The sequence below is a fragment of the Oncorhynchus masou genome, chromosome 19 (assembly GCF_036934945.1).
Source record: "Oncorhynchus masou masou isolate Uvic2021 chromosome 19, UVic_Omas_1.1, whole genome shotgun sequence".
NCBI lineage: Eukaryota > Metazoa > Chordata > Actinopteri > Salmoniformes > Salmonidae > Oncorhynchus > Oncorhynchus masou.
Window position 1 is genome coordinate 4,723,720 of NC_088230.1, and position 72,089 is coordinate 4,795,808.

Sequence of the window (72,089 nt, forward strand, 5' to 3'; positions counted from 1 at the left end):
TCCATCCACCTGACAAGTGTAGCATATCAAGAAGCTGATTAAACAGCATGATCGTTACACAGGTGCACCTTGTGCTGGGAACAATAAAAGGCAACTCTCAAATGTGCAGTTTTGTCACACAACACAATGACACAGATGTCTCAAGTTTTGAGGGGAGCGTGCAATTGGTATGCTGACTGCAGGAATGTCCACTAGAGCTGTTGCCAGATAATTGAATGTTAATTTCTCTACCATAAGCTGCCTCCAACGTCATTTTAGAGTATGTGGCAGTACGTCCAACTGGCCTCACAACCACAGACCAGGACCTCCACATCCGACTTCTTCCCCTGCGGGATCGTCTGAGACGAGCCACCCAGACAGCTGATGAAACTGACGAGTATTTCTGTCTGCCCTTTTGGGGTGAACAACTAATTCTGATTGGCAGGTCCTGGCTCCCCAGTTGTCCTCATGATCTGGTAGGATATAGTCAAAAAAATAGGGACTCACCCTTGCCCGAGCTCTCCTACAATCCAAGTAGATGCGAACCGCACATACCAGACAACGACAAGGATGCCCTTCTAGAGAAGGTGACAGATGGGAAAAAGTTGACCAGTGCCAAATGTGGGGTTAGAAACCCCTGGGTAGTCTATGGGCATGAACAGTGGCTGGTAGAGCACAGTCCACACTTACGCTTAGGGACGCCAAGGGCAGTGGTAAAGTGAAAGAAGAATGAATATGACATCTCCACGCTTTTCAGGGGTTCGTAGCTGCTGTGAAAGGACTTTAAGCACACTAGTCACATCCCTGGATGATCTAGAAGCTTAGAGACTGTGTGTAAGCGGCGTTCCCCCCTTATGGATAAACTGTATCACTATAGGGGCCTTGGCTGGCCGAGAAAGCTGTCAAGGACATTAGCAAGATTAACCTTCACCCTGTCCAAAAGATCATAGAAGGATGGGACAGTGGAAAACAGAGTATAGGGAGGAACATACAGTAGTAAAGCCACTTCTCCATGACAAAAGCACACCAACTGTAAAAATAGAGAGCGTGCATAAGGGGCTGGAACTATTTTCCAAGAGTCGCAGGTTTGTCTCTTTCCCCCTTTTCTCCCCTTTTTTCTTCTTTCTCAACAGCTTGAATAGATTTATTTGCTAGGGTATAAGCCCTGCATGACGATAGCTGACAGGACTGGTTGTACGCAGGGTTGTAACTACAGACTGGAAAGTCACTGGTCATCAAGGGGTTCAAAGTTGAGGAGGGAAAGCATCACCAACTTCTACTGGGTGTGTCAGCCCTTCCACCCCAAACAGCATGGTCGCTGTGTTATAGGATGGTGTTTCCCTGTGCCCTATAGCATCGTCGCTACTACCAGGCTGCAGTAAGTCAGTCTGGATAGATGCAGGAAGTGGACACTCTTAGGACAGAGCAGCCAGCACCATAACGTAAGACATCAGACAATATAGCCAAAGCAAATACCTCCACAGCAGTTTTCTTAACACTGGGCAGTAGGATAGCTACATAACTGGCATGTCTTGAACCTGCTGAGTTTTATAATGTTTGGGACATGTGTGGAAAATGACTTGGGCCGGGATAAAAAGTGCTTCTCCATTTTCTGAGCATAGTCACGATGCCATGAACGCTACGAATACGGTCTAGTTAACATAACGGGTGAGCGTAGGTTAACTAGACTAGAGAAGGGAGGTAGCAATGATACTGTGTTGCAGGTAGGTTATGCTAGTGAGGTTAACTAGCAGTGACACTAGCTACTAACGGAGACAGAAGTAGAAATTGTATTTCCTACTCAAAAACAAAAACCTTTCAGTTAGTCTCAACCTCTTGACAATGTCTGAAGAACTACTCTCGGCACAGCCAGGATAAAGTGAGCAAGGGTGCAGTTTAAATCGGTGAGGGGCACAATTTTGGGGGGTTCTTGCATTGGAATTATATTGAATTTGGTAATAACTGAGTATTCACGCCACTCTCTTCATATGAACCAGCTGCTATTAAATTAACATTTTTGGACAGAAAAACCTGCGGTTAGGGTAGGATTCTAGGCTAACCGAGGCTGGCTCCTCTGTTCCAAGATCGTCAGGAACAGTCAGAGGTGGAGGGGGCTGTGGAGCCATTATCCTGGCGGCGCTTGTAGAGGTGTGGGTAGGCTCTGCACATGGTGCTGCTGCTGCTCATCACTCTCCTTCTCTTTTTGGCTTTGTTTTGGTACTTTGGCAAAGCCCGTTTATGATATCCATTGTGGCAGTGGCATATTAGCTGGTTCGAGCTAGCTAAATAGGCTAGCGAAATAGGCTAATAACACTAACGCTTTTTACAGATAGCTAAAAAGATAACTAAACTCTGCGTGAGGCATAGAGTGAAGCAGGGACATTTTTTAACTAGCTGTTATTGTCAGAGATTTGTAACTCTCCTTCTTGGTCTATTAACAAACGTATCGCCTGGTGATGTCACCAGGCAGGCCAAAACTCCATCCCAATTGACAGAATTTTCAGGCAGTCTTTTCAAACAGCTCTTACACTAAACGAGCATTATCATAATTTTCTCAATTTCAAAGTATTATTCAGACCTCATAGCGTGGAAATATACATAAAACACAGGAAAATCACGTTTTTAATTTGAATAAAATGCCACAAAAATCAAGAGCAAGCCAGCAAATAGAATGCTGGATAGGAAAACAATGAAAACTAAAGCAAATAAATAACAGGTATGGACAGCCAAATGAAGACCTGAAAATACACTTTTCTCAAATAAAAAAATAAAAAACAGTTGTTCCTGGGGCCAAATTATTCATGTTCTCCACAATCTGTTGAATGATTTTGGCATCATGGATGCAATCTCTCCAAATCTGAGTACCATTTACATAATGTGGTGGTATCCAGTGGTGGAAAAAGTACCCAAATGTCATACTTGAGTAAAAGGAAATATACACTACATGACCAAAAGTGTGTACACACCTGCTTGTCAAACATCTCGTTCCAAAATCATAGGCATTAATATGGAGTTGGTCCCCCCTTTGCTACCATAACAGCCTCCACTCTTCCGGGAAGGCTTTCCGCTAGATGTTGGAACATTGCTGCGGGAAATTGCTTCCATCCAGCCACAAGAGCATTAGTGAGGTCGGGCACTGATGTTGAGCAATTAGGCCTGGCTCACAGTCGGCATTCCAATTCATCCCAAACGTTTTTGTTGGGGTTGAGGTCAGTGCTCTGTGCAGGCCAGTCAAGTTCTTCCACACCGATCTCAACAAACCATTTCTGTATGGACCTCACTTTGTGCATGGGGCCATTATCATGCTGAAACAGGAAAGGGCTTTCACCAAACTGTTGCCACAAAGTTGGAAGCACAGAAATGTCTAGAATGTTATTGTATGCTGTAGCGTTAAGATTTCCATTCACTGGAACTAAGGGGCCTGGCTTGAACCATGAAAAACAGCCCCAGACTATTATTCCTCCTCCACCAAACTTTACAGTTGGCAATATGCATTGGTGCAAGGAACATTCTCCTGGCATCCGCCAAACCCAGATTCTTCCATCGGACTGCCAGATGGTGAAGCACGATTCATCATTCCAGAGAACGCCTTTCAATGGCGGCAAGCTTTACACCACTCCAGCTGACTCCTTGCATTGCGTGTGGTGATCTTAGGCTTGTGTGAGGCTGCTCGGTCATGAAAACCCATTTCTTTAAACTCCCGATGAACAGCTATTGTGCTGAATTTGCTTGTAGGGGAAGTTTGGAACTCAGTAGTGAGTGTTGCAACCGAGGACAGACAAATTTTGTCAGCACTCAGCGTTTTTTCACACTTGCTCCTAGACATTTCCAATTCACTTCCACTTAAGTATCGAAATATTACATGTAATTGCTACTATCAAAAGTAGTATCAAATTCCTTATGTCAAGCAAACCAGACGGCACCATAAACATAAAAATAAAAAAATGTTTTATTGAATATACAAAACATACAATATACTTACAGTGAAGCCGCTCAACAACTACATCATACCAGTCATCCAACAGACTCCAATTCAAAGCGATACACAGAAGCATCCAGGGTCAATGCCCTGCTCAAGGGCACATTGACAGATCTCCCACCAGGCCAAAAAACTTCAACCCGAACCCTCCAAGACCCCCCCCCCAGTTCCCCAATAGCTGTCCCTTAACAATTCGAGACTCCTCCCACAGTCCTCCCCAGAAGACAAATAAAAAAATAACATTAATTCCATTCCCCACCCTCAAGAACCCCCCCAATGCACCAGCAACCAAGAGAATGAACTAAAGAGAAAAAAGAAAAAGACAAGAAAACAGCAAACAACAATGCAATAAAAAAAGGACATCAAGGGCAACTAAAATTATAACAGCAATGCCAGCTGTATATGTTTGCATTCATGTCTGGAACTATTACATGCATGTGTGTGTTCTTGTATGCTTTTATTTTAATGAGTGTGTGTGTATATGCATGTGTATATGCTAGGATATGCATATAATTAGTAGCATTGGATAGAAAACACTCTGATGTTTCTAAAACTGTTAAAATAATGTATGTGAGTATTACAGAACTGATACTGTATGTCAGGCGCAAACCTGAGGAAAATCCATCCAGAATTGTATTTTGAGGTCACAGGTCATTTCAATGCTAACCTATGGGATATACAAATAAAAAAGACCCAGATTGCAGTTCCTATGGTTTCCACTAGATGTCTTTAGAAATGGTTTCAGGCTTGTTTCTTGAAAAATGAACAAGTAGTAGTAGTTATTCCAAGGTGTCCCTCACTAGAAAAGTAGTCTTGTTGCGCGCTTGAATGATGTGCGTGCTCTTCGTTATTTATCTTCCCTATATAACATACTATTTTCCATCTTAAATGTTACAGTTTTAGATATTAGAGTACCTGAGGATTAATTAGAAACATCGTTTGACTTGTTTGGACGAACTTGACCGGTAACTTTTTGGATTTGTTTGTATGCATGTTGAATTACTGAAATCAATGGCGCCAACTAAACTGACTTTGTTTTGGATATAAAGAAGGACTTTATTGAACAAAACGACCATTCATTGTGTATTTGTGTCACGATCGTCGTATGGAGTAGACCAAAGCGCAGCCTGGTGTGAATCCAATATTTTCTATTTAATGACAAAAAACAAGAAGAACACTTGTTCTGCCTTTCGCCCAGGACAACGGAATGGATCCCAGCCAGCGACCCAAAAAAACGACTTCGTAAAAGAGGGAAACGAAGCGGTCTTCTGGTCAGACTCCGGAGACGGGAACATCGTGCACCACTCCCTAGTATACTTCTCGCCAATGTCCAGTCTCTTGACAACAAGGTTGATGAAATCCGAGCAAGGGTAGCATTCCAGAGGGACATCAGAGACTGTAACGTTCTTTGCTTCACGGAAACATGGCTCACTGGAGAGACGCTATCGGAGTCGGTGCAACCAGCTGGTTTCTCCACGCATCGCACCGACAGAAACAAACATCTTTCTGGTAAGAAGAGGGGCGGGGGCGTATGCCTTATGGCTAACGAGACGTGGTGTTGTCACAAAAACATACAGGAACTCAAGTCCTTCTGTTCACCTGATTTAGAATTCCTCACAATCAAATGTCGACTGCATTATCTACCAAGGGAATTCTCTTCGATTATAATCACAGCCGTATATATTCCTCCCCAAACAGACACATCGATGGCTCTGAACGAACTCTATTTGTCTCTTTGCAAACTGGAATCCATACATACTGAGGCTGCATTCATTGTAGCTGGGGATTTTAACAAGGCTAATCTGAAAACAAGACTCCCTAAATTGTATCAGCATATCGATTGCACAACCAGGGCTGGCAAAACCTTGGATCATTGCTATTCTAACTTCCGCGACGCATATAAGGCCTTGGCCCGCCCTCCTTTCGGAAAAGCTGACCACGACGCCATTTTGTTGATCCCTGCCTACAGACAGAAACTAAAACAAGAAGCTCCCACGCTGAGGTCTGTCCAACACTGGTCCGACCAATCTGACTCCACACTCCAAGACTGCTTCCATCACATGGACTGGGATATGTTTCGTATTGCGTCAGACAACAACATTGACGAATACGCTGATTCGGTGTGCGAGTTCATTAGAACGTGCGTTGAAGATGTCGTTCCCATAGCAATGATTAAAACATTCCCAAACCAGAAACCGTGGATTGATGGCAGCATTCGCGTGAAGCTGAAAGCGCGAACCACTGCTTTTAATCAGGGCAAGGTGACCGGAAACATGACCGAATACAAACAGTGTAGCTATTCCCTCCGCAAGGCAATCAAACAAGCTAAGCATCAGTATAGAGACAAAGTAGAATCTCAATTCAACGGCTCAGACACAAGAGGTATGTGGCAGGGTTTACAGTCAATCACGGATTACAAAAAGAAAACCAGCCTCGTCACGGACCAGGATGTCTTGCTCCCAGGCAGACTAAATAACTTTTTTGCCCGCTTTGAGGACAATACAGTGCCACTGACACGGCCTGCAACCAAAACATGCGGCCTGTCCTTCACTGCAGCCAAGGTGAGTAAAACATTTAAACATGTTAACCCTTGCAAGGCTGCAGGCCCAGACGGCATCCCCAGCCGCGCCCTCAGAGCATGCGCAGACCAGCTGGCTGGTGTGTTTACGGACATATTCAATCAATCCCTAACCCAGTCTGCTGTTCCCACATGCTTCAAGAGGGCCACCATTGTTCCTGTTCCCAAGAAAGCTAAGGTAACTGAGCTAAACGACTACCGCCCAGTAGCACTCACTTCCGTCATCATGAAGTGCTTTGAGAGACTAGTCAAGGACCATATCACCTCCACCCTACCTGACACCCTAGACCCACTCCAATTTGCTTACCGCCCAAATAGGTCCACAGACGATGCAATCTCAACCACACTGCACACTGCCCTAACCCATCTGGACAAGAGGAATACCTATGTGAGAATGCTGTTCATCGACTACAGCTCAGCATTTAACACCGTAGTACCCTCCAAGCTCGTCATCAAGCTCGAGACCCTGGGTCTCGACCCCGCCCTGTGCAACTGGGTACTGGACTTCCTGACGGGCCGCCCCCAGGTGGTGAGGGTAGGCAACAACATCTCCACCCCGCTGATCCTCAACACTGGGGCCCCACAAGGGTGCGTTCTGAGCCCTCTCCTGTACTCCCTGTTCACCCACGACTGCATGGCCACGCATGCCTCCAACTCAATCATCAAGTTTGCGGACGACACAACAGTGGTAGGCTTGATTACCAACAACAGCGAGACGGCCTACAAGGAGGAGGTGAGGGCCCTCGGAGTGTGGTGTCAGGAAAATAACCTCACACTCAACGTCAACAAAACTAAGGAGATGATTGTGGACTTCAGGAAACAGCAGAGGGAACACCCCACCATCCACATCGATGGAACAGTAGTGGAGAGGGTAGTAAGTTTTAAGTTCCTCGGCATACACATCACAGACAAACTGAATTGGTCCACCCACACAGACAGCATCGTGAAGAAGGCGCAGCAGCGCCTCTTCAACCTCAGGAGGCTGAAGAAATTTGGCTTGTCACCAAAAGCACTCACAAACTTCTACAGATGCACAATCGAGAGCATCCTGGCGGGCTGTATCACCGCCTAGTACGGCAACTGCTCCGCCCACAACCGTAAGGCTCTCCAGAGGGTAGTGAGATCTGCACAACGCATCACCGGGGGCAAACTACCTGCCCTCCAGGACACCTACATCACCCGATGTTACAGGAAGGCCATAAAGATCATCAAGGACAACAACCACCCGAGCCACTGCCTGTTCACCCCGCTATCATCCAGAAGGCGAGGTCAGTACAGGTGCATCAAAGCTGGGACCGAGAGACTGAAAAACAGCTTCTATCTCAAGGCCATCAGACTGTTAAACAGCCACCACTAACATTGAGTGGCTGCTGCCAACACACTGACTCAACTCCAGCCACTTTAATAATGGGAATCGATAGGAAATGATGTAAAATATATCACTAGCCACTTTAAACAATGCTACCTAATATAATGTTTACATACCCAACATTATTCATCTCATATGTATATACTGTGCTCTATATCATCTACTGCATCTTTATGTAATACATGTATCACTAGCCACTTTATTTACATACTCATCTCATATGTATATACTGTACTCGATACCATCTACTGTATCTTGCCTATGCCACTCTGTACCATCACTCATTCATATATCTTTATGTACGTATTCTTTATCCCCCTTCACTTGTGTGTATAAGACAGTAGTTTTGGAATTGTTAGTTAGATTACTTGTTGGTTATTACTGCATTGTCGGAACTAGAAGCACAAGCTTTTCGCTACACTCGCATTAACATCTGCTAACCATGTGTATGTGACAAATAAAATGTGATTTTGATTTGATTTGAACAAAACAACAAAACGAACGTGATGCTATGAAAACGAGTGCAGACACAGGCAACTACACATAGACAATAACCCACGAAATATCCAAAGAAGATGGCTGCCTCAATATGGTTCCCAATCAGAGACAACGATAAACACCTGCCTCTAATTGAGAACCAATCTAGGCAAACATAGACCTACATAAACACCTAGATGGAAACAACGCCATAAATCTACAAAACCACTAGACAGTTCAAACACCCTAGATGAGACAAAAACACACATCACCCATGTCACACCCTGACCTAACAAAAATAATACAGAAAACAAAAAATACTAAGGTCAAGGCGTGACAGTACCCCCCCACAACGGTGCGGACTCCGGCCGTAAAAACCTAATCTAAAGGGGAGGGTCCGGGTGGGCCTCTTTCACGGCGGCGGCTCGGGTGCTGGACGTGGACCCTACTCCACTATAGTCTTAGTCTGCTTTTGTGGCCTCCTAGGAACTGCGACCCTCTCCGCCAACTTAGGACTGGCAACCCTACTAAAGGGCCCCACTGGACTGAGGAGCAGCTCCGGACTGAGGGGCAGCTCTGGACTGAAGGGACTGAAGGGCAGCTCCGGACTGAGGGGCAGCCCCAGACTGAGGGGCAGCTCCAGACTGAGGGGCAGCTCCAGACTGAGGGGCAGCTCCAGACTGAAGGGCAGCTCCGGACTGAAGGGCAGCTCCGGACTGAAGGGCAGCTCCGGCAGCTCCTGGCTGGCTGGCGGCTCTGGCAGCTCCTGGCTGGCTGGCGGCTCTGGCAGCTCCTGGCTGGCTGGCGGCTCTGGCAGCTCCTGGCTGGCTGGCGGCTCTGGCAGCTCCTGGCTGGCTGGCGGCTCAGGCAGCTCAGGACAGATGGGAGACTCTAGCAGCTCAGGACAGACGGGAGGAAGGCTCTGGCCGCGCTGGACAGGCGGGAGCACCTGTAGGGATGAGACGGAGAGACAGCCTGGTGTGGGGGACTGCCACCGGAGGGCTGGTACGTGGAGGTGGCACCGGACAGACCGGACCGTGCAGGCGCACTGGAGCTCTTGAGCACCGAGCCTGCCCAACCTTACCTGGTTGTATGCTCCCCGTAGCCAGGCCAGTGCGGAAAGGTGGAATAGCCCGCACTGGGCTGTGCTGGCGAACCGGTGACACCATGCGTAAGGCTAGTGCCATGTATGCCGGCCCGAGGAGACGCACTGGAGACCAGATGCGTAGAGCCGGCTTTATGGCACCTGGCTCGATGCCCACTCTAACCCGGCCGATAGGCGGAGCTGGAATGTACCGAACTGTGCTATGCACACGCACTGGGGAAACTGTGCGCTTCACTGCATAACACGGTGCCTGCCCGGTCCCTCTCTCACTCCGGTAAGCACAGGAAGTTGGCGCAGGTCTCCTACCTGTCTTCGCCACACTCCCTGTGTGCCCCCCTCCAATACATTTTTGGGGCTGACTCTCTGGCTTCCAACCGCGCCGCCGTGCTGCCTCCTCATACCAGCGCCTCTCTGCCATCGCTGCCTCCAGCTCTGCTTTTGGGCGGCGATATTCCCCTGGCGGTGCCCAGGGTCCTCTCCCGTCTAGAATTTCCTCCCACGTCCAGGAGTCTTGACATCGCTGCTGCTGCTGCTGCTGCCCGTTACCATGCCGCTTGGTCCTTGGTTGGTGGGTTATTCTGTCAGATCGTTGTATGGAGTAGACCAAAGCGCAGCGTGGTGTGAATCCATCATTTTTTATTTAATGACAAAAAAACAAGAAGAACACTTAAACAAAACAACAAAAACGAACGTGACGCGATGAAAACGAGTGCAGACACAGGCAACTACACATAGACAATAACCCACGGAATACCCAAAGAAGATGGCTGCCTAAATATGGTTCCCAATCAGAAACAACGATAAACACCTGCCTCTAATTGAGAACCAATCTAGGCAACCATAGACCTACATAAACACCTAGATGGAAACAACCCCATAAATCTACCCCTAGACAGTGAAAAACACCCTAGATGAGACAAAAACACACATATCACCCATGTCACACCCTGACCTAACCAAAATAATAAAGAAAAGAAAGAATACTAAGGTCAGGGCATGACAATTTGGAAACCTTGGGATTGCAAACAGAGGAAGATCTTCAAAGGTAAGTGATTTATTTAATTGCTATTTGTGATTTTTGTGACGCCTGTACGTACTGGTTTGAACATTTCTTTCGATGTGGGGCGCTATCCATAGATAATTGCATGGTATGCTTTCGCCGTAAAGTATTTTTGAAATCTGACAACGCGGTTGGATTAACAAGAAGTTAAGCTTTTAAATGATGTAGGACACTTGTATGTTCATGAATGCTTAATATTACTATTTTGTCATTTGAATTTGGCGCACTCCAACTTCACTGGATTGGATCCCTAATTAACATGGATCAAAAGTTTCAGGTAGCCTTCCACAAGCTTCCCACAATAAGTTGGGTGAATTTCGGCCCATTCCTCCTGGTGTAACTGAGTGAGGGATGTAGGCCTCCTTGCTCACACACGCTTTTTCAGTTCTGCCCACATATTTTCTATAGGACAACTTTGGAAGTATGCTTGGTGCCATTGTCCATCTGGAAGATCCATTTGCGACCTAGCTTTATTTCCTGACTGATGTCTTGAGATGTTGCTTCAATATATCCACATCATTTTCCTCCTCATGATGCCATCTGTTTTGTGAAGTGCACCAGTCTCTCCTGCAGCAAAGCACCCCCACAACATGATGCTGCCACCACTGTGCTTCACGGTTGGGATGGTGTTCTTCGGCTTGCAAGCCTCCCCCTTTTTCCTCCAAACATAATGATGGTCATTATGGCCAAACAGTTCTATTTTTGTTTCATCAGACCAGAGGACATTTCTCCAAAAAGTACAATCTTTGTCCCCATATGCAGTTGCAAACCGCAGTCTGGCTTTTTTTATGGCGGTTTTGGAGCAGTGGCTTCTTCCTTGCTGAGTGGCCTTTCAGGTTATGTCGATATAGGACTCGTTTTACTGTGGATACAGATACTTTTGCACCGGTTTCCTCCAGCATCTTCACAAGGTCCTTTGCTTTTGTTCTGGGATTGATTTGCACTTTTCGCACCAAAGTACGTTCATCTCTAAGAGACAGAACGCATCTCCTTCCTGAGCGGTATGACGGCTGTGTGGTCCCATGTTGTTCATACTTGCGTACTATTGTGTGTATAGATGAAAGTGGTACCTTCAGGCGTTTGGAAATTGCTCCCAAGGATGATCCAGACTTGTGGGCGTCTACAATTTTTTGCTGAGGTCTTGACTGATTTCGTTTGAATTTCCCATGATGTCAAGCAAAGAGGCAATAAGTTTGAAGTTAGGTCTCGAAATACATCCACAGGAACACCTCCAATTGACTCAAATTATGTCAATTAGCCTATCAGAAGCTTCTAAAGCCAAGACATTATTTTCTGGAATTTTCTAAGCTGTTTAAAGGCACAGTCAATTTAGTGTATGTAACCTTCCCCTGACCCACTGGAACTGTGATACAGTGAACTATAAGTGAAATTATCTGTCTGTAAACAATTGTTGGAAAAATTGCTTGTGTCATGCACAAAGTAGGTGTCCTAACCGACTTACCAAACTATAGTTGGTTAATTAACAAGAAATTTGTCAAGTGATTGAAAAACGAGTTTTAAATGACTCCAACCTAAGTCTATGTAAACTTCCGACTTCAACTGTTTATTCCATTTTACATTTACAGGTGTAAAGTTGTCAATTATTTGTTTACACCCTGGCACGGCATAATGCCTTATGCATCTAAAGACCGGCTGTAGGGCACTATCCAATTTAAGTGGGACCAAATGTAGGGACAAAGTCTATACTAGCTGTTAGCTCCATGTAGTGTTATTGAACAACATTCCTGTTGAAGTCCTTTATCAGTACCTTGACTGGAGTAGCAGTAGAAAAGGGAAGAGCAGAGAGCCAATGAGGTTTTGTATCCTTGGCGACAAAATACTCTGGAATGGAAGGACTGACCATGTCACAAGGCAGCGAACAGGAGCCGCAAACAATGTGCTGAGGAAAACACATCCCTCGCCAAACGTATGACTACATTTCACGAGAGATGTAAAATGGAAATGTAAGACCTGGGGATTGTCAACTACCAAGAGGTAGTTAATATTTATATTATATAATAGCCATCATTATCGACTCAACTCAAGTCACCTTAGGAGATGTTTTTCCTGCCAGCTTTATTCATGTCATGAGGTTTTGAAGGTCTTTAGACTCAGCTTTGGTTTCTGTGGAAATCCTGCTTTACATTCCATCTTGCCATTAAAAAGCGAACCCGTTGTAAATGCAACAAGACATGCTGTCTTGAGTTTAACATTATAAGGCTATGAAACACAAAAAGACCACAAACATGCACGCACGCACACACTCCATACCACTATCTGGCCTATAAAAGAGGGAAAAGTTGTTGAATATTTTTCTGTCAAACTGATTTCCAGGCAAGTAGGTCACCTAAGAGACGTTTTGCACCATATCCCAATTCTGTCACCAATTAATAGTGATGCAACTGTCTAACATTCCCGTCTGAAATGGAGAAGGAAAAAATCCTGGAAAAATAGAGTTTGGACTTGCCATTTTCATTGAGTAGAGAAGAGAGGGGATGAGGAGAGTAGAGTATATTTTCTTTCTCAGTCCCTTAACTGTATAAATACTGTGACTGATCGATTGTTCATGACTTACCTCTGACTGCCTGTGGAATCTGAAGCCAATGAAACTCTCATCTGTCGCGCACACACACACACACACACACACACACACACACACACACACACACACACACACACACACACACACACACACACACACACACACACACACACACACACACACACACACACACACACACACACACACACAGGCCTCAGTCATGATTTTTTTTTTACACATAATCAGAAAACATAAAATAAGATAGATTTATGACATTACGTATATGTAATATACATTCTGAGGTCACTGGAGGAAAACCTTTCCAAGTCGACAGAGCAAACCCAAGGGTTTCTGGGTAACGAACTAGCCCATAAACGACATGGATAAACTGGAGGATTGTGGGTAATGGCTACAATGATTTTATCTGGGGGCTACACTAAGCCTCTCTGTTATATTGTCTTAGCAGAATCTATATTTAACATCTGATAGAGATGTATGAAGTGATCTTGACATTGACACAGATACAGCATCTTTACTGTCTCTGTAAAATCACTAATGAAGTCGGGTTTGAAACCCTATGATGGATTAATGAGACACCAGTCCACTTGGACATCTCCTTCACAGCCAAGTCAGCGCCGAGCTCTGCGTTCAGAGTCATTACTTTCAACTGGGATACTTTGGTGAACTCTTTAACAGCATGACGTGTTTTCTATTTTTGTCCCTAACAGCTGCAGAGGGGTTAGTAGTGTTGGGGAAGTTACTCTAAAAATATAGCATACCAGGCTACCAATTACTTCAGAAGTTAAGCTATACTAAAGCTACCCTTAAATATAGTTTACTTAACTAAAGTTACTTTGAAAAAGTAGTTCACTACATCCAAACTACTCAAATTATCATATGTAAATCTGAAACGACAAAACCAGATCACTTTGGGGTCATATGTTCACAGAATGTTTAATTTAGCATATTAAACACAAGAGTGATGTTTCAAGTGAGAATTAGGCAGGTCTGATGCCGAAAAAGAAAACATACATTTTGTTTTTGTAAAAAAAGTAGTGTGTAGTTCCAGTAGTTCGCTACTCCACTACATGGCAAAAAAACTACTAACAACACTACCTAGATTATAATTTAGTTCAACTTCCACCACCAAGCTAATGCAACATGTAGTTAAATTACTAGTTGAACTACATGTAGCTAACTACTCCCAACACTGAATGTTAGTGCTTTTTATCTATTTCATCTATTATCGAAATATGCATTTGTTCTTCCTCGTTTTCCTACTCTTCTCTGTCTGCTCTCCCTTTCCTTTAATCAGCTGATCAGAAGGAGAGATTTAAGACTGGTTTAATGAGCATTATAGCTCAATGCAGTGGGCATTAGCAAGAGGCTAACAATGTTAACCAGGCTACACTCTTAGAAAGAATTGTGCAATTTAGAATCTAAAAGGGTTCTTCGGCTGTCCCCATAGGAGAACCCATATTTTTGGTTCCATGTAGAACCCTTTCCACAGAGGGTTCTACATGGAACCCAAAAGGGATCTTCAAAGGCTTCTCTCATGGGGACAGTCGAACAACCCTTTTGAACCCTTTTTTCTAAGAGTGTGGAAGTCTATGGTTCCCAGGGAGAGAGGATGATGGTGAGGGAGGAGGGAGAAGGAAAAACAGAGAGAGGGATGAGGGAGACAGATACGATGAGAGAAAAGAGAGATGCTGAGGGAGAGAGAATGGGGGAAAAGGGGAGAAATGTGTCCTTAAAGAGAATATTTTAATGGCCACAGAACTGATCATGGAAGTGAGACTCCATTCCCTACATGAGGCCATTCGGCCCAGAGCCCAATTATCCACACAGTACTGCTTTGAACTCGCAGCTGCTTTAGTGTTGTATTTAATGTAATGTAATGAGTGTAGCAGACAGCCACAGTAGATGGCATTTTATAGCCAATAGCCTGGGCCTTCTGTCACCAACTAGGCATCTAATCTGGGTAGTCTATTTAACTCTAGAACTACCTTAAGCCAACGGCCACTGACATTTGATTTTGTAAACAAAAGAAATCATGCAAATAAAGCAACTTCCTGTTCCTTCCCTGACGTTTCCTAAATGTTTGTATTTTACGTTACTAATTTGTCAAAATTTTGAAATCACTAACAGATAATCAATCAATCAAATCAAATGTATTTATAAAGCCCTTTTTACATAACCCAATGTCACAAAGCGCTATACAGAAACCCAGCCTAAAATCCCAAACAGCAAGCAATGCAGATGTAGAAGCACGGTGACTAGGAAAAACTCCCTAGAAAGGAAGGAACCTAGAAATAAACCTAGAGAGGAACAAGGCTCTGAGGGTGATCAGTCCTCTTCTGGCTGTGCCGGGTGGGGATTATAACAGTACATGGTCAAGATGTTCAAACGTTCATAGATGACCAGCAGCGTCAAATAATAATAATCACAGTGGTTTTGAGGGTGCAACAGGTCAGCACCTCAGGAGTAAATGTCAGTTGGCTTTTCATAGCCGATCATTCAGAGTTAGAGACAGCAGGTGTGATATAGAGAGAGAGTCGAAAACAGCAGTTCAGGGACAAGATAGCATGTCCGGTGAACAGGTCAGGGTTCCATAGCTGCAGGCAGAACAGTTGAAACAGGAGCAGCAGCACGACCAGGTGGACTGGGGACAGCAAGGAGTCATCAGGCCAGGTAGTCCTGAGGCATGGTCCTAGAGGGAGCATACTTAAATTCACATAGGACACTGGATAAGACGGGAGAAATACTCCAGATATAACAGGCTGACCCTAACCTCCCAACACAAACTATTGCAGCATAATTACTGGAGACTGAGACAGGTTAGAAGGCAGAGAATCTCAGTAGAGAGGAGACCTGGCCAGGCAGAGACAGCAAGGGCGGTTCGTCGCACTAGTGCCTTCCTGTTCACCTTCACACCCCTGGGCCAGACTACACTCAATTAAAGGACCTACTGAAGGGATGTGTCTTCAATACAGACTTAAAGGTCGAGACTGAGTCTGCGTCTCTCACATGGACAGACAGACCATTCCATAGAAATGGAGCGCGATAGGAGAAAGCCCTGCCTCCAGCTGTCTGCTTAGAAATTCTAGCGACAATAAGGAACCCTGTGTCTTGTGACCATGGCATACATGTAGGTATGTATGGCAGGACCAAATTGGAAAGATGGGTAGGAGCAAGCCCATGTAATGCTTTGTAGGTTAGCAGTAAACCTCGAAATCATCCCTATCCTTAACAGGAAGCCAGTGTAGAGAGGCTAGCACTGGAGTAATATGATCACATTTTTGGGTTCTAGTCAAGATTCTAGCAACCGTGTTTAGCACTAACTGAAGTTTAGTTAGTGCTTTACCCGGGTAGCTAGAAAGTAGAACATTGCAGTGGTCTAATATAGAAATGACAAAAGCATGGATTGTCCTCTGACAAATCAACTGTACATTTTGGTGTTCCTCAAGGTTCCATTTTAGGACCACTATAGTTTTCACTATATATTTTACCTCTTGGTGATGTCATTCGGAAACATAATGTTAACTTTCACTGCTATGCGGACGATACACAGCTGTACATTTCGATGAAACATTTATTTATTTATTATTATTATTTTTTCACCTTGATTTAACTAGGTAGGCCAGTTGAGAACAAGTTCTCATTTACAACTGTGACCTGACAGATGGTGAATGCCAGCCCACTGAATGGATGAATGGGCAATAATTGTGCACATTACTTCATGATCAAACAGTTACTTAAAGAAAAAGTAGGGGCTTGGATCAGAAAACCATTTAGTATCTGGTGTGACCACCATATGCCTCATGAAGCGCAACACATCTCCATTACATAAAGTTGAAAAGGCTGATTAATTGATCCCATATTACAGTATCATTCATTTTTTATTTCACCTTTATTTAACCAGGTAGGCCAGTTGAGAACAAGTACTCATTTGCAACTGCGACCTGGCCAAGGTAAAGCAAAGCAGTTCGACACATACAACAACACAGAGTAATACATGGAATAAACAAACATAGAGTCAATAATAGAGTAGAAAAAGTCTATATACAGCATGTGCAAATGAGGTAGGATAAGGGAGGTAAAGGAAATAAATAGGCCATGGTGGTGAAGTAACTACAATATAGCAATTAAACACTGGAATGATAGATGTGCAGAAGATTAATGTACAAGTAGAGATTCTGGGGTGCAAAGGAGCAAGATAAATAAATACAGTATGGGGATGAGGTAGTTGGATGGGCTGTTTACAGATGGGCAATGTACAGGTGCAGTGATCTGTGAGCTGCTCTGACAGCTGGTGCTTAAAGCTAGCAAGGGAGAAATGAGTCTCCAGCTTCAGGGATTTTTGCAATCAGTTCATTCACTTGGTTTTCCAGATCTCCCTGGGTCCAATGGCCCCAGAATACAAGTCATTTCACAGATGGTATTCCACTGAAGTCCAGTGAACTGTGGTCCAGCGGCCAGTGACTCAAGGGCTAGGGATTTACTGAGTGTGACTGAAACAGAATCAACTAGTTGAATCTGTTACAGGAACACAATACAGGATTATCTCAATCTGAAAATCACCAGACAGTTCAGACCACCAACACACCACACCCTGATTGTGATCATTTAAACCACATAATGGAAAAAATGATATCAACTTCAGGTAAGCACAGAATCTGACATCTGCTCCTGCAGTATTTCTAAAGTGTACTTCAATGTATAAATGCTTTAACAGCAGTATTGGAAAGGTTAAAGGATGATCTCTCTTCCTTCCTTCCCTCTCTTACTCTTTCTCTCCCTCCTTCTCCCTTTACCTCTGTCTAGCTCTCCCTCTCTCCATCCCAGACTTGCATCATCTAATGTCATTACCATCCCAAGTCCAATATTCTGCATGTTGCTGATGAAGCAGTATTGGTTGGGAAAATCAGACACATAGACAGATAAAATAGCTTTGCTCTCCTGGAGATATTTGGCACTTGAGTGTAGACATCTTGGGGCCACAGTAGCATTTACCATTCCCAACACACACACCCACACACAAGCACACTGTGCTCTGTTGGACAATATTTACCAAGTGAACCACCGTGACATTCACCCCCAGCTGATGTATGAGCAAGTGCACTTGAACAAACAGGGTGTCAAGGTGTTCTCTAGGAAACTGAAAGAAACTGCTCTGGGACAAAGCAAAAACTAAAATAAGAGAAACTCTGCCATATATCTTTCAAGATCACGACCACCAGCCCCTACCCAGAGAGACCAGCTCCACCCTACACCACAGGGCCACATCCAGAGAGGCCAGCTCCACCATAAACAACCAGGCCCCATCCAGAGAGGCCAGCTCCACCCTACACCAGCAAGCCACATCCGGAGAGACCAGCTCCAACCTACACCACAGGGCCATATCCAGAGAGGCCAGCTCGACTCTACACCACAGGGCCACATCCAGAGAGACCAGCTCCACCCTACACCACAGGGCCACATCCAGAGAGACCAGCTCCACCCTACACCACAGGGCCACATCCAGAGAGGCCAGCTCGACCCTAAACAACCAGGCCCCATCCAGAGGCCAGCTCCACCCTACACCACAGGGCCACATCATGAGAGACCAGCTCCACCCTACACCACAGGGCCACATCCAGAGACACCAGCTCCACCCTACACCACAGGGCCCTATCCAGAGAGGCCAGCTCCACCCTGCACCATCGTGTCCCCTCCAGAGAGGTCAGCTCCACCCTACACTATCGGTTCCCTTCCAGAGAGGCCAGCTCCACCATAAAAATCGGGCCCCATCCAGAGCAGCAAACACCCCCAGCTCGACCCTACACCACCAGGCTCCATCCAGATAGACCAGCTCCAGCCTGCAATGTCAAATCCCTTCCAGAGTGGACAGCAACCCCCCACCCGTCTACCCCCCATGCTAACAGGACAACACCCCAATCAGAAGAGACAACAGTCCAACAAGAAAGCTATGCAAGAATAGAGCACCCTGCTGCAGCCGAGCTAAACAAGATAAGGTATTATTTGTGATCAGAAATATAATTATTAGAAATACAACCTATTATCATTATGAGTTCAGTTTCATATAAGCTACCCAGGAAAGGGTTGAAGTTAGCTCACATAAATATATGTAGCCTCAGATACAAAGTCCATGAGATTACAAATGAGCTCATTTTAGATAATATTAAAGCTACAATGTGTAATTTTTGGACGACCTGACCAAATTCACAAAGAAATGTGAGTTGGAGATCTTCCATTCTCATTTAAAGCAAGCCTAAGATGCGTTAGATCTGTTCTATGGGCGCTATTTATGTGCTTCCCGTTCTTAAGATTTGTTGTTGCATCTTTTACTTTTGGTTTTGTACACCAGCTTCAAACAGCTGAGAATACAATATTTTTGGTTATGGAAAATATATTTCACAGCAGTTTAGATGGTACAATGATTCTCTACACTATACTTGCTTGTTTTGTCACAAACTGAAATTAGGCAAATGGCGGAGCAATTTCTGCATAGGGTATCTTTAAGTTTAGTTTTTGTGTCTTTTACTTTCAGTTTTGTACACCAGCTTCATACAGCTGAAAATACAATATTTTTGGTTATTGAAAAGATATTTCACAGTGGTTTAGATGGTACAATGATTCTCTACACTGACTGACCCATCGGTGTACCGTTCGTTCAATCAACATCCAAACTTAAATAATGACAGATAATCATTTGGAATGCATTGATTATTTTTGACGTTATCCACAAGATTTAATTACTGTACAGAGATGGTGTGGGTGTGGATAAGAGGGTCTTAATTTCAAAGTAAAAGCTGTGTGACTAACATTGGAACTTTACCTGACCATCACTCAAGCTAGCTAGCTTTCACCATTAGTTATATAAGCGCCACCAACATGTAACGTTAGTGTATGTGTTATTTTATAGTCTTTTTTTTGCTAATCTTTATCAAAGGTGTCAAATTTTGGACCTGACTATTTTATCTTTACATTGAAATTGTTTGACTTAAAAGTTTTTAGTTTTGTTAATATGTTAGCATGTTTGTTAATGCATTAAATTTACTAACATTTCATAGTTAGTAAATGCTTTGCCATCTCTAAATCGACAAATCACTTAACATCTTTACCAGCTGTCTCATTTAATTAATTGATATGTGTTGAGAGTATACATAATATCGCTAAGGGAAGCAAAGTTATCCAAATGTTAGCATTATTTCAACTTTATTCTTACAAATATATGGGATGATCACATCAGAGCCAAAGCAAAGTAGCAGTTACTGAAATAAAGTTACTGGATTACGTTTTTCAACAGAAGTAAAGCATGGAAAAGGGGAAAAGTTCTTGTCGTACCCTCTTCACAACTGTCGAGGTATGTTTTGACCATGATAGTTCGTTGGTGATATGGACACCAAGCATAAAAAGCATTTAGCTCATCTGGTAAGCTCACGTCACTGGGCAGCCCAGATTAGTCTCCCGCTCCTTGAAAGCAGAAGCTCTAGCCTTTAACTCGATGCGGATGCGGATGGCTTCTGGTTGGGAAATGTACATACAGTCAGTGTGGGGATGACGTTGTCGATGCACTTATTGATGAAGCCATTGACTGTTGTGGTATAGTCCTCAATGCCATTGGATGAATCCTGGAACATATTCCAGTCTGTGCTAACAAAACAGTCCTGTAGTGTAGCATCTGCGTCATCTGACCACTTCCATATTGAGCGAGTCACTGGTACATCCTGCTTTAGTTTTTGCTTGCAAGCAGGAATCAGGAGGATAGAATTATGGTCAGATTTGCCACATGGAGGGCGGGGGAGAGCTTTGTATGCTTCTCTGTGTGTGGCGTAAAGGTGGTCTAGGATATATTTTTTTCTGGTAGCACATGTGGCATGCTGGTAAAAATTTGGTAAAACTGTTTTGAGTTTGCCTGCATTATAGTCCCCGGCCACTAAAAGCACCGCTTCTGGGTGAGCATTTTCTTCTTTGCTTATGGCCTTATAGAGTTGGTTGAGAGCGGTCTTAGAGCCAGCTTCGTTCTGTGGTTGTAAATAGACAGCTACAAATAATATAGATGAGAACTCTCTTGGTAGATAGTGTGGTCTACAGCTTATCATAAGGTACTCTACCTCAGCAAGCAATACCTCAAGACTTCTTTAATATTAGACATCGCGCACCAGCTGTCAATGAACAAGTTCACTACTGACTTTCAGCATGCATATACTGTAGGGAAGGGCACTCAACTTGTACTGCACTGACTCAGATGACTGATGATTGGCTAAAATGGATAATAAGATGATAGTTGGAGCTGTATTGTTAGATTTCAGGGCACCCTTTGATGTTATTTATCATAATTTTTTATTGAAAAAACGAACTTGTTTTGGCCTTACATCACCTGCCATCACATGGTTGGAGAGTTACTTATCCAATAGAAGCTTCTCTAACATCAGATATGTACAGTGTGGTATTCCTCAGGGCAGTTGCCTTGGGCTGTTACTCTTCTCTGTTTTTACAAATGATTTGCCACTTGTCTTACAAGAAGCTAAAATGACTATGTGCTGATGATTGCACACTCTGCACATCAGCACTCACAGCCAGTAATCTCACTTATTCACAGTCAGTGTCAGAATGGGCAATTGACAATAAAAATGTCTTCAATGCATCTAAAACCAAAATCATTCCATTTGGTTCAAAGTATTCTCTTAGAAGAAAACCTCAACTGGAGTGCATAAAGGGTGTGACCATTGAACAAATTGAAGAAGCTGAACTCCTAACATTGGATGGTCAGTTGTCATGGTCAAGTTATATAGACAAAGTTGGGAAAATGGGGGGGGGGGGGCACACATAAAATGATAGTCTGTAATAAAAAGATGTTCGGCATTTTTTGACAAAGATCAACTTTAATCTTGTCCCATCTTGATTACTGTTCTGTAAAATGTTTGGGGTGCAGCAAAGAAAGACCTAGCAAAGCTGCAGCTTGCTCAAAACAAAGCAGCATGCCTTGCCCCTAATTGCACACACAAAACTAACATTAACAACATGCACGATAGTCTTTCATGTTTGAAGGTTGAGGAGAAATTAACTACTACTCTTCTAGACCTTTTAAGAAATATTTGTTTGTTGAAAATGCCTAACCACTTGTATAATCTATTTGCATACACCTTTAAGGGACCAAAAGTAATTGGACAATTGGCTGCTCAGCTGTTCCATGGCCAGGTGTGTTATTCCTTCATCAGATAATTTACAAGTAAGCAGATAAAAGGTCTAGAGTTGACTTCAAGTGTGGCATTTGCATTTGAAATCTGTTGCTGTTAACCCTCAATATGAAGTCCATAGCTGTCACTGCCAGTGAAGCAAGCCATCATTAGGCTGAAAAATCCAATCAATCCAATCAGAGAGACAGCGAGAATATTAAGTGTGGCCAAATAAACTATTTTGTATATTCTTAAAAATAAAGAACGCACTGGTGAGCTCAGGAACACCAAAAGGCCCGGAAGACCACGGAAAACAACTGTGGTGGATGACAGAATAATTATTTCCTGGTGAAGAAAAACCCCTTCATAACAGTTGGCCAGATCAAGAACACTCTCCAGGGGGTAGGCATATCTGTGTCAAAGTCAACAATCAAAAATAGACTTCACCAGAGAAAATACAGAAGGTTTACCACAAGATGTAAACCATTGGTATACAGTTGAAATCAGAAGTTTACATACACTTGGTTGGAGTCATTAAAAAGGTTGAAACTCATTTTTCAACCACTCCACAAATTTCTTGTTAACAAACTATAGTTTTGGCAAGTCGGTTAGGACATCTACTTTGTGCATGACACAAGCCATTTTTCCAACAATTGTTAGACAGATTATTTCACTTACAATTCACTGTATCACAATTCCAGTGGGTCAGAAGTTTACATACACAAAGTTGACTGTGGAAAATTCCAGAAAATTATGTCATGGCTTTAGAAGCTTCTGATAGGGTAATTGACAACATTTGAGTCAATTGGAGGTATACCTGTGGATGTATTTCAAGGCCTATCTTCACACTCAGTGCCTCTTTGCTTGACAGCATGGGAAGAAAAAAAAAGTCTGATTCATCCTTGGGAGCAATACCCAAACCCCCGAAGGTCCTAGAGATGAACGTACTTTGGTGCAAAAAGTGCAAATCAATCCCAGAACAGCAGCAAAGGACCTTGTGAAGATGCTGGAGGAAACAGGGACAAAAGTATCTATATCCACAGTAAAACGAGTCCTATATTGACATAACCTGAAAGGCCACTCAGGAAGGAAGAAGCCATTGCTTCAAAACCGCCATACAAAAGCCAGACTACATTTTGCAACTGCACATGGGGACACATATCGTACTTTTTGGAGAAAGGTCCTCTGGTCTGATAAAACAAAAATAGAACTGTTGGGCCATAATGACCATCGTTATCTTGAGGGAAAATGGGGAGGCTTGAAAGCCGAAGAACATCATCCCAACTGTGAAGCACGGGGGTGGCAGCATCATGTTGTGGGTGTGCTTTGCTGCAGGAGGGACTAGTGCACATCACAAAATAGATGGCATCATGAGGAGGAAAATTATGTGGATATATTGAAGCAACATCTCAAGAAATCAGTCAGGAAGTTAAAGCTTGGTCGCAAATGGGTCTTCCAAATGGACAATGACACCAAGCATAAGTTGTGGCAAAATGGCTTAAGGACAACAAAGTATTGGAGTGGCCATCACAAAGCCCTGACCTAAATCCTATAGAAAACTTGTAGGCAGAACTATAAAAGCGTGTGTGAGCAAGGAGGCCTACAAACCTGACTCAGTTACACCAGCTCTGTCAGGAGGAATGGGCGAAAATTCACCCAGCTTATTGTGGGAATCTTGTGGAAGGCTACCCAAAACGTTTGACCCAAGTTAAAAAATTTAAAAGGCAATGCTACCGAATACTAATTGAGTGTATGTAAACTTCTGACCCACTGGGAATGTGATGAAAGAAATAATTTCTCTACTATTATTCTGACATTTCACATTCTTAAAATAAAGTGGTGATCCTAACTGACCTAAGACAGGGAATTTTTACTATTAATAAATGTCAGGAATTGTGAAAACTGAGTTTAAATGTATTTGGCTAAGGTGTATGTAAACATCCGACTTCAACTGTATATTAAATTAAATTAAATTGATACGGCATTGTAATAATATTGATGCCTTTCTCTCGCTTTGCAGGGGATTAGACAGATGAACTGCAGCCACTAACACCTAATTAGACTAATTCTGGTCTAAATTGAAGAGCTGCTCACAGTGCAATCCCCTGGGACAGAAAACACGTGGGTATTTTAGAATGAGCTTCAGAATTTATGCTTTGACAAAACTACATGAAGCAATATATTATTTGTTTCAGAAGGGCATTGGCCGGAACCCACACCGACACGGTAGGCCTATATATGTGCGTGCCCTAACTGCTAGACCACCCCAGGGACAAAGTGTTGAGTTCATTCATAACCTTACAAATCACTAGACACTTGCATGTCGCCTACTGGAGACCAATATAAATATTATGGTTTTTAGCTATATAAAACAATGTTTGTTGATGTGTATGGCTGCATTTGAAATACACTTTTGTATATTTGAATGTTGCAGTAATAGGACCTAGGCCTAGTGTTTGAGCGAGCGAGAGAGAACACAATAATAGGAAGTCCTGATCCCAATGACTCGACTGCCCTCGCATGGAGAGAAAGAGAACTATTCATGTTCAGCCACTCACCAGGCTCATTTGCATTTCTGGATGCATCAGAAAAATTCAACATCTAACCTCATGCACATACTCCCTGGTTTGGAGATCTGTTAGTAATTACAGTATTTTGATCATTAGAGTTAACAAGGTGATGTAATCCTGATAATTACAAACACTGTGTGTTGTTATAGCAGCAAGGATGACCCCTAGGAAATCCACAGTGTGTAAGACCAATCAAGGCATCACCAGTGTGTATATGTGTGTGCGTGCGTACGTACGTACGTGTGTGCGTGTGTGTGTGCGTGCGTGCGTGCGTGCGTGCGTACATGCTTGTGCATGTCTGCATGTGTGTGTTTTCCCCAGCAGCAATTTAAGATTTTACTAAGTTATAGTTCTTATAAGGAAATTTGTCAAACTGAAATAAATGCATTATGCTCTAATGTGACACATCTGCATCGCAAAGTTGATTAGGAGCAGTGAGCTCTTCCTTTGCTGAGCTGCCTTTCAGGTTGTGTTGATATAGGACTCATTTCACTGTGGATATAGATACTTTTTGTACAGAGTTTCTTTTTGGACAATTGCAGGTAGTTTCTCCCTGTTTCAGTCCTTTTCTTCCATCTTGTGTCTTGTGAATACACCCCAGTGAAATCATGTGGTGAGAGATCCAACACTCAGTTCTGGTTTGAAAAAAACTGATAGCATGGGTTTTAAACACCATTATTTTACTTGCAAAGGTATATTAAATACAAATGTTATAGAGAGAAATGTTTACTATGATAACTACAACCTAAAACTTCTTACCTGGGACTATTGAAGACTCATGTTAAAGCTGGTGGTTCCTTTTCATATGTTCTCATGTTCTAAGCAAGGAACTGAAACGTTACGATTTTTTTACATGGCACATATTGCACATTTACTTCATTCTCCAACACTTTGTTTTTGCATTATTTTAACTATGAACATGTTTCATATTTAAAAAATTAAAATAATTTAAAAAATTAAAATAATTTAAAAAATTTAAAAAATGTTCAAAAAAATACATTTATATATATTTTTAAATGTTTTATTTTTTACATTGGCCAATTAATTGGTATCGGCGTTGAAAAATCATAATCGGGCGACCTCTAGTTAGGACATCTCCTTTGTGCATGACAAATAATTTTTCCAACAATTGTTTACAGACAGATTATTTCACTGTATCACAATTCCAGTGAGTCAGAAGTTTACATACACTAAGTTGACTGTGCCTTTTAAACAGCTTGGAAAATTCCAGAAAATTGTCACCTCCAAATCAGCCAAGACCTCAGATAAAAAAAATTGCAGACCTCCACAAGTCTGGTTAATCCTTGGGAGCAATTTCCAAACGCCTGAAAGTACCACTTTCATCTGTACAAACAATAGTACGCAAGTATAAACACCACGCAGCTGTCATACCGCTCAGGAAGAAGACGCGTTCTGTCTCCTAGAGATGAACGTACTTGGGTGAAAAGTGCAAATCAATCCTAGAACAGCAGCAAAGGACCTTGTGAAGATGCTGGAGGTAACAGGTACAAAAGTACTGTATGTCACAATGGGTAGCTTTTTAAAAAATAAAAAAGGTTTTAAAAAAGCAACTCAATCCAGACTGGTCTTCATGTTAAAGTTTGAACAGCCTTGATTCTAGCTTAAACGGTGTAAGAGTTGAGTACTAAATATTAACTATAAGAGGTATGTCAAAGCTATAAATTGGGGACATTTGCTTCACAAGCCCTATTAATAATAAGATAAGAATACCAACATAAATCGGTAGTGAGCTAGCAGTGACCATGGGATGACGATCACCACATGACAATACCAAGGAGTAAGAAGGGGCCTCCATTGTATGGGCAGCGCTCTTGGAGCTGACGTCGATTGGCCAGCTGGGTCCGAATCGTTATCAGAGGGGAGGATTGGCTGACTGTGTCAAAACAGCTGGGAGAAATTTGGTCAGACACTAAACTTGTCCTTAGATTTATTTCCCCTCGAATCAGAAATGTTTTCCTTCTTGAATGCACACACTCTTGCATACGCACACTAGCTATATTACCAGATAGATACTTTGCTAAGCTCTCCAAGAAAAAGGTAAAAGACAGTGGTTGACATAATCAAAGCACCTTGTATGGAAACCACTGTGCTCTGATGGAATGTATGGTTACTAGAGATCGACCGATTATGATTTTTCAACGCCGATACCAATTGGAGGACCAAAAAAGCCGTTATCGATTAAATCGGTCAATTTTTTTATTTATATTTGTAATAGTGAGAATTACAACAATACTGAATGAACACTTATTTTAACTTAATATAATACAACAATAAAATCAATTTAGCCTCAAATAAATAATGAAACATGTTCAATTTGGTTTACATAATGCAAAAACAAAGTGTTGGAGAAGAAAGTAAAAGTGCAATATGTGCCATGTAAGAAAGCTAACATTTAAGTTCCTTGCTCAGAACATATGAAAGCTGGGGGTTCCTTTTAACATGAGTCTTCAATATTCCCAGGTAAGAAGTTTTAGGTTGTAGTTATTATAGGACTATTTCTCTCTATACCATTTGTATTTCATTCACCTTTGATTATTGGATGTTCTTATAGGCACTTTAGTATTGCCAGTGCAACAGTATAGCTTCCATCCCTCTTCTCGCTCCTCCGTGGGCTCGAAGCAGCGTTACCCATGCAGAGCAAGGGCAACAATCACTCCCAGTCTCAGAGCAAGTGACGTTTGAAACGCTATTAGAGCGCACCCCGCTAGCGAGCTCGCCATTTCACATCGGTTACACCAGCCTAATATTGGAAGTTGAAAGGCTTGAAGTCATAAACAGCTGCTGGCAAACGCACAAAAGTGCTGTTTGAATGAATGCTTACGAGCCTGCTGGTGCCTACCATCGCTCAGTCAGACTGCTTTATCAAATCATAGACTTAGTTATAACATGATAACACAGAAATATGAGCCTTAGGTCATTAATATGGTTGAATCCGGAAACTATCATCTCAAAAACAAGACGTTTATTCTTTCAGTGAAATACGGAACCGTTCCGTATATTATCTAACGGGTGGCATCCATAAGTCTAAATATTCCTGTTACATTGCACAACCTTCAATGTTATGTCATAATTCTGGCATAAATTCTGGCAAATTAGGCAGCCCAAACTGTTGCATATACACTGACTCTGAGTGCAATGAACGCAAGAAAAGTGACACAATTTCACCTGGTTAATATTGCCTGCTAACCTGGATTTCTTTTTGCTAAATATGCAGGTTTAAAAATATATACTTCTGTGTATTGATTTTAAGAAAGGCATTGATGTTCATGGTTAGGTACACATTGGCGCAAAGATACGCACTGCATCGATTATCTGCAACGGAGGACACGCTAGATAAACTAGTAATATCGTCAACCATGTGTAGTTAACTAGTGGTTATTATTGATTGATTGTTTTTTAGAAGATAAGTTTAATGCTAGCTAGCAACTTACATTGGCTTACTGCATTCGCGTAACAGGCAGGCTCCTCGTGGAGTGCAATGAGAGGCAGATGGTTAGAGCTTTGGACTAGTTAACTAAGGTTGCAAGATTAAATCCCTGAGCTCACGAGGTAAAAATCTGTTGTTCTGTCCCTGAACAAGGCAGTTAACCCACCGTTCCTAGACCGTCCTTGAAAATAAGAATGTGTTCTTAACTGACTTGCCTAGTTAAATAAAGGTTAAATAAAAAGGTGTAAAAAATAAATATATTTTTTAAATCGGACAAAAATCGGTGTCCAAATCTACAGATTTCCGATTGTCATGAAAACTTTCAAAATCGGCCCTAATTAATTGGCCATTCCGATTAAAATCGGTCAACCTCTTATGGTTACGGTGCAGAAGCTAGGCAAGGTAAAGCTAGGTAAAACAAAGGCTGCTAACCCATGCAGAAAATGGATGAACATCGGCCCTAAGAAATCTGTACAGAGATGGGAGCTACTCAAAAGGGCAGCATGGAGTTTCCTACTGTACAGATGTCAAGAAGAGAAGCATCTTCTGGAGTCGAGCTCAAGAGGCATTGTCAGAGCAAAGGGAGGAAAATAAGGGTAACATAAAAGTGAGTGTAGTAGAGTTTATTTATTTATTTTATTTCACCTTTATTTAACCAGGTAGGCTAGTTGAGAACAAGTTCTCATTTGCAACTGCGACCTGGCCAAGATAGTTGAAGTTGAAGTCAAATCACAGCTAAAGCAAAGATATGCAGACAGCTCAGCCCAACTTCATAAGTCATGATGATGACAATAACCTTTCAAGAACTAAGCCTCTAATCTCCAATTAATTGACAATACACTTTGGTTCTCAGATTCCTTAGAAAGTCAATATAAAAAGAGAGGAAACAGGGCAATAGTTTGTTGGAGTAAGATGCCATTGTAAAATAAATTTTAAAAAATAAATTAAACTGACAAGTAGCACCACCTCTTGGAGAACATTTTAAATGACAGTGATCATGAGTCTCATGATCATATAGTGATATTGTTAAGTTAGTAAAGAATGACTAGTTCAGACAAACTGTCCTTTCAAAACAAGCCAGTCCTCTCTCTATATATGACATCTTCTAGGTCACCTTTTCAAAGTATAGCACTGACTATACTGGTGAATTTAGCTGACTGCTGTTATGGTGACAGATTAGATTAGTTAGCAAATAGAGTAATTATGGATTCAATATTTTATGAGTAATAAAAAGTTAAAATCGCCTGAATAGTCTCTCCTTCAGTATAATATGAAAACAGTTTTCCAGCATCCTTTCTTGCCAATTATTATAAATCACTGAAGGAATTTTCAGAAGAGTCGTTTCCACAGACCTGCTGTATGTGGATGTCAGTTTAGATTAAAACAATAAGCATCTCCACACTACACTGACGATTAGTTGTACTCTTACAGCGCTCCGTATTCTTTTGCGGCTCTTTAACTTCTCTCTCACACCTTTGAACCTCAGGACAGCGTATCCATCTTGGGAAATATGTGTATACAGACATACAAACAGCTTGTTAGTGTGGTATTGTGCATGCTGATTAATTACGTTGCTATTACAACCCATGTACATGAATGACACTGACCTTTAACCATCAGAGTCTAAGCAGGTGGGGGGACTACTAAGTTATAGCATTGTTTTAAGAAGGTCATACCAAAGATCATTTAGCTCTTTATTTTAAGACCCCTTGAAGTATAAGAGAATATTACAAAAGTTGCAGAACATTTGAGGGCCTTACAAAACGCATTGAATAACAGATTCACTACATGGAACAGAGATTCTCCCGTAAAATAGGAAGTTTGTTTTGAAGTGGTTGTACTCAGAGATGCAAGAAAGGTCAGGAAACACTTTTTTTTTTTTTAAACACCATATATTTTTTAAACAGTCTCCATATAAACGTCGATTCATTTTTTCAACTGGTACCGAGGGACCTTCAGTCGAGTTTGTAAGGCAAACCGTTCTGACTCTACAGATGATTTTGTGAGAAGACTGATTTTTCGGGATGTCTCATGATCTGACAAACGCAGACTTTTTTAATGGAGATTTTTGTATTATGCTAATTAAAACCACAAAGCAGATACAATTCAAACTAAATATTTTATTATATCACATCAAAAACATTTGCCTCAATCACATTTACCTGATATCTGTGCAACACTGACCAGGTTTCCATCCAACCTTTTTATTTGAGTAAAGTACAGGTCTGATAAAAAAAAAAAATGACAGGCCTGATAGAAACAGAAAATTGTAATTAAAATGACTTACGCGAGAAATATCAGTGGAAATGCTTTTATGAGCAAATATTGATAAAATAACAATTATATTGAAGTCAACTGAGTCACACAATGATATGTGCGGTTATCCCACTGCAACTCATCAGGAAAGCATGCAGTTTATTAGTCTACAGATTAAGCAAGTTAAGACTTCACAGGGAGGTGAAAGTGCATGGTGATGAGCTTGATGCTTGTCTGCCGTTTGACCCCAAAAAATTCTCGCTCTTTTGTTTATAATATTCTTATCATGTAAGCTATACGTGCACTAGAGGACACGTGACAATACAAGACTGGACACACTCGGTATACAACTAAAAAATTTTTTTAGAACCATCATTAGATTTAAATGTGATAGAAACACATTTAACTTGCTTTTTTATTTGGTACGTGGGAATTTAACCACATAAGGTATTTTTATGTGCACTGTCATCACGCACAGCATTTGCAACAAGTCAATTTGATGGAAACATCTCATGGGAAAATGCACATTGTTCTAATGCCGATTTTATAATACTCGCATGAAAATCTGTCGCCAATTGGATGGAAACCTAGCTATAGTCGGACAAACAAACTGCTTTACAGACTGAATATTCTCTCTGGTACAGTATACAGCAGCTATCTTCATTTGGGTTAAGAGGGTATTTTGTGCTCTCTTAAGGTAGTAAGGTCTGCGGGGGTAAGGTTTGGGGCAGGAAGGAAGAGCCAGTGTGTGTTCTGAGGGGGAAATGGTCTACTTTTTGGCAGCCTGGAGGCGCTCGCTCACGTTCTCCCAGTTGATGACGTTCCAGATGGCTTTGACATAGTCGGGTCGGACATTCTTGTACTGTAAATAGTAGGCATGCTCCCACACATCAATACCCAGCAGGGGGACCAGACCTGGGGAGAAGAAGAAAACAAACTAAGTAAAATCATTCAACAGTAACTTAACTAGGCATACAGTGCCTTCAGAAAGTGTTCATACCCTTTGACTTATTCCACATTTGTTGTGTTACAGACTGAATTCAAAATGGATTAAACTGCTTTGTATTATCACCCATCCACACAGTAAAATCATGCAAATGTATTGAAAATTAAAAACATAATTTACATAGAGTACCAGTCAAAAGTTGACACCTACTCATTCAAGGGTTCATTATTTTTACTTTTTCTACACTGTAGAATAGTGAAGACATAAGATTATGAAACACAAAAAAGTGTTAAATCAAAATACATTTTAGATTCTTCAACGTAGCCACCCTTGTCTTGACAGCCTTGCACACTCTTGGCATTCTCTCAACCAGCTTCACCTGGAATGTTTTTCCAACAGTCATGAAGGAGTTCCTACATATGCTGAGCACTTGTTGGCTGCCTTTTCTTCGCTCTGCAGTCCAACTCATCCCAAACCATCACAATTGGGTTGAGATTGGGTGATTATGGAGGCCAGACCATCTGATGTAGCACTCCATCACTCATCTTGGTGAAATAGCCCTTACACAGCTTGGAGGTGTGTTGGGTCATTGTCCAGCTGAAAAACAAATGATAGTGGGACTAAGCGCAAACCATCAAACCTTCTCTGTGCTTCACGGTGTGAACCGCACATGCGGAGATCATCCATTCACCTATTCAGCGTCTCACATGGCAGTTGGAACCAAAAATCAGAAAATCTGTCCTTTTGGTCACTCCAACAATAATGTCCATTGCTCGTGTTTCTTGGCCCAAGCAAGTCTCTTCTTATTGGTGTCCTTAAGTAGTGGTTTCTTTGCAGCAATTAGACCATGAAGACCTGATTCACGCAGTCTCTGAACAGTTGATGTTGAGATGTGTCTGTTACTTGAACTCTGAAGCATTTCTTTGGACTGCAATTTCTGAGGCTGATAACTCTAATGAACGTATCCTCCACCGCAGAGGTAACTGCGTCGTCCTTGTCTGGGACGGTCCTCATGAGAGCCAGTATTATAGTGCTTGATGGTTTTTGCGACTGCACTTCATGAAACTTTCAAAAGTTCTTAAAATTTTCCAGATTGACAGACATTCATGTCTTAAAGTAATGGACTGTCGTTTCTCTTTGCTTATTTGAGCTGTTCTTGACATAATATGGACTTGGTATTTTAACAAATAGCCCTATCTTCTGTACACCACCCCTACCTTGTCACAACAACTGATTGGCATAAAAGAATTAAGGAAAGAAATTCCACAAATGAACAATGCACTAAAGTTTTTTTTTGTTGTTGTACTGAATACAAAGTGTTATGTTTTGGGCAAATCCAACACATTACTGAGTACCACTCTCCATATTTCTAAGCATAGTGGCGGCTGCATAATGTTATGGGTATGCTTGTAATTGTTAAGGACTGGGGACTTTTTCAGGATATATAAAAAATAAAAATAAAAAATATGGCTTGGTCAAGAAACACGAGCAATGGACATTACTGTTGGAGAGACCAAAAGGACAGATTTCCAAATTTCAGATTTTTGGTTCCAACTGCCATGTCTTTGTGAGACGCTGAGTAGGTGAATGCATGTGCGGTTCCCACCGTGAAGCAGAGGAGGTTTGATGGTTTGCGCTTAGTCCCACTATCATTTGTTTTTCAACTGTACAGAGCACAGTAAATATTCTAGAGGAAAACCTGGTTGTCTGCTTCCCACTAGACACTGGGAAATTAATTCACCTTTCAGCAGGAATATAACCTAAAACACAAGGCCAAATCTACACTGGAGTTGCTTACCAAAAAGACATTGAATGTTCCTGAGTGGCTGAGTTTTTACTCAAATTTAAAATCTATGGCATGACCTGAAAATCGTTGTCTAGCAATGACCAACAACCAATTTTACAGAGCTTGAAGAACTTTGAAAAGAATAATGGGCAAATGTTGCACAATCCAGGTGTGGAAAGCTCTTAGAAACTTACCCAGAAAGACTCACGGCTGTAGTCGCTTCTACAAAGTATTGACTTGGTTGTGAATACTTAAAGTACCAGTCAAAAGTTAACTCCTGAATGAATAGGTGAGTTTCTGTATTTTTAATATTTTCTACATTGCAGAAAAATAGTGAAGACATCAAACTATGAAATACTACATGATTCCATATGTGTTAACTAAAAACAGTGTTAAACAAATCAAAATATATTTTATATTTGAATTTCTTCAAAGTAGCCATCCTTTGCATTGACAGCTTTGCATTTTCTCAACGAACTTCATGAGGTAGTCACATGGAATGCATTTCCATTAACAGGTGTGCCTTGTTGCAAACAGGATGCAGGTTTTGGAATATTTTTATTTTGTTAAGGCTTCCTTTTCACTCTGTCAATTAGGTTAGTTTTGTGAAGTAACTAGAATGTTGTTGATCCATCTTCAGTTCTCCAATCACAGCCATTAAACCCGGTTTTAAAGTCACTATTGGCCTCATGGTGAGGTTTTAATTTGTAATCATGACAATTACAACAAAAAACTGAATGATCACTTATTTTAACTTAATATAATAAATCAATCAAATCAATTTAGCCTCAAATAAATAATGAAACGTTCAATTTGGTTTAAATAATGCAAAAACAAAGTGTTGGAGAAGAAAGTAAAAGTGCAATATGTGCCATGTAAGAAAGCTAATGTTTAAGTTCCTTGCTCAGAACATGAGAACATATGAAAGCTGGGGGTTCCTTTTAACATGAGTCTTCAATATTCCCAGGTAAGACGTTTTAGGTTGTAGTTATTATAGGACTATTTCTCTCTATACCATTTGTATTTCATTAACCTTTGACTATTTGATGTTCTTATAGGCACTTTAGTATTGCCAGTGTAACAGTATAGCTTCCGCACCTCTCCTCACTCCTGAGCCCCTGGGCTCAAACCAGGAACACAACGACAACAGCCACCCTCGAAGCAGCGTTACCCATGCAGAGCAAGGGAACAACCACTCCAAGTCTCAGAGCGAGTGACATTTGAAACGCTATTAGCGCACACCCCGCTAACTAGCAAGCCATTTCACATCGGTTACACAAGCCTAATCTCGGGAGTTGATTGACTTCAAGCCTAACAGCGCAATGCTTGATGGACAACAAAGAGCTGCTGGCAAAACGCACAAAGTGCTATTTGAATGAATGCTTACGAGCCTGCTGCTGCCTACCACCGTTCAGTCAGACCGGTCTATCAAATCAGACTTAATTATAACATAATTATACACAGAAATACGAGCTTTAGGTCATTAATATGGTTGAATCCGGAAACTACCATCTCAAAAACAAGACGTTTATTCTTTCAGTGAAATACGGAACCGCTCCGTATTTTATCTAACGGGTGGCATCCATTAGTCTAAATATTCCTGTTACATTGCACAACCTTCAATGTTATGTCATAATTACGTAAAATTCTGGCAAATTAGGCGGCCCAAACTGGCCCAAAACTTGAAATCGGCCCTAATTACTCTGCCATTCCGATTAAATCGGTCGACCTCTACCATCTACCAATAGGTACCCTTCTTTGCCAGGCATTGGAAAACCTCCCTGGTCTTTGTGGTTGAATCTGTGTTTAAAATTCACTGCTCAACTGAGGGGACCTTACAGACAGAGACATACACAGACACACAATTGAATACGGAAGTTCACATACACTTAGGTTGGAGTCATTAACACTAGTTTTTCAACCACTCCACACATTTCTTGTTAACAAGCTATAGTTTTGGCAAATCAGTTAGGACATTACTTTGTGCATGACACGAGTCATTTTTCCAACAATTGTTTACAGACAGATTATTTCATTGTATCACAATTCCAGTGGGTAAGAAGTTTACATACACTAAGTTGACTGTGCCTTTAAAAAGCTTGGAAAATTCCAGAAAATGATCTCATGGCTTTAGAAGCTTCTGATAGGCTAATTGACATCATTGAGTCAATTGGAGGTGTACCTGTGGATGCATTTGAAGGCCTACCTGCTGACCTCCACAAGTCTGGTTCATCCTTGGGAGCAATTTCCAAATGCCTAAAAGTACCACGCTCATCTGTACAAACAATAGTACGCAAGTATAAACACCCTGGGACAACGCAGCCATCATGCCGCTCAGGAAGGAGACGCGTTCTGTCTCCTCGAGATGAACGTACTAGGACCTTGAAGATGCTGGAGGAAACGGGTACAAAAGTATCTATACCCACAGTGAAACGAGTCCTATATCGACATGACCTGAAAGGCCACTCGGCAAGGAAGAAGCCACTGCTCCAAAACCACCATAAAAAAGCCAGACTACGGTTTGCAACTGCACATGGGGACGAAGGTTGTACTTGTTGGAGAAATGTCCTCTGGTCTGATGAAACAAAAATAGAACTGTTTGGCCATAATGACCATCGTCATGTTTGGAGGAAAAAGGGGGAGGCTTGCAAGCTGAAGAACACCATCCCGTCCGTGAAGCACGGGGGTGGCAGCATCATGTTGTGGGGATGCTTTGCTGCAGGAGGGACTGGTGCACTTCACAAAATAGATGGCATCATAAGGAGAAATATTATGTGGACATATTGAAGCAACATCTCAAGACATCAGTCTGGAAGTTAAAGCTTGGTCGCAAATGGGTCTTCCAAATGGACAATGACCCCAAGCATACTTCCAAAGTTGTGGCAAAATGGCTTAAGGACAACAAAGTCAAGGTATTGGAGTGGCCATCACAATGCCCTGACCTCAATCCTATAGAAAATGTGTAGGCAGAACTGAAAAAGCATGTGCGAGCACGGAAGCCTACAAACCTGACTCATTTACACCAGCTCTGTCAGGAGGAATGGGCCAAAATTCACCCAACTTATTGTGGGAAGCTTGTGGAAGGCTACACAAAATGTTTGACCCAAGTTAAACAATTTAAAATGTATTTGGCTAAGGTGTATGCAAACCTCCGACTTCCAACTGTATGTGTGAGGCACAGAGAAGGTTGTCATTCCAAAATCATGTTTAACACTATTACTGCACACAGTGAGTCCAAGCTACTTATGTGACTTGTTAAGTACATTTTAGTCCTGAACTTATTTAGGCTGAATACTTATTGACTCATGACATTTCAGCTTTTAATGTTTATTTAATTTGTCAACATTTCTCAAAACATAATGCCACTTTGATAATATGGAGCATTGTGTGTAGACCAGTGTCAAAAACACCTCAATTTAAGGTCTGAATTTAAAATGGATTAACACAACAAAATGTAGAAAAAGTCCAGGGGTGTTAATACTTACTGAAGGCACTGTATGTTAGGGATGCACGATATCGGTGAACATAGAGTAGGACGATATTAGCTAAAAATGTCAACATCGGTATCGGCCCGAGGTCTAGTTTAACACCAATGTTAACAACCGATGTCAAAGCTACCGTGCATACCTATATAAAGTAGGTACATGACGTAATGACGCCACGTAACATTTTGCGGTACACGGGCAACACAGCATTCCTAACCTAGCCCACAATGTATGCTGTGTGGATCGAGCAGTCATTTCAAAGAGTAAGAAAATTTCAGCGAGACAACTCAAAAGGTAAAAAGCATTAAAGCCAAGACAATAGCATTCATTGCCCTTGACAATCAAACACTCTGTTGAGGGCGCTGTTGGCTTTCGCCGACTGGTCAGGCACCGGTACACACTACCAAGTACGCTATTTTTCAGATGTTGCCCAACCCGAGGTTCACAGTAACTCGCTATTAGCTTCACAACATACATACTATGGAACGCCATTTGGTTCTATGCGTGTCAAAAAAGATACATTAGCACTGTCAAAGCTGTACAAAAAGTCTGCAAACTAGCAAACTCCGGCCACGAACGATGTGTTTACAATACTGCGTTGGTAAGAAAGCATCATTTGTTCGACCGCAACTTCTGGGGTAGCACCAATACATCCAGCCTGAAAACAATGACCAGTAGAAAGTGCAGTCATTTTCATTATTCTTAGCAATGATTTAGGAATCCTTGTGAGTAAGTATTAGCTCGGTTGCAACTTGTTGTTCTCCTATTGAAATTGAACTTCAGTTCATGAAAATAAATAGATAGCCAGCCCCTTAACCCTGTTGCCCAAAGATAATGTTATTAGCAGCCAGCTTGCTTCATCTGGCTAATGAGGCTCGACCGGACCGGGTTATGTGTTGTGAAGCTAGCCACAATAAGGATTAGGAATAAGTGGAATTTGCAGTTTGCCTTCAAAATAAATGTAATTGACAGTGATGCAAATTAATACAAATAGAATTATACCATACTTTTATTTTGAAGGCTTACCACAAAGTCCACTATTGTGGCAAATTCTTATTGTGGCTAGCTTCACATAGATGGGTCCGACCAGCATTAATCAAATAAGAACTTTCATAAATAGGGTTATTGTAGATTGTTGTTTTTGGGGAAGAACATTGTTTGCATCCATGAGCTAGCTATCTTTATGACCATCTGTTCCACAATAACATCAGTCTAGTTAGGAAATTAATTGCAATCTAACAAATGAAAGCATATGCTTAACATATTTTTAGTTTTGGCATTCAAAAATGTGTTTTGAATGCGCGAGACAACTTTACCAGCATCATAGCACACGTATCGATTTGACATATGAAATACGAGTGATAGTGTAATAACTACGTAACAAATGTATGAACACGTTAAATTGTGACATGCAGTCATATTCAGGTCTTGATTGGTCAAATAGTGTTATTTGACACGACAAAGTGTTATTTTACATGTATCTTTTTTGACACGCAAAGACCCAAACGGCGTTCCATAGAAATCCTGGTTGAGAATGAAATGACTGAACAACGAAACAGCACAGCAAGTGAAAGAAATAGGTTTTGATTATGTTTTACTGGTAATGGGAACATATGTAAATGCCTACAAAATAACTTTTTGGTCAGTGTGGTGTGTGTGACCTTTATTTAACTAGCCACGTCAGTTAAGAACAAATTCTTATTTACAATGTCGGCCCGGACAACGCTGGGCCAATTGGGACTCCCAATCAGGGCCAGATGTGCTACAGCCTGGATTCGAACCAGGGACTGTAGTGACACCTCTTGCAATGAGATGCAGTGCCTTAGACCACTGCGTCCATGTGTGTGTTAACTATACTAGAATGCTTAAAAGGAGGCAAAGAATGTTAAATATCGGTATCAGGTTTTTTGGAAGGGAAAATATCGGATATCGATCAAAAATGTAATAGGTGCATTACTACTGTATGTCATTCACTGGCTCTATACCCTTGTTTGAGCGCCAGACAGACATGAACAAGATAACATATAACAGTACTGGGACCTGGCCAGTAGCCACTGACCTGTGGTTCCCTGCAGTGGGTCTTGATTAGGGCAGGCTGTGATACGGAGCTTCCCGCTCTCCCTGTCGAAGCCCAGCCATCCCCAGCCTGAGCCCTGGACCGCCACAGTGGCGGCAGACATCTTGTCCTTCAATGCCTGGAAGGAACCAAAGTCACGGTTGATGGCCGCAGCCAGCTCACCTGTGACAGGATGGACAAACAAAGAATGATCAGACTGATGAATTACATACAAGTTTCCAATGGGTTTCCCATAACAGCAATTTAGCAAATTCAGGAAAGAGTCTGAATTGAAAATGCAAGTGGAACATATAGGCCATTGTTGCTACTTTCCCACAAATTGTATAAACCGTGATAGTTGCAAATTATAATATACAACAACTTGTGAAGAATAGTTCAAGTAAAAGATCAGGGGAAAGAAGTTTCTCAAACTGCTGCTTCAAACTCCCAATAGTGCTGCTCAACATGTAGTCTTGAGAGGCCTTCTAAATCTGGAAGTCTGGAGAACTTGAGTATTGGATGTTATGTTTTAATGGGCACAGTGGCTGTTAACACAGATTTGATTGGCTCTGCATACATCTGACGTTTCCCCTCAGAAGAGGCATGTCCTATTTGTTTTGTCCAACTCTCTTTTCTTACCGGCTCTGATTTTTTTTGTAGCCTATGCTGCATTATTTTGGGGATCTTATGCTAGCTAGATTGATGCAAGTCAGAAAAAAATCTTAAATACCACCTCTGTTCAGAGCTCCACCCACACAAAAATCTTCCTTCCAAAAACTACCCCAGGCTTTGAACAACGTGAGAGAAGCCTGATGTTCCGAGGCTACTCACCCTGTGGTTCTCCACCGCCATTTGGAGAGAGGTTTGTCCAGAAGATGGTGTGGTTGATGTGGCCTCCTCCATTAAACCTCAGAGCAGGCTGGAGAGAAACCTGTGCTGTCACATCACCTGAAATACATCACATGTACACATGCAGGTAACAGATTGGCTACACACTACAAGTGTAAATACAGGACAGGTATGCATTTATGGCTCAATTAAATGTTCAAAAAGGAACCTCATCCAGTAACTACAAAATCCCTAATATCACCACTTTTTCTAAATCACTAATATCTTAAGCAGCAGGCTTTCCTCTCACCTTTGGCCAGTGCCTCCTGGTACTTCTCCTCTGTGACGTTGAGGTTGTTAACATAGGTGGCGTGGTGCTTGCTGTGGTGGAGCTGCATGATCTCTGCATTGATGTGGGGCTCCAGGGCTCCATAGTCGTAGGTCAGGTCAGGGAGCGAGTGCTTCCATCTGGCTGCCACCGTGCCCAGGACTGGGGTCAAGGTGGCAGCACACCTAAAACCACCAGGAAATAGAGATGTCAATGTCATGTCATTCCCATCCGTGGGAAATGTAATCAAGCATAAGCAGTAAAACTGTTTTCAGCTCAACCAGCTGCAAGCCAGCTTCCATTTAGAAGCAGCTCGTGGCCCCAGCCGACAGCCTGGGAAGAGGTTAGATTACATTTGTCTAAGATTAACAAGCTACTTGTGTTGAGAATAGATAGTAACTTGCTCAAATCCTGGCAGATGAGATAAAAAAGAACGTTAGCTATAGTATATAATGAAGTTGCCTGTTGCGGCCTGAGCAAGGTGTTGAGTTGTCAAGTCAAGGGGGCAAGGCCTGACTCATGATGCTGTCTATTACAAACAAGGCAATAAACACAAGTGTCAAACCCAATGCCAGGGTGTATAGCTAATATTGACAACTTTTACGCATACTTGTTGGCCGACCACATGCACATAAGACCATATTCAATCAATCCCTATACCAGTCTGCTGTTCCCACATGCTTCAAGAGGGCCACCATTGTTCCTGTTCCCAAGAAAGCTAAGGTAACTGAGCTAAACGACTACCGCCCCGTAGCACTCACTTCCGTCACCATGAAGTGCTTTGAGAGACTAGTCAAGGACCATATCACCTCCACCCTACCTGACACCCTAGACCCACTCCAATTTGCTTACCGCCCAAATAGGTCCACAGACGATGCAATCTCAACCACACTGCACACTGCCCTAACCCATCTGGACAAGAGGAATACCTATGTGAGAATGCTGTTCATCGACTACAGCTCGGCATTCAACACCATAGTACCCTCCAAGCTCGTCATCAAGCTCGAGACCCTGGGTCTCGACCCCGCCCTGTGCAACTGGGTACTGGACTTCCTGACGGGCCACCCCCAGGTGGTGAGGGTAGGTAACAACATCTCCACCCCGCTGATCCTCAACACTGGGGCTCCAAAAGGGTGCGTTCTGAGCCCTCTCCTGTACTCCCTGTTCACCCACGACTGCGTGGCCACGCACGCCTCCAACTCAATCATCAAGTTTGCGGACGACACAACAGTGGTAGGCTTGATTACCAACAACGACGAGACGGTCTACAGGAAGGAGGTGAGGGCCCTCGGAGTGTGGTGTCAGGAAAATAACCTCACACTCAACGTCAACAAAACTAAGGAGATGATTGTGGACTTCAGGAAACAGCAGAGGGAACACCCCCCTATCCACATCGATGGAACAGTAGTGGAGAGAGTAGCAAGTTTTAAGTTCCTCGGCATACACATCACAGACAAACTGAATTGGTCCACCCACACAGACAGCATCGTGAAGAAGGCGCAGCAGCGCCTCTTCAACCTCAGGAGGCTGAAGAAATTTGGCTTGTCACCAAAAGCACTCACAAACTTCTACAGATGCACAATCGAGAGCATCCTGGCGGGCTGTATCACCGCCTGGTACGGCAACTGCTCCGCCCTCAACCGTAAGGCTCTCCAGAGGGTAGTGAGGTCTGCACAACGCATCACCGGGGGCAAACTACCTGCCCTCCAGGACACCTACACCACCCGATGTTACAGGAAGGCCATAAAGATCATCAAGGACATCAACCACCCGAGCCACTGCCTGTTCACCCCGCTATCATCCAGAAGGCGAGGTCAGTACAGGTGCATCAAAGCTGGGACCGAGAGACTGAAAAACAGCTTCTATCTCAAGGCCATCAGACTGTTAAACAGCCACCACTAACATTGAGTGGCTGCTGCCAACACACTGACACTGACTCAACTCCAGCCACTTTAATAATGGGAATTGATGGGAAATGATATAAATATATCACTAGCCACTTTAAACAATGCTACCTTATATAATGTTACTTACCCTACATTATTCATCTCATATGCATACGTATATACTGTACTCTATATCATCGACTGCATCCTTATGTAATACATGTATCACTAGCCACTTTAACTATGCCACTTTGTTTACATACTCATCTCATATGTATATACTGTACTCGATACCATCTACTGTATCTTGCCTATGCTGCTCTGTACCATCACTCATTCATATAGCCTTATGTACATATTCTTTATCCCCTTACACTGTGTATAAGACAGTAGTTTAGGAATTGTTAGTTAGATTACTTGTTGGTTATTACTGCATTGTTGGAACTAGAAGCACAAGCATTTCGCTACACTCGCATTAACATCTGCTAACCATGTGAATGTGACAAATAAAATTTGATTTGATTTCTGCTTACCAACTTGTTGAAACGGTTTGATAAACGAAGAGATTACTGTCAGTCATTTCTGAATTGCCAGTAACACGCTGGGTAATGCTTATCGTTATATGGGAGTAGCTAACGTTACCTACTAGCTAGCTACTAGTAACTATTAAAAGGTGACTACTAACACAAGCTAGCTAAACAGCTATAACAATCATCACGTAAAACAAACAACGTAACAATAGCAACGTTCGTCTGTTATCGCCCTTCATCGTGTATAAATCATGGCTTGTTACCGAATGGATAACATCATTGCATTTTGTAGTTTTACCTGCGGACTTGACCCAATCTGCTTAACATGCTCATGTTTCTTCACACCGTATGCGCTGTTCACCGTTCAGAATAGAAGTAGAACTGCCCTTGAAATTCAACATCACTGTTAGAAGATACCATATCAGTACGTGGGGGTGGCATCGGATACGTATTTATTTATACACACACATTTTACTAGAAAACCGTATACAATCAAACATTATTTGTACTGTATACTTACGATAACGTTTAGTGCAAAAGGGATTAGCTACATTGTGCAGAATAAAAACATTTCGAGCGTTAGAACGCTATTCCATATCATAGTTCCACCCATCCCATTTTTGCTTCCGGATGGCCTTGACTTTTTTTTTTTTTTTTTTTTACCCAAGCTGCATTTCTCAGGTTTAGCAAACTTGACAGGTGAACTCTTGTAATTAATGACTGGTTTACATTTTAAAACAATATTGTTGAATGTTACATTAAAACAGAATTCAACTGATTACACTTCAACACATTAACTTTCCAGCTAGCCAACTAATGACAGGAACCTACAGCAATGCATGTTTTGAGACCCGTTTTTTTTTTTTAGCATTTTCTGAAGATGTTGAAAAACTATTTATCTGGCAAATTCAAAACATGTCTAATCTAAATGGTTTGGATGGATAGTAATTGAAGTTGATGTTGTTCTGTAGTGACAAAGTTAGCTAGCCTAACATGTCTGATAGCATCATGTTAACTCAGCCCGCCCCTTCAGCACTGTAGCAACGAGAGAGCTTTGATGCGCTGCTGTGGTTGCCATCGTCTCTCGGATGATGGCGGCGACACCGAATCCCTACCGTGGCGAATTCGAATAACAATAATTAAGTTAGAAACCAATTTAAATCGGATTGTAACGTTGCATATTAGTGCTAAGGCGGTCAACACATACTGGTTTCGAATATTGAAGGAAACGGGTCCGGTAAGTGTTCATTTGCTGCAGGGTTTTGCGAACACTGAGTCCGCGAAAGGAAGAGGAACGCGAATTTTGCAGGGGGAGAGTCTGGAGTCTCTGCTTTCTCCGCCATTTTGTGACAACAAGAAGCAGAACACGATAACCGACAGGTAGCTAACGTTAGCTGAACATTTTTGGTTAAACAGTTTTAAAGGCGATGCACATTTTATACATTTACTTGATATCATCCTTAAAAGTAGGTAACATATCGTTAGACTGAATTCCAAGGTAGCTTGTAAGTCTGACGTGGGCCAAATGTGAGGTGTTAGTTATTTTGTTTTCTTGTCGAGACATGCGAACGTTAGCTAATGTAACAGTTGGCTGGCCATTGCGTATTATCCTGCTAATTAATGTTTTAAAATAAAAAACACATGAATGGAATTGCTATCACGTTTATCGATTATAACAAAGAATCAGAGTTGTAATAGAAGTCCGGTTTTAACTAGCTAACGTTAGGTGGCTAAACGTAACGTTAGCCAGTTAAGCTAGAACAGTAGCAAACTAGCTAATGTTACGTGTTGTGGATTTGCACTGTTAACGTGGGAGATGCATGAGGACTAGCTAGCTAACGTTAGAACTAAAGCAAACAAAGAGAATGGATGAGACTGACACACGCACATTCAAATATTTGAATACTTCAAGCTTACTATCAACTGCAGCTAGTTTGTTTATTATGGTAACAATAGCAATTTCGCTAGCTAGTTAACATAATCCTTTTAGAGAGAACCTATAAACATGCCACTTTTTATACAGCCCCGACAGGACATGACTTTTTCCCAGTAATTTAGAATAACTAGCTTAATATCATGGTTAGCGAAAATGGTCTCTAACCCATTATTTTATACCTTAATGCCCATAGCTTGTTACGGAAAGTAACTTCCAGAATATTTGCTTGATCTGCTGTAGCAGCTCGTATCATTTTTTAATGGCTTGCTCTTGAAACTTCAACTCAATTAATTGGTACTTTTACTTCCCTTTCAGAGCTCAGAATGACAAATGAGGAACCTCTTCCAAAGAAGGTGAGAGGGTGCCTCTATATGTTAACCAATATTCCAGTATTGACAAGTTATATGCAGCTAAAGCCAATAACTTGCTGACTCTTTCCCATCTTCATTCAGGTTCGCCTCAGTGAATCTGACATGAAGACCCTGACCAGAGAGGAACTGTGTGTGAGGTAAATAGATAACACTATTGTTAGATGGGGGAGGGTGGGATGATTGTTTCTGTTTGGATGTGATAACAAGTGTGTTCATGTTTACTATTGGTCCTTTAGGTGGAACCAACATGAAGCCTACGTCCAGATCCTGGAGGCAAAATATGCTGATCTGAATTGTAAGTGCCCCAAACAATGTAGGCCTACTCCAACATTTTACCAAGTCATCATTCAATACAATAAGAGTGTCAGCTGTTGATAGGAAAGGATTGTCCTATGTTTTTAGTGGTAGGCTTTGGGTATCAGTTTCGCATTTTAGAACACATACCCACACTTAACACCTTTTTTAAGTTTGTTTTTGTTTGTGTTGATGGCTCCTTTTCAGTTGACACAGATTAACTGTGCATTGTTTCTCTCCACTCACCGTCTCAGCGAACGATGTGACTGGGCTGAAGGAGTCTGAGGAGAAGCTGAAGCAGCAGCAGCAGGAGGCGTCACGCAGGGAGAACATCCTAGTCATGCGGCTCGCAACCAAGGAGCAGGAAATGCAAGAGTGTACAGTAAGTATCCCACTGCAATACTTCCTGCTGTTTTTCTAAATGAGGGGACTAGGGGATATGTAGGCCTATTTTAGTAACAATGTTTGTCACGCAGTAGACCTCAACTTTTTGGATATAAGTGTAGGTATTGACCTTAGTCTAAGTCCTATTCCCAAGCTGTGCTGGGAAAGGGGGGTACAGTATAGCAGAGTTTCCACCTTATCAATGGTTTGTCAATAGTTTACCCCTCCCCGCTCGCCCCAAGTCTTTAGTGTCATACTCCTGAAAATAATATTACGATATTGTCAAAACGATACAATATATCGTAAAATAATGTTTTGTTTTTTTAATGATATCCCTAATATGTAACTGTATCGATTCCCTCCCCCCCCCCCATATCACTAAGGCCCCTGAAGTCTTGCTTGTCAGACCTCTCACTCTCTGAATGACTGCATAGCGGCTCACTCAACAGAAAATGCCATTCCTTCTGTCGGGCAACTGAGTTCAATCAAACTGACTTGGCCAGTTTGGTGCATAAAATGTTACGCAGAGTTATAGTGTACAAGATGAGTCCAGTCCCACACTTAGGCTAATCATCCCAAAGTTGTCTTTCACGCTGTAGTTTAACAGGAAGGTGTCTTTTGAAAGCAACCTATTTTCATTAATGATTTACAAAGTGGAATAAATAGCGTGTAAGCATGACTTTGTTCAGCTACAGTAATGGGGACTGTGCTTTTATAGCTCAATTATTAGCCACATCCATTGCCTCTTGTGTAAATTAAGTCAATGTATTTTTAACTTTCAGAAGCTTAAGGAGGGATTTTTCTATGTTGAGTTTATGTGCTTGTGCCTTTGACACTTATCTCTTTCAACCTGCAGACCCAGATCCAGTACCTCAAGCAAGTCCAGCAACCCAGTGCCGCCCAACTGCGCTCATCAATGGTAGACCCGGCCATCAACTTATTTTTCCTCAAAATGAAGGGAGAACTGGAACAGACTAAAGACAAACTGGAGCAGGCCCAAAATGAACTGAGTGCCTGGAAATTTACACCAGATAGGTAAAGACAATCAAAATAACTCCCCCTCCTCCTCCCACCCCCACAAAAAAGTCAAGACCTCCTCACACCCCCCACCCCCTCTGCAGGCATGCAGGAATCATGGTGGGGGGGGATGGCTGAAAAATGCTGTACTCACCACAAGACTCAGACTTTACCAAATACACAAAAAACAAACTGCCATCCATGTTTTGTGTACTCTTTTACTGTCCCCCAGCTACATATCACATAATCTAAACTGAATGAAAAAAACAGTATGGTCAGGTGACACTTGTGTTTCAGCTCTCTCACCCCCCCTCACCGTCCAGGGGCCCTGAAGGAGTCGGGACTGTTCCTGAAGAGGTGGTCACGTCCGACACGGATATGCCTCCCACCGCCCCTCTCTCAGCCCAAGCCAGACAGTTGCCTTATTAAATGAGGGGGGAGGTTGTTATGGTGGAGATTGAGGCAGTCTTGGGCAAACTGCTGGAGCAGGGAGAGCACCCTTAGCCTAAATAACCAATTGAACATTTAAAGACAATGCCCCGCTAGCTAAAGACATTTAAGTGGAAAACGCCACACCCATACCCACTAGTGCTCCTGAGACTCTAAGACTCTTGGACAGATTGTAGAATACAATGAAAATACTGTGGGAAAGGTTCTAGGATAAACTGTAATACTTTCTAGGGAGGAGCCAGTAGAATGTTTAAGACTCTGGGGGAGGAGCCAGACCCTCGGTCCAGAATTGACTATGGTTGAGGCGTGCGTGAGCGAGGGTCTGATTGTCTGTGTCTTTGACCGTGGGCCCCACATACGGGTAGAGTGTATTTACATGTTTTATTTTGTGAGTTGCCTCTTATGTTTCTGTTTAATTTACTTTCCTCTTTTTGATTCTCTTAAATACTCTTGCACTGCAGTGTGTGAGACATTTGCTCTGTTCGATTTGGTGACCTAGAAAAAAAATAACATTCAGTAGGCTACATTATTTTGATGCTTGATGTTTCCAAATTGTTCATTGTAAAATGTACACACTGCAGTTGGTGCTTGAGTGACATTTTCTCATAATGATTACAAATGTGTGAAACAAGTAATGCTACCACTTCATGAGAATGTATTTATTCAGTCCAATATGATATTGTTCTTTATGTATTTATGTTGTTGACCTCACACTACCTCCCCCCTAGCAACCGTAAACCTTTTTATGGTTCGGGGGGTGGTTCCATTCCAGTTGACATTTCACGGATGTCATTAATTGGAGAAATTGTAATTTATCGGCAATATGCAATTCATTGATTGGTTTTTCAATTCCAAACAGAGCAATAAACAGCCTTGGATATCTGGCCATCAATATAGTTACAACACTCGTGGTGGGAACAACTCGTAAAATTACTATTATGCTGTATTCACCACAAGACTCTAGCAATGATGGGTATGATCCATTGGAAGTAGTTTTCTTTAAAAGAAGCAACATTTTATGTTTTTGATGGCAAGCAAGAAGAATTGATAGCCCTTGACCTTTTCAGGTAGCAACCAGAGTAACACGATTGTGTGTTTTCTAATCGTTTAGACTTCAAATCCACTATCAGCTGCTCATCCAGTTTCTCCTAAGAATGTCTGGTTTTTATTTTTCCAATACCTGGCTAACGTCATTCTATTGATGGTCAAAAATACTTGTTCGAAGTGGTAAAGCTGAATGCAACATCCTTGTCAGACAATGCATTGTTGTCAAGTATTACGAAATGTAATCTCAAATCTCATCGGTTGCCTCTCACAGTTCATTTTCAATAGTATGATTTTCACACATGCTTCTGGAACCAGTGTCCAAGCTGCTGTGTTTTTAGGAAGTATCTATAGTCTGTTGCGACATGCAGTGTTCCTAGGTTTTAAGTGACGTGGTGACTTCTGAAGTTGATTTCTCTGGCTGCCATGATTCCTCTGAAATGTCAATGCAATTTAAGCATGTGTTTTCCTTGTTTAAAAGAGTCAGCAGAGGATGCTTTGCAGTGGTTAGTGCATTATTACCTCAGGTGATCTTGTCCAAGTTGCTGACTGAGTAATACTCACACCATTAGAAGCTGGTCGGTTGTGACAGACTATGATTTCTTTGGGTCTAATTTGCTGTTGAAAGTACAATTTGGGTGTGTAGAAGCCAAATATACGGTTGCTGTAATTGGGTACTTTAACTTGGTTCTCATCCTGCTGACTAGGCGCCCACCTGTAGTAGTAAAATGTGCATGGGGTACTCAAAAGGTAAAGGTACTGCTGCTGCATAAGAATGTTATTTTATCGGAATGTGCATCTATGCTATCGTTGCTGGTATCCTTTGCCAAGTCCAAACGGTCTCCGGTATCTGTAACTGTACTACTTTGGAAAATGGAAACTTGCTTTATGGATAGGCAAGATTCATAGTGTTAGTGGATGGGTGGGTAGGTTGGTGTTCCATGTCCTATTTTTATTTTATTTTTGCAGTCGTTCTGCACATCAGAAGATCTCAATGTGGTACCTGCAATGTTAAACACCTCTTCAAGCAATGTGAGGTGATCTGATAATCTACAGAGCTTGACTGCATAAATTATAACCTGGAACACCACCATAGTGACCACCTAGTTAGGTCACTGGACTGATTGGGCTGTCCTTGCCTGAGGGTGGCATTTGGCTGTGCCCTGGGTCATTGTGTGATGTGAGGCCTGTCTCCCTTGCAGCCAGACGGGGAAGAAGCTAATGGCCAAGTGCCGGATGCTGATCCAGGAGAACCAGGAGCTGGGGAGGCAGCTGTCCCAGGGACGTATCGCCCAGTTGGAGGCAGAGCTGGCCCTGCAGAAGAAGTACAGCGAGGAGCTCAAGAGCAGCCAAGATGGTGAGAACACAACAGCCCACCTCCATCTACTCAGACCTGGGTTCAAATAGTATCCATAAAAAAATGTAAGCTTTAAATGTTAAATTTCAGCACAGTGACAGCCCATGTGTGCTTTGTAGCTCCCCAGGTTATTAATCTGTGCTACAGTAAAGTGTGATCTGTAACCTCTGCATTGGAGGAGCTATATGCTCCTCTGCGTGTATTCAGCAGACCTGTACATTCAGATGCAAGAGCTTTTGTTAAGGCATTTGTTAGACATGTTTCTAATATTCAGTGGATTTTCCTCCTGGCCAAAAAAAAAAAAATGTTAGCCCCAGGTAAATTAAGGCAGTCTTTCTTGAACCTGACTGCGTCCGATTTCCCTATGTTCTGACCTGTGTCTTTGTCTGTTTTCATCCATCCCAGAGTTGAACGATTTCATCATCCAGCTGGATGAGGAAGTAGAGGGCATGCAGAGCACCATCCTGGTCCTCCAGCAGCAGCTCAGGGAGACCCGTCAGCAGCTCTCCCAGAACCCAGCTCAGGCTGCCTCTGCCGGGGCAGGCCCCAGCAGGACTTCACCCTCCGCCGAGCCCCCCAACCAGCCCGAGCAGCCCTCCGCCCAAGCCGGGAAAGACTGCGGAAGGGTCTCCAACGGCCCAAGCAACGGCAGCTCGTCCTCCCAGAGGGGTGCGGCGACCACCCCCAGCCTGTACCGCGAGGTCAGCAGCACAGAGGAAGACTTTCCCCCGTCCCCCATGGTCTCCAGCCCCGGTGAGGGCGAGACGAAACTCTCCAACCACTCAGAGGAGGCAGCGGGGGGCCAGACTGGTGGCAGTGCAGGGGGTACAGCAGCAGGGGGGTTCGGGAGCCAGCTGAGCACAGGGTATGAGAGCGTGGACTCCCCGACGGGCAGCGAAACGTCCCTGACGCAGCACTCGAACGACACAGACTCCAACGCCGACCCCCATGAAGACAAGTCTGCCCTGGTCGTCAAGGGGAACAGGACTGCGGGGTCGCGGCAGGCTCAGAACGGCCTGAGCGCGAGCAGTGGCACAGTTTTGTAATGTACTTTATAATAACACGTCATTTGTCTTTTTCTTTTTATACGAGACACAAACGCATAGTTGGTAAAACAGAACTGCTGTCCAGAACTTTTTCTCCTCTCCTTTGCCTATCGTGATACCTCTTCCACAATTTAAAGAAAATAATTGCATTGCTAAACAGGAACATTACGTGAAATTAATTAATGTATGTGCATATGACTTGAGTTTTGTATGATTCAAGCTAGATCTTTTTTTCTTTGGTCTCTTGGTTATTTGAACATGTTGCTTGATAACGTTCTTGTTTGAACTCTTGACAAACTCAAATGATCAAGCATCTGGTGTTGTAGTCATGCTCAATAAAAGTCAAACCACAGTTCACTTTAGTAGCTTTGCAATGTTAAATGATATCTTTTAGATGTTGACTTTTATTTTTTTTTAATCCTTGGCAAATACATTTCTGTTTGACAATGTGTGTCGTTTCTACGCGATGTACCTTGAATTCATTATTCTGACTTCCATCCTTCTCATGTACTGACCAAATATCAATAAAGACTTTTAATATGGTATTGAAATGGATTTTTCTTCTCCCTCTGAACACATGTAAAGCCTTTCCCAAATTAAATTGAAATATATTTCCTATATTCTAGTGAAGCAGATGGTTATCAAGTTCAATTTTGTTTATTAGTTAAGTACAGTGCCTATGCAAGTATTCCGACCCGTTAACTTTCTCCACATTTTGTTACATTACAGCCTTATTTTAAAATGGATGAAATAAAACATTTAAATAATCCACACAATACCCCTTAATGACAAAGTGAAAACAAGTTGGTTGAAATTTTTGCAAATGTATAAATAAAATCTGGTACCTTATTTACATAAATATTCACATCGTTTGCAATGAAACAAAGTTGAGCGCAGGTGCATCCTGTTTCATTTGATCATTCTTGAGATGTTTCTACAACTTGTTTGGAGTCCACCTATGGTAAATTCAATTGATTGGACATGATTTGGAAAAGTGCACACCCCATCAATATAAGGTCCCACAGTTGACAGTGCACGTCAGTGCAAAAACCAAGCCATGAGGTCAAAGGAATTGTCCGTAGAGCTCCGAGACAGGATTGTGTATTTTTGCAGCATTGAAGGCCTCCATCATTCTTAAATGGAATAAATTTGGGACTACCAAGGGAGGTGACCAAGAACCTGATGGAAACTCTGACAGAGCTCTAGAGTTCCTCTGTGGAGATGGGAGAACCTTCCAAAAGGACAACCATCTCTGCAGCACTCCACCAATAAGGCCTTTATGTTAGAGTGGCCAGATGGAAGCCACTCCTCAGTAAAAGGCACATGACAGCCCACTTGGTGTTTGCCAAAAGGCACATAAAGACTCAGACAGTGGAGTCTCTTCAGAGGAGGAAGGGGAGGACCATCCCTCCTCAGTGAATTTCATAAAAATGGTAAAACTGCCAAAAAAGTGATAATTTTTAGAGAAAACTATACTAAATATAATCACGTCACCAACTAATTGATTCAAACACTATTTTGTGGGTCCTCCAGAGTGGAGCAGTGGTCTAAGGCACTGCATCCCAGTGCTTGAGGTGTTACTACAAACCCGAGTTTGACACAGGGAGACCCATCAGGCAGCTGTACAATTGGACCAGAGTTGTGAAGGTTTGGCCGGTCGGAATGTCCTACTCCCATCGCGCGCTAGCAACTCGTGTGAAGTGCTGGGCGCATGCGCACTGACAAGGTTGCCAGTATGGTGTTTCCACCAACACATTGGTGCAACTGGCTTCCGAGTTAAGCGAGCAGTGTGTCAAGAAGCAGTGTGGCTTGGCAGGGTTGTGTTTCGGAGGACGCAAGGATCTTGACCTTCGCCTCTCCTGAGTCTGTACAGGAGTTGTAGCAATGGGAAAAGACTGTAATTGGATATCACAAAGAACAAATATACATATTTTGCAAAGGTCGACAGTAGCCTCAACAGCACTATAGGGTAGCACTATGGTGTAGCCAGAGGACAGCTAGCTTCCATCCTCTTCTGGGTACATTGACTTCAATCCACAACCTAGGAGGCTCATTGTTCACACCCCCTTCCATAGACTTACACAGTAATTATGGCAACTTCCTGAGGACGTCCTCCAACCTATCAGAGCTCTTGCAGCATGAACTGTCATGTTGTCCACTCAATCAAAGTATCAGATAATGTATCTAGCACTGAAAGCATAAGCTACAGCTAGCTAGCACTGCAGTGCATAGCATGTGGTCAGTAGTTGACTCAAAGAGAGAGAAAGACAGTAGTTCAGCAGTTTAACAAATTCATTTCTTCCAAAAAAAGGAGAAGCAAGTGAGAAATAGAGAGTCATTGTTTTTCACTTTCAGTTTCACTTAGCTAGCAAATGCAGCTAGCTAGTTTAGCCTACTGAAAAACCCTGCTCAAACAGAGGTGTGTAATGTTAGCTAGCTGGCTATGACTTTCCAACACAACACTGGAACTCTTCCAAGTCTAGGTAAGCTTTTGGTTTTACTAATTTATTGCCACCGGGGCCACCCGGTGTAACAGCTTACTGACTGTACACTGTAATGTTACTGCAGGATTGTAGCGTTAGTTTTATTAGCTATGCTGACGATGACGTTATTTTACTAATGTGCACCTAAGTCGTTAAACGGCACTGACCGCCACTGCTCTCAGACCATAAGAAACAAGATTCTCGGTTCTGGTGAAACCAAGATTGAACTCTTTGGCCTGAATGCCAAGCGTCACAACTGGAGGAAACATGGCACCATCCCTACGGTGAAGTATGGTGGTGGCGGCAACATGCTGTGGGGATGTTTTTCCGCTGCAATACTGGGAGACTAGTCAGGATCGAGGCAAAGATGAACTGAGCAAAGTACAGAGAGATCCTTGATGAAAACCTGCTCCAGAGCGCTCAGGACCTCAGACTGGGGTGAAGGTTCACTTTCCAACAGGACAACGACCCTAAGCACACAGCCAAGACAACGCTGGAGTGGCTCCGGGACAAGTCTGCATGTCCGGACTTGAACATCTCTGGAGAGACATGAAAATAGCCGTGCAGCAATACTCCCCAGCCAACCTGACAGAGCTTGAGAGGATCTGCAGAGAAGAATGGGAGAAACTCCCCAAATACCGGTGTGCCAAGCTTGTAGTGTCATACCCAAGAAGACTAGAGGCTGTAATCGCTGCCTAAGGTGCTTCAACAAAGTACTGAGTGAAGGGTCTGAATGCTTATGTAAATGTGATATTTCAGTTTGATATTTTTTTCAAATTAGCAAACATTTCTAAAAACCTGTTTTTGCTTTATCATTACAGGCTATTGTGTGTAGATTGATGAGGGGGAAAAACGTTTTAATACATTTTAGAATACGGCTGTATCCAAACAAAATGTGGAAAAAGTCAGACTTTCCGAAGACACTGAACATGTAATATAATGTAATGTGTGGAGTACACAGCGCAACAAAACGCTTACTTGCTGGTTCACCACTCGACAATGCAACAACAATAGAAAAATGAATAAAAGGGTACTAAAAAATAAAAGCAGAATTCATTTTTGCAAAAAATTTAATACAAGAAGGCACTCGAATGAATTAAAGTGGGATATTTACACATGCTGTTGAATTGTGCGATAGATTGTGCAATAAGAAATAGGCATTGTGCAATAATATAAATAGGAGTCCAGTAGCATCAGTCATGGAGTGTGTGTAGCGTGTGAGTGTTTGTGTACATGTGTGGCAAGGTGCAGGGAGCCAGCGCAAGAGACTTGTGCTGGCGGTCAGTCCTGGTTCAAGAGTTCAGTGGCGTGTGCAAGAGACCTGTCCCAGTTCAAGAGTTCAGTGGTCTGGTGGCTTGCGGGTATGCCTCGATGTCTCTGAACCTGGATGTCTGGGACCTGATGCTCCGGTACCGTCTGTCAGATGGAAGGAGCAGTTACCGTACTAGGCTGTGATGCAACTGGTCGGGGCGCTCTCAATGGTGCTGCAGTAGAATTTGAAGAGGACCCAGGGAGGCATGCCAAATTTATTCAGTCGCCTGAGAAAGTGGGGGTGATGTTGTGCTTTCTTGACCAGGCCAGTGGTGTTGTCGGTCTATGTGAGGTTCTCGGTGATGGGGACGCTGAGGAACCTGAAGCTGCTGACTCTTTCCACTGCACTCTCGTTGATGTGGATTAGGGCGTGTCCTCCTCACTGCTTCCTGAAGTCGACAATCAATTCCTTTGTTTTGCTGACGTTGAGGGGAGGGTTGTTGTCTTGCCACAAAACTGCCAGATCTCTGACCTCCTCCCTGTCGGCTGACTCTTCGCTGTCAGTTATCAGGCCTACAACAGTAGTGTACTGTCGTCAGCATCTTGATGTCTGGTCTGATCTGGTCTTGTCTGAGACGCCGAAGCTTCCCACCATTAGCTCTGACAAATTGAAAACTCTAGTCATTGGCGACTCCATTACCCGCAGTATTAGACTTAAAACGAATCATCCAGCGATCATACACTGTTTACCAGGGAGCAGGGCTACCGACGTTAAGGCTAATCTGAAGATGGTGCTGGCTAAAGCTAAAACTGGTGAGTGTAGAGAGTATAGAGATATTGTTATCCACATCGGCACCAACGATGTTAGGATGAAACAGTCAGAGATCACCAAGCGCAACATAGCTTCAGCGTGTAAATCAGCTAGAAAGATGTGTCGGCATCGAATAATTGTCTCTGGCCCCCTCCCAGTTAGGGGGAGTGATGAGCTCTACAGCAGAGTCTCACAACTCAATTGCTGGTTGAAAACTGTTTTCTGCCCCTCCCAAAAGATAGAATTTGTAGATAATTGGCCCTCTTTCTGGGACTCACCCACAAACAGGACCAAGCCTGACCTGCTGAGGAGTGACGGACTCCATCCTAGCTGGAGGGGTGCTCTCATCTTATCTACCAACATAGACAGGGCTCTAACTCCTCTAGCTCCACAATGAAATAGGGTGCAGGCCAGGCAGCAGGCTGTTAGCCAGCATAGTGGAGTCTGCCACTAGCACAGTCAGTGTAGTCAGCTCAGCTATCCCCATTGAGACCGTGTCTGTGCCTTGACCTAGGTTGGGCAAAACTAAACATGGCGGTGTTTGCCTTAGCAATCTCACTAGGATAAAGACCTCCTCCATTCCTGTCATTATTGAAAGAGATCATGATACCTCACATCTCAAAATAGGGCTATGTTAGATCCCTTACTTCAAAGGCAATTATAGTCAATGAACTAATCACTGATCATAATCTTGATGTGATTGGCCTGACTGAAACATGGCTTAAGCCTGATGAATTTACTGTGTTAAATGAGGCCTCACCTCCTGGCTACACTAGTGACCATATCCCCCGTGCATCCCGCAAAGGCGGAGGTGTTGCTAACATTTACGATAGCAAATTTCAATTTACAAAAAAAAGATGCCGCTTTTGTCTTTTGAGCTTCTAGTCATGAAATCTATGCAGCCTACTCAATCACTTTTTATAGCTACTGTTTACAGGCCTCCTGGACCATATACAGCGTTCCCCATTGAGTTCCCTGAATTCCTATCGGACCTTGTAGTCATAGCAGATAATATTCTAATCTTTGGTGACTTTAATATTCACATGGAAAAGTGCACAGACCCACTCCAAAAGGCTTTCATCGACTCAGTGGGTTTTGTCCAACGTCTCTGGACCTACTCAGTCACAGTCATACTCTTGACCTAGTTTTGTCCCATGGAATAAATGTTGTGGATCTTAAGATTTTTCCTAATAATCCTGGACTATCGGACCACCATTTTATCACATTTGCAATTACAACAAATAATCTGCTCAGACCCCAACCAAGGAACATCAAAAGTTGTGCTATAAAATCACAGACAACACAAAGATTCCTTGATGTCCTTCCAGACTCCCTCTGTCTAACCAAGGACGCCAGAGGACAAAAATCAGTTAACCACCTAACTGAGGAACTCAATTTAACCTTGCGCAATACCCTAGATTCAGTTGCACCCCTAAAAACTAAAAACATTTCTCATAAGAAACTAGCTCCCTGGTATACAGAAAATACCCGAGCTCTGAAGCAAGCTTCCAGAGAATTGGACCGGAAATGGCGCCACACCAAACTGGAAGTCTTCCAACTAGCTTGGAAAGACAGTACCGTGCAGTATCAAAGAGCCCTTACTGCTGCTCGATCATCCTATTTTCCCAACTTAATTGAGGAAAATATACTGCAAAGCTTACTAAAAAGCAGCATTCCCCAAGAGAGGATGGCTTTCACTTCAGCAGTGCTAGCCTCCCTACACTGGCTTCCTGTCAAGGCAAGGGCTGATTTCAAGGTTTTACTGCTAACCTACAAAGCATTACATGGGCTTGCTCCTACCTATCTCTCTGATTTGGTCCTGCCGTACATACCTACACGTATGCTATGGTCACAAGACGCAGGCCTCCTAATTGTCCCTAGAAACAGCTGGAGGCAGGGCTTTCTCCTATAGAGCTCCATTTTTATGGAATGGTCTGCCTACCCATGTGAGAGACGTAGACTCGGTCTCAACCTTTAAGTCTTTACTGAAGACTCATCTCTTCAGTGGGTCATATGATTGAGTGTAGTCTGGCACAGGAGTGTGAAGGTGAACGGAAAGTCTCTGGAGCAACTAACCGCCCTTGCTGTCTCTGCCTGACCGGTTCCCCTCTTTCCATTGGGATTCTCTGCCTCTAACCCTATTACAAGGGCTGAGTCACTGGCTTACTAGGGCTCTTTCATACCGTCCCTAGGAGGGGTGCGTCACTTGAGTGGGTTGAGTCACTGATGTGATCTTCCTGTCTGGGTTGGCGCCCCCCCCTTGGGTTGTGCCGTGGCGGAGATCTTTGTGGGCTATACTCGGCCTTGTCTCAGGATGGTAAGTTGGTGGTTGAAGATATCCCTCTCGTGGTATGGGGGCTGTGCTTTGGCAAAGTGGGTGGGGTTATATCCTTCCTGTTTGGCCCTGTCCGGGGGTGTCATCAGATGGGGCCACAGTGTCTCCTGACCCCTCCTGTATCAGCCTCCAGTATCTATGCTGTAGTAGTTTGTGTGTTGGGGGGCTAGGGTCAGTTTGTTATATCTGGAGTACTTCTCCTGTCCTATCCGGTGTCCTGTGTGAATTTAAGTATGCTCTCTCTAATTCTCTCTTTCTTTCTCTCTTTCTTTCTCTCTCTCGGAAGACCTGAGCCCTAGGACCATGCCTCAGGACTACCTGACATGATGACTCCTTGCTGTCCCCAGTCCACCTGGCTGTGCTGCTGTGATTATTATTATTTGACCATGCTGGTCATTTATGAACATTTGAACATCTTGGCCATGTACTGTTATAATCTCCACCCGGCACAGCCAGAAGAGGACTGGCCACCCCACATAGCCTGGTTCCTCTCTAGGTTTCTTCCTAGGTTTTGGCCTTTCTATGGAGTTTTTCCTAGCCACTGTGCTTCTACACCTGCATTGCTTGCTGTTTGGGGTTTTAGGCTGGGTTTCTGTACAGCACTTTGGATATCAGCTGATGTACGAAGGGCTAAATAAATAAATTTGATTTGATGGAGTTGGTGTCATGCTTCACCACGCAGTCATGGGTGAACATAGAGTACAGCAGTGGGCTGAGGACACATCCCTGGGGGGGCCCAGTGTTGAGTCAGAGTGGGGGTGCCAATCCTCACAGCCTGTGGTAAGCCCGTCAGGAAGTCCAGGATCCAGTTGCAGAGGGTGGTTTCGAGACTCAGTGACAAGCTTGGAGGGAACAATGGTGTTGAATGCTGAACTATAGTCAATAAACAGAATTCTTACATAGGTGTGATAGGGCCGTGTGGATAGCAATGGAGATGGAAGCTTCCGTAGATCTGTTGGAAAGGTAGGCAAATTGAAATGGGTTCATTGTGTCTGGCATGCTGGCTTTGATGTGTTCCATGACCAGCCTCTCGCACCACTTCATGATGACGGGGGAGACTGCAACGGGGCAATAGTCAATTAGGCATGCCACTGTGGTGTTCTTGGGCACTGGAACGATGGGTGTGGTCTTGAAGCACGTGGGGACTACAGCCTGTCCCAGAATACGCCTGCCAGCTGGTCGGTGTACACTCTGAGGACGCGGCCAGGGACGCCATCTGGGCCGACGGCTTTGTGAGTATTCAGTCTCTTGAGAGTTTTCCTCGTGTCAGCCTCGGAGATCAGAAGCAGCTGGTCTTCCGAAGCAGCAAGAGTCTTCCAGGGTTGCTCGATGTTGGTGGCCTCAAAGCGAACATAGAATGTTTTGTAACCTTGTCTGGGATGGGCAGACATCAGACAGCTGGATTTGCCTTTGTAGTCTGTAATAGCATGTAGTCCTTGCCAGGTGTTGTGTGTCTGAGCTGTCGTATTGTGATTCCAGTTTGAGTCTATGTTGTCTTTTTGAATCCCTAATGGATTCCCAGAGCTTGTACCTGCTCGCTTTGTATGCATCGTGTCATCAGAGTTTGCTTTGCTGACATTGAATGCTGCAGTACGGGCTGTCAACATGGCTCTGTTCACCCAGATTTGTTGGTTTGGGTATATCCAGATTATTTCTGTGGGTACAACATCATCAATTTTTTTTAAATACTTGTGACTGATGTGTATTCCTCAAATGTAGTGGATGAATAGTGGGTAAACAAATCCTTGAACATATTCCTATCAGTATTCTCAGTCCAGGAGCATTGAATCCCCTCACTCCGTCCAGTGTCTCACTATTCTCTGTTGGATATTTAATTTTATAGATAATGTATGGTCATTAAACAAATTAATTATACATTTCCATATGTCTAAAGTTTGAATGTACAGACTAAGCTACAGACAGTGAAGTTACGGCCTTGTTTGGCTGCCAAGTGTCTGAAGTCATCCTAGCCATTCGGTGGTGCTGTCTACAAATATCTGTCTCACTGCTACTGCCAAGGATCTTCTTGCTTGTTGCCAAAAAAAGGAATCTCTTTAGTCATTCAAATCGATCAACATGCTTAGACTTGGGAATCTCAGGCTGGAATCTTGAAGGATGGATGATGAGATGGAGTTATGTTGAAATGCCACCGGGCCGCTAGCGAAGCCAGGGGAGGAGGAATATTGAGACAGGGTCACGGAAATGTGGATTTTGGAGGAGGAATGGAGGAGGAATAAGAGGAAGAAGAGGTTGTAGAGAATGAGGAAAGCAGAGGTTGAATCTAAGTTTGATGAAGATGGTGATAAAACGGGAGATGGTGTGTCAAAGAAGACTGGGGTCAAGTTCAAACAGAGTAAAACATCAGCTAGACCGAGCTCTGGAGGTCAAATGGAAGTGAATGAGGGAGATTTAAGTGAGGTGGAAGGTGTGGTGAAGAGCTCAGAGCACAAGCCTTGCTTCGATGGACATGGACATTATGATAAAGAGGACTTTGGCCCAGTGGGAGTGAGATTCAGGCCTATTGGCTGATCCATATAGAGACGTGTTAATTGTTTAGCAACAAAACAGATGCATGCGCAACTGGGGCAAAACAGAAGGGGTTGTCTTAGATTGTAGACAACATGAAAACTATATTTAGTCTCTAATGAGTTTTGTAAACATAAATACATTTGCGCAATGAGCACTTGTTGTCTCTCAAATACCTAATTACAGTTGTTGGTTAGCTCGTGAATTTGAGCCATATTAACATTGTCATGAAATCAGTCAAAACACCTCAAAACAAGACATGGTACACTACATGACCAATAGTATGAGGACACCTGCTCTTTGAACATCCCATTCCAAAATTTTTGCGGGGTCTTGCTTCCATTCAGCCACAAGAGCATTAGTGAGTTCGATCACTGATGTTGGAAAATTAGGCCTGGCTCGCAGTCTGTGTTCCAATTCACCCCAAAGGTGTTCGATGGGGTATACTGTAGCATTAAGATTTCCCTTCACTGGAACCATGAAAACAGCCCCAGACCATTATTCCTGCTCCACCAAACTTTACAGTTGGCACTATGCGTTCGGGCAGGTAGCATTCTCCTGGCGTCCGCCAGTCCATTGGACTGCCAGGTTGTGAAGCATGATTTGGGGCGGCTGGTAGCCTAGTTCTTAGAGCGTTGGGCCAGTAACCGAAAGGTTGCTGGAATGAAACCCCGAGCTGACAAGGTAAAAAAATCTGTCCTTCTGCCCCTGAACAAGGTAGTTAACCCACTGTTCCCCGGTAGGCCGTTATTGTAAATAATAATTTGCTCTTAACTGACTTGCCTAGTTAAATAAAGGTTAAATAATAAAATACAAAGGATTCATCAATCCAGAGATATGCATTTCCACTGCTCCAGGGTCCAATGGCAGCGAGTTTTACACCACTCCAGCTGACGGCTTGTCATTGCGCATGGTGATCTAAGGCTTGTGTGCGGCTGCTCAGCCATGGAAACCCATTTCATGAAGCTATTGTGCACTTCATATACAGTTATTGTGCTGGCGTTGCTTCCAGAGGCAGTTTGGAACTCAGTTGAGTGTTGCAACCGAGGACAGATGACTGTTACACACAACACACATCGGCGGGCCCGTTCTGTGGGTTTGTGTGGCATACCACTTTGAAAGTGAACCATTGTTGCTCCTAGACGTTTCCATTTCACAATAACAGCAACACTGCAACATGCCTCGGAATGCTGGCCTTCTAGGCAGGGTTGCGCGACATTTATTGGATATTTCAAACTTTTTTAACAAATCAAAAACTGAAAAAGAGCACCTCCAGAGCACCTTCTTCCACATGTTTGGTGTGTCTCTAGGACTTAACCTTCCCTGTCCCTGCTGAAGAAAAGCAGGATGATGCTGTTTCTCAGGTGGCTTGTGGCAAACTTTAAACGGCACTTTTTATGGATATCTTTAAGAAATGTCTTTCTTCTTGCCACTCTTCCATAAAGGCCAGATTTGTGCAATATACGGCTGATTGTTGTCCTATGGACAGAGTCTCCCACCTCAGCTGTAGATCTCTGCAGTTCATCCAGAGTGATCATGGGCCTCTTGGCTGCATCTCTGATCAGTCTTCTCCTTGTATGAGCTGAAAGTTTAGAGGGACGGCCAGGTCTTGGTAGATTTGCAGTGTTCTGATACTCCTTCAATTTCATTATTATCGCTTACACAGAGCTCCTTGGGATGTTTAAAGCTTGGGAAATCTTTTTGTATCCAAATCCGGCTTTAAACTTCTTCACAACAGTATCTCGGACCTGCCTGGTGTGTTCCTTGTTCTTCATGATGCTCTCTGCACTTTTAACGGACCTCTGAGACTATCACAGTGCAGGTGCATTTATACGGAGACTTGATTACACACAGGTGGATTGTATTTATCATCATTAGTCATTTAGGTCAACAATGGACCATTCAGAGATCCTCACTGAACTTCTGGAGAGAGTTTGCTGCACTGAAAGTAAAGGGGCTGAATAATTTTGCACGCCCAATTTTTCAGTTTTTAATTTGTTAAAAAAGTTTGAAATATCCAATAAATGTCGTTCCACTTCATGATTGTGTCCCACTTGTTGTTGATTCTTCACAAAAAAATACAGTTTTATTTCTTTATGTTTGAAGCCTGAAATGTGGCAAAAGGTCGCAAAGTTCAAGGGGGCCGAATACTTTCGCAAGGCACTGTAGATATAACATAAAACATCTGCTGTTTTGAGCTACAATTGTCATTTACAACATTAACAATGTCTACACTCTATTTCTGATAAATTTGATGTTATTCTAATGGACACAAAATTGGCTTTTCTTTCAAAAACAAGGACATTTCTAAGTGACCCCAAACTTCTGAACGGTAGTGTGTTTGTCAGCATTTTTTCATGAACATCGGCGAAAAATATTTTTTTGGGCCCTGTCCGGCATGCCGCTAGTTCGGCATGACGGAGACACCGTTTCTGGGTCACGAATTTGAAACAGAACTTTCAGCACTTTTTCATGAACATGGCCCAACATTTTTTAAAGCCCTATCCGCCTTGCCACTTATTCGGGATGACGTGAGACACCGTTTCTGGGATACGAATTTGAAACTTATTTTTCAGCAATTTTTCATGAACATGGCCGAAAAGATTTGTTCAGGCCCTGTCCGGTATGCAACTAGTTTGGCATGATAGGAGACACCGTTTCTGGGTCACGAATTTGAAACAAATTCTCCAGCACTTTTTCATGGCCATGGCCCAATCGCTTTGTTTAACCCTCCGCTGTCCTTGGGTCATTTTGACCCAACCTGACACTGTTGGCCTTGGGTCATTTTGACACCGCACAGTGTTGACCCTCCCGCTGTCCTTGGGTCATTTTGACCCGACACTGTGACCTGGCACTGTGTTGATTAACGAAAATATGTGCTGAAAAATATGTTTCCAATTCAGATTCAGAACAGGTGTCTCCCGTCATGCCGAACTAGAAGCAACAAAAAGATTTTTGACAATGTTCATGAAAAAGTGCTGAAAAATATGTTTCAAATTCGTGACCTAGAAAAGGTTTCTCCCGTCATGTCAAATTAGCGGCAAGCCGGATAGGGCCTAAAAAAAGATTATCGGCCGTGTTCATGAAAAAGTGCTGAAAAATATGTTTCCAATTCGGATTCAGAAATGGTGTCTGAAGTCATAACAAACTAGAAGCAAAGAAAAAGATTTTTGGCAATGTTCATGAAAAAGTGCTGAAAAATAAGTTTCAAATTCGTGATGCAGAAACGGTGTCTCCCGTCATGCCGAACTAGAAGCAACAAAAAGAAAAAAAAGTGCTGAAAAATATGTTTCAAATTCATGACCTAGAAAAGGTTTCTCCAGTCATGCCAAACTCGCTGCATGCAGCATGGCCTAAACAAATATTTTTGTCCATATTTATGAAAATATGCTGAAAAATATGTGTTGGTGTTGAACTGTAGTCAACACCAACACTGTAGCTGTAGTCAATGAACAGCATTCTCACATAGGTGTTCCTTTTGTCCAGGTGGGAAAGGGCAGTGTGGAGTACAATAGAGATTGCATCATCTGTGGATCTGTTTGGGCGGTATGCAAATTGGAGTGGGTCTAGGGTTTCTGGGATAATGGTGTTGATGTGAGCCATTACCAGCCTTTCAAATCACTTCATGGCTACGGACGTGGGTGTCCTGGGTCTGTCATTTAGGCAGTTTGCCTTTGTGTTATTGGGCACAGGGACTATGGTGGTCTGCTTGAAGCATGTTGGTATTACAGACTCATTCAGGGACATGTTGAAAATGTCAATGAAGACACCTGCCAGTTGGTCAGCACATGCCCGGAGCACACGTCCTGGTAATCCGTCTGGCCCCGCAGCCTTGCATATGTTGACCTGTTTAAAGGCTTTACCCACGTCAGCTACGGAGAGCGTGGTCACACAGTCGTCCAGAACAGCTGATGCTCTCATGCATGCCTCAGTGTTGCTTTGTACGAGTCTCTGTGTGTGGAGTACAGGTGATCTAGAATTGTTTTCCCTCTGGTTGCACATTTAACAAGATTTGGTAGAGCTGATTTAAGTTTCCCTGCATTAATGTCTCCAGCCATTAGGAGCACCGCCTCTGGGTCAGTGGTTTCCTGTTTGCTCATTTCCTTATACAGCTGACTGAGTGCGGTCTTAGTGCCAGCCGTCCGGAACAGTCTGTGGTGGTAAATAAACAGCCAAGAAAAGTATAGCTGAGAACTCTCTAGGCAAGTAGTGTGGCCTGCAGTTTATCACAATAAAAATGTGTGACCCAGAAACGGTGTCTCACGTCATCCCGAATTAACGGTAAGCCGGATAGGGCTTAACCCTCCCGCTGTCCTTGGGTCATTTTGACCACACAGTGTTGACTCTCCTGCTGTCCTTGGGTCACACAGTGGCCTTTTGGCTATTTCAGTTCCATGTCATGTTAGCACCCCCTAGTGGTGACAATTGAAACAACATGATTCAAAAACAACACATTCTCTGAGTTGTGGATGGTGTGCATTTTGGGTATGGATTCAACATTCCCTGGGTTGTGAAGACGACCATGGATACCTCTTAGGAATTGTAACCGCAAAAGGAAAGACATACAAGGTAATGATTGATAAGTCTGGGTTTGATCTTGAGACCGGTATACACTTCACCACCATGAGAGGTTTGCTACAGTACATGAGCACGGTTGAAAAGGTGACCTTTGTGACAAGAGCCTTTCCTACGATGCAAGAGCTCTGCAGGAGCAAGATTGAGAAGGATGGAGCAGGAGGAGACGATGGGAGATGGAAATTCCACCCCATCTCAAAGGCTTCATACAGGCCAGACCACATACAAAGAGATGGATAACATGACCATGGAACTCCTGCGCATCTCAATGAATATGTCAGCCCGTATAAGTGTAATTGAAGTGTACCATATTGTCACACCCTGAACATAGTTTGCTTTGTATGTTTATATGTTTTGTTTGGTCAGGGTGTGATCTGAGTGGGCATTCTATGTTGTGTGTCTAGTTTGTCTGTTTCTGTGTTTGGCCTGATATGGTTCTCAATCAGAGGCAGGTGTTAGTCATTGTCTCTGATTGGGAACCATATTTAGGTAGCCTGTTTGGTGTTGGGTTTTGGTGGGTGATTGTTCCTGTTCTTAGGTCTGTCGTGTGTTAGTTTGCACCAGTATTAGGCTGTTTCAGTTTTCATTACGTTTATTGTTTGTTTTGTATTTTGATTTGTGTTTCTTCAGTTTTATTAAACATGGATCGCAATAGAAATGCTGCATTTTGGTCCGACTCTCTTTCACCAAGAGAAAACCGTGACACATATGTAACCATGTTATGACTTGACCAAATACCTCCCACATAGTTGAGTCAAAACACCCCTGGAGACCAAATACCTCCCACATAGTACAGTCAAAACACCCCTGGAGACCATATGCCTCCCACATAGTACAGTCAAAACACCCCTGGAGACCAAATACCTCCCACATAGTACAGTCAAAACACCCCTGGAGACCATATGCCTCCCACATAGTACAGTCAAAACACCCTGGAGACCAGATACCTCCCACACAGTACAGTCAAAACACCCCTGGAGACCAAATACCTCCCATATAGTACAGTCAAAACACCCCTGGAGACCATATGCCTCCCACATAGTACAGTTAAAACACCCTGGAGACCAGATACCTCCCACACAGTACAGTCAAAACACCCCTGGAGACCAGATACCTCCCACACAGTACAGTCAAAACACCCCTGGAGACCAAATGCCTCCCATATAGTACAGTCAAAACACCCCTGGAGACCATATACTTCCCACATAGTACAGTTAAAACACCCCTGGAGACCATATGCCTCCCACATAGTACAGTCAAAACACCCCTGGAGACCAGATACCTCCCACACAGTACAGTCAAAACACCCCTGGAGACCAAATACCTCCCACATAGTACAGTCAAACCACCCCTGGAGACCAAATACCTCCCACATAGCACCGTCAAAACACCCCTGGAGACCAAATACATCCCATATAGTACAGTCAAACCACCCCTGGGGACCAAATACCTCCCACATAGTACAGTCAAAACACCCCTGGAGACCAAATACCTCCCATATAGTACAGTCAAAACACCCCTGGAGACCAAATATCTCCCACATAATAGTCAAAACACCCCTGGAGACCAAATACCTCCCACATAGTACAGTCAAAACACCCCTGGAGACCAAATACCTCCCATATAGTACAGTCAAAACACCCCTGGAGACCAAATATCTCCCACATATTAGTCAAAACACCCCTGGAGACCAAATACCTCCCACATAGTACAGTCAAAACACCCCTGGAGACCAAATACCTCCCACATAGTACAGTCAAAACACCCTGGAGACCAGATACCTCCCACATAGCACCGTCAAAACACCCCTGGAGACCAAATACATCCCATATAGTACAGTCAAACCACCCCTGGAGACCAAATACCTCCCACATAGTACAGTCAAACCACCCCTGGAGACCAAATACCTCCCACATAGTACAGTCAAAACACCCCTGGAGACCAAATACCTCCCATATAGTACAGTCAAACCACCCCTGGAGACCAAATACCTCCCATATAGTACAGTCAAACCACCCCTGGAGACCAAATACCTCCCACATAGTACAGTCAAAACACCCCTGGAGACCAAATACATCCCATATAGTACAGTCAAACCACCCCTGGGGACCAAATACCTCCCACATAGTACAGTCAAAACACCCCTGGAGACCAAATACCTCCCATATAGTACAGTCAAAACACCCCTGGAGACCAAATATCTCCCACATAATAGTCAAAACACCCCTGGAGACCAAATACCTCCCACATAGTACAGTCAAAACACCCCTGGCGACCAAATACCTCCCACATAGTACAGTCAAAACACCCCTGTAGACCAAATACCTCCCACATAGTAGTCAAAACACCCCTGGAGACCAAATACCTCCCACATAGTACAGTCAAAACACCCCTGGAGACAAAATACCTCCCATATAGTACAGTCAAAACACCCCTGGAGACCAAATACCTCCCACATAATAGTCAAAACACCCCTGGAGACCAAATACCTCCCACATAGTACAGTCAAAACACCCCTGGCGACCAAATACCTCCCACATAGTACATTCAAAACACCCCTGGAGACCAAATACCTCCCATATAGTACAGTCAAAACACTCCTGTAGACCAAATACCTCCCACATAGTAGTCAAAACACCCCTGGAGACCAAATACCTCCCACATAGTACAGTCAAAACACCCCTGGAGACCAAATACCTCCAACATAGTAGTCAAAACACCCTTGGAGACAAGTGATACTGTTGTCGTTCCAGATCTGGACAGTTTTAACTGTGGGTTTCTCCCTCTCCAGGAGCTGACAGTAGGTTGGCCTGAGGTCGTTTTATCTGTGGGTTTCTCCTCTCCAGGAGCCGACAGTAGGTTGGCCTGAGGTAGACCACATTGTGGTCTGATGTCCCCAGGAATGTCTGCTGGTGCCAGAGAAAGCATTAGGTATTGTCCCAAAGCACAAATCAAGTCTTATTTTTCCCAGTATGGCATTTCACATACCGGTGGTGCGTGAGCAGGACTTTGAGCAAAGTGCAGTTGTTAAAATCTCCTAAAATACATTTGGTTGTCGGGTGAGATGGATTCCAGTTTCTGTGACAGATTATAAATATATTAGCTTTTGGTTGAATGTACACAACAGTAACAAACAGTTACCAACAGTTACCAACAAACAGTTGGGGGAATTTACAGGGCTGGTAGTAGGGTTGCAGTGACACAGAAACCGGTTCAATGTTGGGGGTACAAAGTCTCTCTCTCACCATGATCGATTTACACCACTGGTCCCGTTTTCCACTTAGTCCGTTTGTACCAGGTATGAACACGATCAACAAGATCAATCCAACAACCTACCACTGTAAAGCTATCTTTGACAGACGGTTTACAAACAAAGCGTAAAAAGTTAAAACATAAAAGATCGCCTTTTAAAATGATAAACTTGGATTAGCTAACACAACGTGCCATTGGAACACAGGAGTGATGGTTGCTGATAATATGTCTCTGTACGCCTATGTTGATATTCCATTAAGAAAATCAGCCGTTTACAGCTACAATAGTCATTTACAACATTAACAATATTTGATCATTAGAAAACCCTTTTGCAATACGTTAGCACAGCTGAAAACTGTTGTCCTAATTAAAGAAGCAATAAAACTGGCCTTCTTTAGACTAGTTGAGTACTTGGAGCATCTGCATTTTGGGGTTCGATTACATCCTCAAAATGGCCAGCAACAAAGACCTTTCTTCTGAAACAACGTCAGTCTATTCTTGTTCTGAGAAATGTGAGAAATTGCCAAGAAACTGAAGATCATGTACAGCGTTGTGTACTACTCCCTTCACAGGACAGCACAAACGGGCACTAACCAAAATAGAGAGAGGAGTGGGAAGCCCCGGTGCACAACTGAGTAAGAGGACAAGTTCATTAGAGAGTGTCTAGTATGAGAAACAGACGCATCACAAGTCCTCAACTGGCAGCCTCATTAAATAGTACCCGCAAAACAGTGAAGAGGTGACTCTGGGATGATGGCCTTCTAGGCAGAGTTGCAAAGAAAAAGCCATATCGCAGACTATCCAATAAAAATAAAAGATTAAGATGTCCCAAAGAACACAGACACTAGACAGGAAAAAAGGTGTTATGGACAGACAAATCTAAGTTTGAGGTGTTCGGATCACAAAGAAGAACATTCGTGAGATGCAGAAAAAATGAAATGATGCTGGAGGAGTGCTTGACGCCCCAAATCTACTTGGACTGAAACTGAGATGATGACGTGGCAGGTGGCATCGTGGTAAACACAGCTTGTCCCATGAATTAATCAGAAAAATTGAGGATTCTCTGATAACTACGAAACAAACATTCTGGATAATATGGAGAAACTGGAACTATTTATTGATCAGCATTTTGATATGCTCGGGAAAAAAAAGGATACATCGAAGCGAACAAGAGAAGACCTTTCCTCGAGTTCTGCTAGCGAAACGGGAGGAAAGCCCCCGTCTAAAATTCCAAATTTATCATTAGAGGGGACGTTTTTATAACTATGTCTCCAGCAGACAGAGCATTGCTTACAAGCATGAGCGAGCAGTTACATTTTTTAAATCTATTGCCTGGGCTTCTGGGGGAGGTTGAGGCCTTAAAAACAGTAATGGATTACAGTAATAAAATGATGGAAGAAATACGAGTGGCAAATAAGTTATTGAAAACTACTGTGGACTCCCTAAAAGACACTACAGAGGCTACGGTATGATAATAAAATAATGAAAGCCGAATTATTTGATCTAAAGTGCAGAAGTATGAGAAACAATATTGTAATAATGGGAATAACGGAGGATGAAAACGAAAACTTTCAGTCCATGGAGGAACAAGTTAAGGTGTTCATGAAACGTAATCTCAAAATGACAAGACGAACAGGTGGAAACACTTGATTTTCAAAGAGCTCACCGTTTTGGTGGCAGAGTAGGGAAGGCACTGTCTGATCATAGCTATGCTAACCCACTACAAAATGAAAATTGGTTTGTTTTACAACAGGGTAGGGATTTGAAGAACACCCCATTCTCTATTAATGAACAATTTCCTCATGAAATAGTGGAGAGACTTCGTGCCCTGCACCCCACTTTCAAAGGGCTCCGAGCATAGAAGCATAATGTTTGTGTCTAGCGGTGGATAAATTATATGTAAACAATTACATATTTAAGGACTCGATGATTACAACGTGGCCCTGAGTCATCTATCTCCTGTTGAAGTAGTTCCCGATACATATTTTCACCGCATTACACAGTACAAATATGGATCATTTAAAAATAATTAATAAAAAATATTTGTGCATCATGGAACCGTGGACTCTGTGTACTTAAAATAAGGTTGCATTTATGGTAATGCAGAATGGGTATGATGAATTTATCCTTTTTCTATTTAGGCTATATGGAACTTGGGAAGATATAGACGTAATATCAGGCTTTGATTTAGGAAGGTGAGGATGGGGAAGGCTGAACGTTATTTTTTCTTTATGAATTTTTATGTATTTAATTTGAAGATTGTACATTAGAAATACCAAGGTAGTTTTTAAAATCTTTTTAAAATTGTTTGTTTAAATCTGATATGTCCTAATTGTAGAGGTCGGGTATATTTAGACTTAAAAGCTGTTATATATAGTGTGGCCCTTGTTCGCCGATGTGAATCGGCATGATTAGCTTTTAAGATAAAACTTTATATGAATAGGTGTATTATAGGGTTAGGATAAAGGATTATATTATTTTTTTAAACGGCATAGGTTCTCTATTGGAATAGGCCTATACGATCCTAAAATAATTGGTATTACCCTTTTACATTTAAAAAAATACATCTCAATATAAAAAAAAATGTAAAGGATGATTATTCTTCCGATACACAGCGGCAAATGGATGGATGAGGTATTGTCAACAGGGTTGTTGTTTCTAGTGTGTGCTGGCTGGTTAACACTGGGATAGTGATTAAAGTTAACGGTAGAACAAATACAAGAATTGGCTTATGGAAGCACTTCTGTAAGTGAGAGAGGTATATTATACAGTGCCTTGCAAAAGTATTCGGCCCCCTTGAACTTTGCGACCTTTTGCCACATTTCAGGCTTCAAACATAAAGATATGAGTCATTGGTTGAAGTCTCCTGGCTTGAAAATTCTCATATACAGCTCCAGTTCGTAAATATGTCTGAAACACCCTCTCATAAGAGATTGGAAAAACACCCCAAATAGTGTCTACCGGTGACATTTCATTGCTTGTATAATGTTTTTAAATTGAATTGAATTGAATTATCCAATAAATGTCGTTCCACTTCATGATTGTGTCCCACTTGTTGTTGATTCTTCACAAAAAAATACAGTTTTATATCTTTATGTTTGAAGCCTGAAATGTGGCAAAAGGTCGCAAAGTTCAAGGGGGCCGAATACTTTCGCAAGGCACTGTATATTTCTATATAAGCTATTTATGCTACCTTTTAATATTCTTGATCCTAATGATATAGGATATAGGCCTAGGTGTAAAACAGCCGAGGTGACAGAGCCACGACCCTGGAATAAAAAACAATGTGTATGGGTGGAGAGAGGATTGGTTTTACAGGTTACCTCGCTCTAGGTTGTCAGTACTGCATGTGTTCAGGGCTGTCGTGCCGTGGCTGTGTCGGAGTCGATTGTGAGTTGAATTTGAGTATGCCTTCCCATAAGAGAGTGGCTTGCGGTCGGCACTGGCACTGGCACAGCCATGGCACGACACAACAGGAATACAACAGGAAATAAATGTGATGCCCAAGACACATTTTTACTTGCAGTCATTAGTGGCCGTTAGAATCTGTTCCTTCTTTTTTGTTGGAATATAACAGGATGTAATGAGGACTACATGAAATATGTATTGCATGTAATGGACATTAAAAAAAAAGGACTGGTCTTGCGATATATTTAGGATGTTTTCTCTTTTTCACAAATCCAATGAACTGAGCATGATACTACCATTATTTCTAACCTTGTCAACATCTCGTCTCTATTTCCTATTCATTTTGCAACTCATTTCATATATGTTTTCATGGAAAACAAGGACACTTCTAAGTGACCCCAAACTTTTGAACGGTAGTGTACTTGCGGATTGGGTGTTCCCACGGTGATCAGATCTGTGGTCTGTCACAATCCTCCGTGTGGGTGTCCACCTGTGAAGTGTTGGAGGAAGCCAGCCAGGTCCTCTGTTTCCGTGACCAGACAGCAGTCATCATTGGGGCTCGGCAGTAGGAGACGCCATCAGCCACAGAGAAGTGGAAATACCCTTGAAGGGCTGCTCTTTAGATGTCGCTCTTTTGTTCTCTCTGTGACAGCGTTGTGTCAGATGAAGATGGGACGATGACAAACTTTGCTACTGGTAGGCACATCTCAGTGCTCTTCATGTATCGGTCTAGTTTAAGGTCTGGATTAGCAAGGTACAAGGGGTGGTGAAGTTCTTGTTTCTTCCTCAAATTGATTTGAAATGTAAAATAATATATATATTTTTAAACATAAAATAATGAAAATAGTGGAGTTGTTGGGTAGAGGATACAAACCTGGTTTTGGTTTAAAGGGAAGGGTGGGGGATAGGATGCCCTAAACCGGGTTTGGTTTAAAGGGAAGGGTGGGGGATAGGATGCCCTAAACCGGGTTTGGTTTAAAGGGAAGGGTGGGGGATAGGATACCCTAAACCGGGTTTGGTTTAAAGGGAAGGGTGTGGGATAGGATACCCTAAACCGGGTTTTGTTTAAAGGGAAGGGTGGGGGATAGGATACCCTAAACCGGGTTTGGTTTAAAGGGAAGGGTGTGGAAGGGTGGGGGGATGCCCTAAACCGGGTTTG

At 42.8% G+C, this 72,089-nt stretch overlaps 2 protein-coding genes and 1 non-coding gene across 4 annotated transcripts; 2 read left to right on the top strand and 1 right to left on the bottom strand.

Annotated features, from left to right (window-relative positions):
- Positions 1 to 30,389: 30,389 nt before the first annotated feature.
- Positions 30,390 to 42,793, bottom strand: sod2 (superoxide dismutase 2, mitochondrial). The gene is made up of 5 exons (XM_064924807.1): positions 42,689 to 42,793; positions 39,957 to 40,159; positions 39,650 to 39,766; positions 38,822 to 39,001; positions 30,390 to 31,460 (listed from the first exon to the last, which is right to left on the bottom strand). Exons 1-5 carry the CDS (start codon positions 42,721 to 42,723, stop codon positions 31,315 to 31,317), a joined length of 681 nt encoding a protein of 226 aa, XP_064780879.1. The 5' UTR covers positions 42,724 to 42,793; the 3' UTR covers positions 30,390 to 31,314.
- Positions 42,794 to 43,441: 648 nt separating this feature from the next.
- LOC135505733 (pre-mRNA-splicing regulator WTAP-like) lies at positions 43,442 to 50,834 on the top strand. 2 transcript variants are annotated; one of them, XM_064924808.1, is made up of 8 exons: positions 43,442 to 43,770; positions 44,642 to 44,679; positions 44,779 to 44,834; positions 44,934 to 44,992; positions 45,246 to 45,373; positions 46,232 to 46,410; positions 49,089 to 49,243; positions 49,649 to 50,834. In XM_064924808.1, the coding sequence occupies exons 2-8, from the start codon at positions 44,650 to 44,652 to the stop codon at positions 50,287 to 50,289; spliced, it is 1,248 nt and encodes a 415-aa protein (XP_064780880.1). In that variant the 5' UTR covers positions 43,442 to 43,770; positions 44,642 to 44,649; the 3' UTR covers positions 50,290 to 50,834. The 2 variants fall into 2 exon arrangements, with proteins under 2 accessions (XP_064780880.1, XP_064780882.1); XM_064924810.1 differs by having other exon boundaries at positions 43,442 to 43,627.
- LOC135506371 (small nucleolar RNA SNORA22) lies at positions 49,331 to 49,465 on the top strand. The gene has a single exon (XR_010450451.1). It is a non-coding gene; the product is annotated as a small nucleolar RNA SNORA22 (small nucleolar RNA).
- Positions 50,835 to 72,089: the final 21,255 nt, after the last annotated feature.

Bases quoted from the DNA above. Each gene is read 5' to 3' on its own strand.
- sod2 (XM_064924807.1), bottom strand. From the start codon at position 42,723: ATGAGCATGTTAAGCAGATTGGGTCAAGTCCGCAG. The intron at 39,767-39,956 runs GTGAGAGGAAAG...GATGTATTTCAG, and splicing joins CCAGGAGGCACTGGCCAAAG to GTGATGTGACAGCACAGGTT. The intron at 39,002-39,649 runs GTGAGTAGCCTC...ATCCTGTCACAG, and splicing joins TGGCGGTGGAGAACCACAGG to GTGAGCTGGCTGCGGCCATC.
- LOC135505733 (XM_064924808.1), top strand. From the start codon at position 44,650: ATGACAAATGAGGAACCTCTTCCAAAGAAG. The intron at 44,993-45,245 runs GTAAGTGCCCCA...TCACCGTCTCAG, and splicing joins AAAATATGCTGATCTGAATT to CGAACGATGTGACTGGGCTG. The intron at 49,244-49,648 runs GTGAGAACACAA...CATCCATCCCAG, and splicing joins GCTCAAGAGCAGCCAAGATG to AGTTGAACGATTTCATCATC.